We start from the raw sequence: 60,193 nt of genomic DNA, 5'->3' as shown, positions 1-60,193 counted from the left end.
AGTTGGGGGCTGCCTCTAACTCTTACAGCTCAAAGTTTGGAATCCCAATTTCAGCAACTTATATCCGCTTTTTGTTTAGCAAAAAGTCTCACTTTATTTGGGACACACTATACTAGTGTAAACAAACACAGCTGTCTTCTAATCAGCTGTTGTAATAATCCAAGGGATAGATAGTATAGGTATGTATGCACACACACAAGCACAAAGTTTGAGTTCAACAGGTATCAATGAAACACCTGACTCTATGATAGTGTTTAGCTAGGTACTTACAGCTTGTTAGATAGAATAGATACGTACATAGGTACGCACACAGGTATAGATGTGGCTAGCTACTCACTGTGCCTACTCCCTCTCGGCCTCAATGCCCAGCGTCTGCTGGTCACGTGACACTTATCACTCACACAATTGAAAATTAAATGCAAATTATCCGAATTTTAAATCGATAATAACTTTTTTGTTAATGCACTTGGGAATATTCTGGAAAGATCCCCTTAAAGAGGAAATCAGACACTTCACCACTGTATAAACCAAAAATTTAATTGTTCAAAATATACTTGTAAATAAAATTTTAAACACGGAGCTCGAAACAATCGACCGCTCGCTCAAACCACAGCTCTAACTATCCCTCAAACCACAGCTCTAACTATCCAAACTTGATGGGAAAATTTAAAGTAGAGATATCCTTTGACTTGATAGAAGACGAAAAAAAGGACCATAATTATGAGGAAAGATTCCTTATTGAATGAAGTAAACTGTGAGATAACTCGGTTAACAAATTTTCTTTTGGTCGGTATAATATGTTTATTTCATTAAAAAAAAAAAAAAAAATACCTACCTACCTACTCGTACATCTTTTCATCCGGAAGGACATATTGCCTGACAATAAAGGACGATCGCAAATCGAATCGGACTATTAGTACAATAATGTTTGAGAACACCTGAGATATAGGTACAGGGTGGTTGGATTTTTGTTTTTGTTTTTTTATATATATATATATTGAAACCACAGAAAGACCTTACAAAAAAGTCCATAGACCTTAAAAAGTCTTATATTGACCTCCTGGATCTATGGTTTAAATATTAAGAATTCCGACCATCCTGTATAGTCTGTTAATTCTCTCAAGTCTTGCATTTGTCATCTGCATCAGAACTGGATAAATATTTTCTTTAATACCTTGGAATGGAATCTTTGTGGGGGAGGAAAAAGACAGTAAGAACTTAAGTGTTCTGTGTGTTCTTCCTGTTTTTTTGTTGTCTGTGCGAGACAGCTTCATGAGGGTTTCCATACTTTCCATTGCTTTGTGTTTGGATTTTGTGCACTCTGCTACTTGACAACATGCTTTTATCTTAATTTGTAGTTATGTAGTGTACATAATATTTTGAAGTTTCATCAAGGGATATCACAAACTCCATCAAGGGATATGCATTAAGAATTTTTCTACTTTATTTATTCATTGCACATTGCATACATAATTATTTTTCAGGCATTCATAAAAAATACCACATCTTATTCTACTTGATTTGCCAATTTGTTATTGCTAAATTTTCTCAGTTGAGCGCTTTAGTAGACGAAAAATTTTGCTTGATAATTTCACTCCATGCAGATTTCAAATTCAAACATAGTGGATAGAGTCTACCAACCTATAAAGTGCCAAGTTAAAGCACTGGAAAATGGAGGAAAGTTAAAACACACCGATAGACATGGAAAGCGTAGACTTCATTATGTTGCAAACTTGCCATTAAAAAATATTTATGCTCCTATTAGGCCTGCGATATAGGACTTGTAAAGCATTAGATTTGGCGTGGGGGGCGCATAACGCGGAGTCATGTTATAAACATGGTTTCAAATTACATACATAATACATGTGCTACTAACATGATATGGATGAAGAAGGGAAGAGAACTCTGCTGGAAGATGTAAAATTTACGAATAAAGAATGGGGAGGAAACGATCACAGAACACAAAGAGGAATGGGGGGGACATAGAAGAAGAGGGGATCAGAGGAGAAATGAGAAAGTGGTGAGAGAAGAAGTCAGAAAGGTGAGATGTAAAGGCATGAACTGGCAGTAGATAACTCTCGAAAAACCAGATTTTTCGATGGTTTTTCGATGAATTGTTGAGTGACATACAATACAACCCATCTTTTAAAGATACCAATAGTGAAGGAGGAAATATACATATGCCTTTTCCTCACATTGGATTAAAAATGGTCCTGAGTACGGACCTCTAATATTGTGAAATCCATAACCTACAAATAGGTACGTAAATTATGTATCTATTTATGCCACGAAAGTTGCTGTCTACAAGTACAATGAAAAGTGAAGTTAATTCAAGAGCACATTAATATGCGGCCTAACGAACACAACGTTGAGAATCTACATGTGAACAATATTTGTGAACATGAACATTACTCAACATTCTCCAAACACTTTACACAAATGCCTTTAGACAGGGAAGAGAACTCTGCTGGAAGATGTAAAATTTACGAATAAAGAATGGGGAGGAAACGATCACAGAACACAAAGAGGAATGGGGGGGACATAGAAGAAGAGGGGATCAGAGGAGAAATGAGAAAGTGGTGAGAGAAGAAGTCAGAAAGGTGAGATGTAAAGGCATGAACTGGCAGTAGACAACTCTCGAAAAATCTGGAATAATAAAATGAATTGTTGAGTGACACACAATACCAGCCATCTTTAAAAGATACCAATGCTGAAGGAGGAAATATACATATGTCTTTTCCTCACATTGGATTAAAAATGGTCGTGAGTAAGGACCTCTAATATTGTGAAATCCGTAACCTACAAATAGGTACGTAAAGTATGTATCTATTTATGCCACGAAAGTTGCTGTCTACAAGTATAATGAAAAGTGAAGTTAATTCACGAGCACATTAATTGCGGCCTAACGAACACAACGTTGAGAATCTACATGTGAACAATATATGTGAACATGAACATTATTCAACATTCTCCAAACACTTTACACAAATGCCTTTAGAATCGAATTTATGGAAGACGCTCTGAAGAAAAAAAGTTTGGAAACAGCGTAATTTGCAATTTCAGCGGAACCAGTAGCGTATTTTACCTTCCAAAATTTGAAATAGTGACGTAAATTACCTATACCTTATGGAGCTATTATGTAGATATAATACCCTTCTGTATACGCCTTTAGAAGCGAGGGAATTGCACCAGATTTCGCAAGTTTAATTCGCCGTACAATATTCGCCTTTATACTTTTGTTTGGACAGATTAACTAGAGTGTGATCTAATTGGAACTGTACGCGGGTAACAATACAATCTAGTTTTGGAAATACGGGGTAGAGTTTTTGGGGATATGGGATAGGGTTTTGGAAATACGGGGTAGAGTCTTGGGGACACGGGGTAGAGTTTTGGGGATACGGGGTAGAGTTTGGGTTCTAGTTAACTGTAGAGCTGGAAGTCTGAAACTAGAGTGTGATCTAATTGGAACTGTACGCGGGTAACAATACAATCTAGTTTTGGAAATACGGGGTAGAGTTTTTGGGGATATGGGGTAGAGTTTTGGGGATACGGGGTAGAGTCTTGGGGACACGGGGTAGAATTTTGGACATACGGGGTAGAGTTTTAGGGATACGGGGTTCAGTTTTGGGGATACGGGGTAGAGTTTGGGTTCTAGTTAACTGTAGAGCTGGAAGTCGGGTTCTGTATACCCGTCATAATATTCTTCTGTAGGTACAACTTTAGGTGCCCGCACTACTTGTTTTAGTTTCCAGTTCTTAGTAAACTCCTAACAGGGAAGTTTATGTCTTTTGAGAGTCATCAAGTTCTTTAACCCTTGAACCTCAGTATTTCTAATTATTGACTTCATCATCTCGAGGAGTTCCTTGTTCTTTTGTACGTTTACATCTCTTTTATTGTTAAGTTTTGTCAGTACTTTTTTAGGTCCTCCTCTGTTTTCCTGTATTGTTGTGTACCGTTTTGCTTTTACCACTTAATCTCGACTCCATTCCATTCCGTCTACATAGCTTTCTTTTGCAAATACCAGCATGATTCCATTCCTTTGAACAAGCTTGCCATTCCTGTACGAATATTTCTCTCGTTTATTATACGAGGTATCTAATTAATGCATAATGAAACTGTCTGCCATTCCAGTTTGTATTTTTCAGGAATGTCTTTTCCTCTTAAGAAGGCTTGTGCTTATCTACGGCACTATTTCGCCATGATATTAAAGCGTAGCATCATCGTGGGTAATTACAATGAATTTTTATTATTATAGAATGTCAACAGTTTTCTCTTTCCCTACTTCCCTCTCTCTATTTTCCTCTGTACAAAATATTCCTTTTGCCCTTTATACTTTGTGTGTTCTTTTTCTCCTCAACAAAGTCTTTATTAGCTTTGAGGAAAACACAGTCGTTATGCTGAACTAACTTTCTAGGAACCGAGTTTCTAATTTTCTCTATTGGACTTTCTAGGAATCTGAGGATTTTTTAAATAATTCTGCTTCATGTTCTTTTATTACGTTTTCTTTGCATCATTATTTCTCCCTGGAATGTAGCTATGTATTTGGTTCCACAAACGACAAATGAACATTTCAACTTGTACTGTGGCACCAATCTTAGTTTGGCTGCTTTTCCACTTGTTGTTTCTCATCTTTTTCTTGGACGACTTATTTTCACACGGGAAGTTTTTCAAGGGCTTTTGTTATTATTTCTGGGAAAGTACGAAGTACAAAAAAGCCATTTCCTTATTTCATTATAAATTCATTTTTGTCTCTTTCGACTTGGTCTTTTATGTTGTCGCTGTTGTTTTGTTTCATAATGTAGTTGTTAGAATTAGAAGTCATTCCCAGGGGCCTTAAAGCATTTGTGACTTCGCTTTTCTCCAACGAAAGGGTAAAAATTTAATGTTATATTTGCATGAGAAATTAAGGATATAACTACATAATATCCAGGTATCTAGTGGGTGTATTGCTAGTTTCATTCTTATGTAAATATGTGCTCATGTGTTAACGTAGAACAAAAAAATTGTAGAAAGTAACCTAATGTATGTATAACTATGACGACTAAAAAGTTCGATTTTTTCCTTCTCTGTTTTCAGTTTTTCATGAAATATGGATCGTTCTTTTTCTCGAAAGATGGAACCTTCTTTACCTTCTTGTATTATACTTGATTTTCCGCAATCCTTCAACACTTTTTTCCTTCCTTTTGCTATTTCGTTCACTGTCGATCTCTCTTGTTCACTCTCTCTCTCCCTCCGTCTTTCTCTAATTCTCCCCCTTCTATTCTTTCAATCCCTAAAGCTCGTCTCGTTTATAATGTAAACTGCACTTGTCTGGGTTCTTAGAACGGGAAGGAGGGGAAAGCGTGAAATGAACCGGAGGGGGGAGTGTAACTTGAGCTGTGTCTTATTTCGAGCACATATGATTACAGATTACACATATGTTCATGTTTACATCATGTTTGTTGAGAGGATTTTCCAATTCAAAATATTTCGCCGAGAATATAAAATACGTAAGCAGGTCGAGTGGATTGAGGGGAGGGTGAGGTGGGGGTGTGGAAGGGGTTCAATATTTTATGTATAAAATCAGCAGGCAAGGGGCATTCCCCACCTCCTTTTCTCCTACCTCTTTTCTCTTTTTTGTTTTCTCCCATTTTTACTCCCCTCCCTCTCTCCATCTTCCTTTCTTTTCTTTCTCCCTCATCTCTCTCACTCTCCAAATGCATGAATGTTTATTTTGCAAAGTGAAGGAAATGAGCTCTTTCTTTCTCCCTCCTTCAACTTCTCTTTCGTACTTCTGTAAGAGCATTTTTCTTGGCAAATTTCATTACAGGGTCATGCTCATTTGAACTTTCATGGTTTTTTTTTTTTTTTTCTTCTTCTTCTTCGATATTTTATAAAGTTATAATTCGTGGGGTGGGGTTTAAGGAGGTTGAAAGTTCTGCAAGTTTCCAGCTTTACTGGTTTTCAACTTTTCACCCTTCGAATATTTTACAATGGTCCATTCCACAGATTCCTCGAACTCAGAAGTATGTCCGCCCATGAATTTACTACCCTTATCTGGTTGATGTGTCGCCTCTTTCTCCTCCTCTTTTTCTTCTCAACATTTTTTTTTTTTTATCCTCTCTACCTCTTTTCTACTTATTGTTCAATACAACAAAGCGCCCACAAGCCCTGCCTACAATCTGTTCCTATTTTCGTCTCTACCTCTTTTCTACTTATTGTTCAATACAACAAAGCGCCCACAAGCCCTGCCTACAATCTGTTCCTATTTTCGTCTTTCGTCCTTTATTTTCGCCTCTGTATCATTTTTTCTATCTTTCCTCTTCTTTTTCTCTTTTTCTTCCCTCATTTGGATGAGACAGGGGATACCATCAGACTGATTTCTCCCTTCTTTCCTTATTGCTGCATGTCTTTCCCTCTCCCTCCCTTTTCCCATATATCAATCATCCTTTTTGTCTTATTTCCCACCCTCTAAAGTCAGCATGAGCTAATACCCACTCCTCCACACACATGTATAACATTACATACGCTTCTCATTTCTCATTATTGTGTTTTCCATGAACTTCAAAAACGGCAATACGATATGTTTGTCTACAACTTTACAATGCTATGTCTGCAGTATGTTGTTTACATGTTTATCTACATGTAAACAAAGCTGGGGAGATCCTCTTACTTATTTTGTGTGTTGTGCATTCGACTTCTCCCCCCCTACGTTATCGTTAGTTCCCTATTACCACCCGTCTTACACATTTCCTCTTTGCTCCCTCAATTTCGTTTCTTTTTTACTTCCCCAATTTCGATTTCTTTTCACTCACTCTTTTCTTGACGGAAATCTGAAGTAGCGTGCCGAATACAATAATGTTAACTCCCTCATTTTCAATTTCCTCCCTCCCATCTCTTCTTTCCGTCTCTCGCCCTTTTGCCACTTCATTCCTACCCCGTCCCTCCTAATCTCATTCTTGTTCAGCCACCATCGAAATTGTTGTTGTAAGTGATTTGTTTTCGCTTTTAATGTAAGTTTTACATGAAATTTCTACGGGCGTGAGGGTGCAGGGAGACAAAACATGCTGAAATCGTATGTTGTTTACATGTTTATCTACATGTAAACAAAGCTGGGGAGATCCTCTTACTTATTTTGTGTGTTGTGCATTCGACTTCTCCCCCCTTCGTTATCGTTAGTTCCCTCTTACCACCCGTCTTAACATTTCCTCTTTGCTCCCTCAATTTCGTTTCCTTTTTACTTCCCCAATTTCGATTTCTTTTCACTCACTCTTTTCTTGACGGAAAATTGAATGAAGTCCACAGATTGATCTTCGAGTTTTCAAAGTCCATCTTGGCAGTGAAGTCCGTTGTTAAAATAGGAAAGTAAATTAATGTATATGGTATAATGCTCCCCTTCCGAAAATCTCATGACACGTCACTGAAATACCTTTATACATCATCATCTGGATCTTTCAGGTGATAAAGTGGAAACATTGAAATGATATGGTCCGCTCTTTGGTCATAACTTGATAAGATACTGCAGAATAAGTTTTTTTCCTGAAATCGTTTAGAAATAATTAGGAAGCGATTTCGAAGTGGAGTACCTACTTCAGTACTTCTGTATCGTGCTTGTGGAACTGTATTGCGATTGTATGTGTTCCGAGTAACCTTTTGGCCTTAATCAAATAGATTGTATTCGATCTGAGGGAATATACACACGCCCAATAAGGTGGCGTTCCGTGAGAGATAGGACAAAGCTGAAATCGTTTAGAAATAATTAGGAAGCGATTTCGAAGTGGAGTACCTACTTCAGTACTTCTGTATCGTGCTTGTGGAACTGTATTGGGATTGTATGTGTTCCGAGTAACCTTTTGGCCTTAATCAAATAGATTGTATTCGATCTAAGGGAATATACACACGCCCAATAAGGTGGCGTTCTGTGAGAGATAGGACAAAATAGTCTGTTCCAGGCTTTGTTGCATGATGGACTTTTTGGAAAATATTCTTTTCTTCTTTCTTTAAAATTTTCTTAAAACACGTGGAACACCAGTACGTAGAAAAATAAATGTAGTAATTTCACTGTCGAAAAGAGAATTACTTATTTTATTATGTACTAACTGGAATTAATAGAGCAACTACGTTAACTGTAGATACGACCTGAAGCCTAGGAATCTGCACATAAATGTAGTTACTGTTAATGTTAACACAGTTTTTCTGCGTATTTCAATTAAATAAATTAAATTCGCGGGGTAGGTGGATACACAGATATATAATTTATCCTTTGTGTGTACTAGTACTAGTTAAAGCTGATCTTCTCCATATTCACAATGTATCTGACCTAGATTTTTTTCCCCCATGTTACAGATTCAGTCCTCCTTTTCCTCGTTTTTTTCTTTCTGTGTTTTTCCCTCCAGATTCTCTCCTTATCAGTGACTCACAGCGTTTACACTTTTTTGTGCATCAGCAACAAAACTTATGAACCAAAAGAATAGAAGAAAGGTCAGAGAGAGAGAGAAAGATCAAGAAGAGAGGTTAGGGGGAAAAGAAAGATCATCGTTTGAAAACAGAGAATAAGGGAGAGAAAGGGAAAGAGAAAAGTAATTGGAAGGGGAAATAGGTATGCACAGCGTCTACGAATATCTTCCAGGGGATGTCTTGCTGGGTTTGGAACAAAAGTTGTGTTCTTCATTTACTTGTCTTTCAGGGACGCAACATCTGAGGACGAATGTGTCAAGTTTGAAACAACAAGTTGGATGTGGGTAAAATGGGATTTGGGGAAAATGAGATTAATTAACAAAAACTACTATGGAAATTCAACCAATAGATAGATCATAATGGGTGGGATTTAGCTATGTTTTGGCAGTGACTAAAGAAGTTGTTCGGAATCTGTGACAAAAATAGGCTTACGATAGCCATTTGGAATTTTTATTACACGTTAATTTGGGTAGATATTTGCTGGAATTCCCCTTCAAAAGTACTGTCCTGTCGATTTTTTTATGAGGTAGTAAACTACCTTGGTTACTTCACAGGTTGTATTATTTAACTTGACCTAGATTTAGAGTTGTTCATGTACAACTTTTTTTCCATATTAAATAATAAGTCAAAATACATAACGTGGAAACTTGTTTATTTCCAACCAACTTTAAAATTCCTCGGGGGATAAAAGTTTTTTTTTTTCTCAAGTACAAATGGACATAAAAGTTTTTCATTTTCCCTTCCTCCCCTCCCCCTCTCTCCCTTCTTTTTTTCTCACAAAAAAAAATGAAATTATCTGGGGAATTTTGTTTCTTATTAAAAAGTTATGAAGATATAAAAAATGAAGTAAAAAGTACAACAAGTTGTTACGTTGTATTCCGAGGTTATTTGTTTACCTACTAAAGTTTCGAATTATTTTTCTGATGCATGTTTTACCAACATTTTTTATGTCTGTACGTATATCTATGATTATTTGGAGAAATAGGGTCCTTTTGTAATATTGTTTCTGAATGTTTTTTCGTAGATGCTGTAAATTCGGAATAACCTCATGCATTCTCGGAGAGATCAAATTGTTCGATTCGATCGTGTGATGTCACGAAATTACAAGGAATTCGAATCTGATAGAATCGCGGCATTTTATCTAACTGGCATTGTTCGATTCGATCGTGTGATGTCACGAAATTACAAGGAATTCGAATCTGATAGAATCGCGGCATTTTATCTAACTGGCCTGCAATCTGCAATGGTACTGCTTTAGAAGCCATTGCCCAAGGATTCAAACTCTTCCTGTAGCTGGCAGTCCCAGGGATTCTGCCACATCAATTGCTTCAAGCCATAGGTCCAGCGGTGTGAGTTTTGTGGCCTTTGATGGACAATTGAAGACAATTGCAATGGTAATGAATTACTGATGGACGCTAGTGATGTTTACACGAGGCCAGTAGCTGGATTGCCTAGTGGATGAGTGTAATCCAGCCATTACTCTTGGCCTCTTAAGTGGAAGCAGTCCAACTGCATTCCCATCGCACACTCTGAAGCTGTGTCTACACATAGTCGATCAATCGACAAGGTGAAGAGGTGAATCTATGTTGTCCAGGCAGTGTACGGTCTCAGTCTACGTCGATCGACGACAATGTGTGGACACCGCTTTACACTCCCTGTTGATTGACTCTTGTATCGTTATAGGTACTAAACTTCTCATGATTCTTATATAAATCTCAGCATGTGTATGAACTCTTTGTGTATGGGCTTAATACCAGCATGTGTTTGAACTCTGTGTATATGGGTTTCAAAGAGGTTAATTAAAAGAGAACAGAACGACATGTCACGGAAAAAAAAAAAAAAAAAAAACGGAACATCAAAACACAGGGAAGTGTCTTTCCTCCCAGCCTCTCTCTCTCTCTCTCGGTTCAAAAGGGTTTTTCCTTTGTCAGAATAATTGTTGGGAAAAAGCATGATTTTCAAAAGAAAAAGGCTTTCCCCGTTATTCTCATATAGGTAGAAAACTTTTCTCTGCGCCTCCCTTGATGAAATTAATCACCGGAAAAAATGTTTTCAAAATTTTCCCGAGGCAATCTAATTAATTTTAAATCTGTTTAAACCTGAATGGAAAATTTTGTTTACAAAGTTCTGGTCTGGAATAGTATTACTCTTGGTGAATGCCTGAATGGGAAGATTGGGGCTTTGCGTGTGTATGGTAACAAATTTCAAAAAGCATGTTGTTTGACAGTGAGGAATTTTCGAGGTTTTTCAATAGCGCATCAGACGTTTTGGATAATACGTACGTTCTCGGAAGTAGCACGTTCTGTGATAGAATTGGGTATTAGATGTATTTTTGATAGAATGGATTACTAGGCTTTGATGGTTGAGTATTTGATTTGAGGTTGTCAATGTTATCATAGGGCAAAATATTTTACTATAGAGAGAAGTATTATCACAGTGGAGAAATGTTGTTGTGTTTGCCTTAGCGTCTGCATTTCTCAGAATCTCTTCAACACGAGTTAGGTATAGTTTTAGCATCATATGCGTTGAAGACCATGATTTTCAAACATGTTCCTTATAACATTCTTAGAAAACCTATTTCTTAAGATAACCTTTGGTTGGAATTTTGTTTGAATTTTCGAGGATGAAGCTATCTTTGTTACATTATCTACGTAAATTTTCAGTATCGTACCTACAGTGCTAGATTGCAAGTTTCGCTATTGATCGGCTATACAAGGAAAGAGCTCAAAACGAACTACCTTTAGCCACAGGTCGCTCAAATTTTGCAGACAGCTTCGATAATTTATGATGATCAAAAGTGTCCGCGGGCCGGACCTCGAGAAATGTACGGTTCGCCCGCTATTTAACGTCAAATGTTTGAAAAAGCTCAAAAAGAGTTCGGCCAAAGACTATGAATGTACAAACAATGTATGAATGCAGTGACAAATGACTCGTTGGTATCTAATCATATTATTATTCGCAATCATTTATACCGTTTATAATGTCAGTTTTCCCCCGCTTAGCTTTCAGCATTCTCAATAAAATGAACATTTGTAACATTCCTGCCCCGTTGAATTTCATTACGACTCTGATGAGCAATGCACAAAGAGAAAAACACAATTTTAAATATTTGCTTCCATATCATATTATTATTCGCAATCATTTATACCGTTTATAATGTCAGTTTTCCCCCGCTTAGCTTTCAGCATTCTCAATAAAATGAACATTAATTTGTAACATTCCTGCCCCGTTAAATTGCATTACGACTCTGATGAGCAAGGCACAAAGAGAAAAACACAATTTTAAATATTTGCTTCCAACGTCAATAGAAACAAATTAATGATGGCAAAAGAAGCGTTGTAAATATTATTTAAAATCAATTTCGATCGAATGCATTGACAAATTAGTTTTTTTTAGGATTTTGTAAATAAATAACAAAGCTTTCCGATAATGTTGTGAAATTGAAATACAACTTTTGCACGAATAGCTAGGTAGCTATTTGAATTCAACGTCAATAGAAACAAATTAATGATGGCAAAAGAAGCGTTGTAAATATTATTTAAAATCAATTTCGATCGAATGCATTGACAAATTGGTTTTTTTTATGAAAAGAGGATTTTGTAAATAAATAACAAAGCTTTCCGATAATGTTGTGAAATTGAAATACAACTTTGCACGAATAGCTAGGTAGTTATTTGAATTGATTTCACATTTTCTATTCAACGAACTGACAGGTTTAAATTTGATATTATAAAAGCCCTAATTGCTAATGTACATATATGTATAGGGTATCATAGCAATACTGCTAAGTTATGCATTTTACTGAGCTTAAAATAAATACCTATAATTATTAGGAAATGATAGTTGTAACAAAGAATTTCGGATTGTTTTGATAGTTGATATTGGGTATTTCATTTCATAGCTAATTTATTTATTTTTTAGATTCTTCATTGGTTAAAACTTGTAACTGTTATAAGTTATAAGCCAATATACACCAATACAAGAAATTACTAACAAAGGACTAAATTTAGTCTTGGGTGATTTCTACCATTAAACCCTGATGCCTAATGGCACAGGAGAAAACAGGTGATTAAGAAAAGAGATTTTTCCCCCTTAATGGGTTAATCAATAAGGGAAGAATAGGTACCACGTGGCTGTCAGTAAACACTTAAGATAATTAGACAGCTATTTGTTGAGCCTTTACAGTAATCTCAAACACATGGGCTCTTTCCCAGAGTTGCCAAAGTTAATGTAATTCTTTCCTCTCCCGCTAGCTCCCTCTCTCTCCCTCCCTCCCTCTCTCCCTCCCTCTCCCTCTCTCCTCCTCTCTCTCTCCCCTTCTCCCTATTCCTTCCTCATCTCTTCTTTCCCGTCCCACTTCCTTTCCCCCTCTCTCTCTCTCCCTCTCCCCGTTCACCCCTCTTCCTTTGTACCATATTACGTTTCCCTTATTATCCCTTTCCTTCTTTTATCTTGTTTTTAAGTAGGTAGGAAAGAAATGTCAGATCGAAAACAAGGAGAAGTGAGGGGGAAAACGAAGGAAGGGGTAAAGGAAGGATATCAAAACGACAAGATGCTGAGTAGGTTGGTGTATATAGGGTGAGGCCAAAGCGAAATTTAAGTTACATTTTTAATACAACTGAATGAAAGAACTCGAACAATATAAACAAATACCTACTTAATATAAGTATAAGGTATAAGATAGGGAAGGGGCTTTCATACATATGACAGTGAGGAATTTTCGAGGTTTTTCAATAGCGCATCAGACGTTTTGGATAATACGTACGTTCTCGGAAGTAGCACGTTCTGTGATGGAATTGGGTATTAGGTGTATTTTTGATAGAGTGGATTACTAGGCTTTGAGTGTTAGATTTGAGGTTGTCTATGTAATCATAGGGCAAAATATTTTACTACAGAGAGGAGTATTATTACAGTGGAGAAAGGCCTGTGTTTGTCAGCGTCTGCATTTCTCAGAATCTCTTCAACACGAGTGGAAGACCATAATCTTCAAACATGTTCCTTATGCCATTCTTAGAAAACCTATTTTTCCAGATAAACTTTGTTTGGAAAATAGTTACATAGTAACTAACTATCTTAGTCACATAATCTACGTAAATTTTACCTTGGCAATTCTCAGGCCTTAAGATTTCAGCAAATGTTGCTCGAACTTGGCACAGAGATTCGATAAATTATGTAGATCGAAAGTATCCTTGGGCCCTGTTTCCAGAAGGTACAGTTCGGCCGTTCTTCCGGACCAAAGTTACGCTATTTAGGGCTGTACAGGGAAAAAGCTCAAAAGGAACTAGCGCTTCTCACGACTTTACCTTTAGCCACAGATCGCTCAAATTTTGCAGATACCACTTTTTTCAGTTGCCCAGTGAACGGATAGGATCCGATAGGCAGTTGAAAAGTGAGTTACATGTTTTAGGATTTGACCTACTGACCGAGTTGTACACTGAAAAAAAGAAGTTTTTTTATATATATATAACTCACCGACTTACCTAAATCGGAATAAAATAATAAATTGATTAAATATTTCCTGATTTACTTCCAACGATCAAACATAGGTAGTTAACGTCATAATAAATCCCACCCCACCAGTAAAAAAAAAAAAAAAAAAAACGGAACATCAAAACACAGGGAAGTGTCTTTCCTCCCAGCCTCTCTCTCTCTCTCTCGGTTCAAAAGGGTTTTTCCTTTGTCAGAATAATTGTTGGGAAAAAGCATGATTTTCAAAAGAAAAAGGCTTTCCCCGTTATTCTCATGTAGGTAGAAAACTTTTCTCTGCGCCTCCCCTTGATGAAATTAATGACCGGAAAAAATGTTTTCAAAATTTTCCCGAGGCAATCTAATTAATTTTAAATCTGTTTAAACCTGAATGGAAAATTTTGTTTACAAAGTTCTGGTCTGGAATAGTATTACTCTTGGTGAATGCCTGAATGGGAAGATTGGGGCTTTGCGTGTGTATGGTAACAAATTTCAAAAAGAACCTGAATGGAAAATTTTGTTTACAAAGTTCTGGTCTGGAATAGTATTACTCTTGGTGAATGCCTGAATGGGAAGATTGGGGCTTTGTGTGTGTATGCTGGCAACAAATTTCAAAAATCATGTTGTTTGACAGTGAGGAATTTTCGAGGTTTTTCAATAGCGCATCAGACGTTTTGGATAATACGTACGTTCTCGGAAGTAGCACGTTCTGTGATAGAATTGGGTATTAGATGTATTTTTGATAGAATGGATTACTAGGCTTTGATGGTTGAGTATTTGATTTGAGGTTGTCAATGTTATCATAGGGCAAAATATTTTACTATAGAGAGAAGTATTATCACAGTGGAGAAATGTTGTTGTGTTTGCCTTAGCGTCTGCATTTCTCAGAATCTCTTCAACACGAGTTAGGTATAGTTTTAGCATCATATGCGTTGAAGACCATGATTTTCAAACATGTTCCTTATAACATTCTTAGAAAACCTATTTCTTAAGATAACCTTTGGTTGGAATTTTGTTTGAATTTTCGAGGATGAAGCTATCTTTGTTACATTATCTACGTAAATTTTCAGTATCGTACCTACAGTGCTAGATTGCAAGTTTCGCTATTGATCGGCTATACAAGGAAAGAGCTCAAAACGAACTACCTTTAGCCACAGGTCGCTCAAATTTTGCAGACTTCGCTACCCGCCTCACGTTACCCTCCCGTAGCCTGAGTGGGTCCAAGAAAAGTCAGCAAAAGACGATTGCCCAGATGCTAGATGGTCCTACCCTGATACCAACCACTTTTAGTGAAAAGTGGGGATTCGTTTGTAGACCAGACCCCGCGATTGTCTTATACAAAATCTAGGCGCAGGGTAGTGCAATTAGATTCTGCAGGTTCCACTGGTTTTGTTCTCCAGTTTGTTCTCCAGAAAAGAAGCGGTTCTATTTTACTTCTGCAAAGTTTCGACTCAGTACTATTTGCCACTGATATCGTATAGTATCAAGCGAAAATAATTGACACCCTTCTTGTCTCCTTGACATTCCTTCCTTCTGCACTTCTTTGCTTTGCCTTATCTTCTTTCTTTCGTGTTCTTTTCTCTCCTATTCTCGTGTATCAATGCCACTCAAAGCTTTGCTCCTCTTATTACATGGGATCCAGCTGTCTATTATCAAGATTAGATAGCAAAATAATTGCTTTCCCTGAGAAAATTCTTTCGCAGTTCAACGTAGAATAGGAATGGATTACTCCGGCATAAAAAGCGCAAAAATATCTTTCGCAAACGTTTTTCTTGTCTATTTCTTTGAATTTCCATTCTATTTCTTTATTTTTATGGTATCAGTAGGTATATGTGTAACTATAATAGGCATTCCTTCAAAAAGGGTTCTTATATTTTGAAATCCTCTGACCAAATGTACATTTTCTTTTGATTTCAGGAGAACCAGTTCGTGGATTTGAACGACGATTTCCGTGTTCACCATTCAGGTAAGGTTCACATTTCTAAACTTGTTGGGTCGGGCGGGAACTCGCCGACGTCCTTAAGTACTCACCTACTAGTGCAAATAATAGAGGAACGCGATATTTATAACTCAATTGCGATCGTCCTGAAATAAAAATTTCACCCGATTACATCACTTTCTTCCCCATAAACTCAATAGAGTATATGATAAGGAAAGTAAAAAGCAAGATCTTACTATACATCTCTTTCTAAAGAGTCTGCCCGACCGTTGCTAAGAACAGTCTTGCCTGAGTTCCCTGCCTTCATAATTTATTCCTCAATTCACATCCAGTATAAGGAAGAGCCTTGGATTTTGGTTTGTGCAAATATATGCTTTCGTATTTAAATTACAATCATGCGGGCTTACTATTGTGACTACAGCGAAGATGTATGTAACCGAATAATTATGAACAGGGGGGAAGAAGAAAGATACACTGAGTATGTGTGTGTAATGAGATATTTCTTTGGGGGAAAACTCATTACAATTTTGAGGCTTAATTTACAACCGTTCCTGGGGTAAATTAAACATACCACGAAGACGCGAAAGATGGAGGATATGCAAAGTCGAGAAATGAAAGGAAAAGAAAAATATAACCAAAATAAAATATTTGGAAGATGTTTATAATTTTCAGAAAATAATTAAATATTGCTTTATTCTGTTTATTTAATAAAAAAAAAACTCGATCACGAAAGGCGATTTTTTAAATGAACACCTAAATCAGTGAACCCTGGTTTTTTCCCTTGATATCCCGTTCGTAAGCACACTGCATTAGTGATGACGTAAAGTGATGACGTAAAATTGGAGTCAAACATTACATGATGGCAAGTTCGTGTCTCGTGTCCTTTAGTTCATTAGCGACTGTCATTAACTCCATTTGATTAGAGTTAATTGCATTTTCCAAATTAAACAACGTCACACCTTTCACTGTATTTGCTTCAGCAATGCGATGGTCAGTACATTTTGTGAAATAGGTGAGGGCATGCGTCCTAGCTGAACACTGAACATGGCGATATATCCTCATACATGAAAAGCCCACTCTGATCCTTAGGTGTAGGGTTAAGCAGTCCCGAAAAGATGGCTTAATTTTATACAAATCTGGAGATGTCCTCCTTATTTGTTTAGAGGATAGAATAATGGGCGGATAAACCAGGGTATAACTTAAATACGAACCCCCCCCCCCCGTCGCCACATCCTCTTCAGTTTGTGCCCCCTAAAACCAGAGGTCTGAGTCCGCCCATGGATAACATAACTTATTAGCTTATTACACAGACAGACGGACAGAAAATAATCTATTTTAATATACAAGCTTTCGACCAATCTAGTCGTCACTTCACCCCTGAATGGTGAGCACTGTGTTGACTGGGCAGCACTCTACTTCGTAAGCGTGACAGGGGGTTCTGGAATAGGAGGCCGGTTTGTCTGTGTGCCTGCATCCGCGGGCCTCCGCGTAGTTTTTGTACGTGCACAATCCGTCTTCGTTGTTAGGGAGCTTGCAGCGGACTCCTGAAACAGAAATTGAATTTCATGAGTCAATGTATATCTCCAACTTCATTTATTATTGAAAAATAATAAATGTTTAGATAAAATACCCGTTACGTGACCTACAGAACATAGAAAATGAGCTTTAAAGTTTTATTTTTTAATGAAGTTTTTCTTGTGCACAGTCCGTCTTCGTTGTTAGGGAGCTTGCAGCGGACTCCTGAAACAGAAATTGAATTTCATGAGTCAATGTATATCTCCAACTCCATTTATTATTGAGATATAATAAATGTTTAGATAAAATACCTGTTACGTGACCTACAGAACATAGAAAATGAGCTTTAAAGTTTTATTTTTTAAAGAAGTTTTTCTTATACGTTCGGCCATGCCTTTTCCACAAGTTTGGCCATGCCTCGGGATGAACTAGCGGTATTCCGGAGCGAAGCGACGGAATTCAGCTAGTTATGTATATTTGTCCAAAAACTATTCGAATTTCAGTTTCTGCCTTCTTCGCCACCCTGTATGTGTATAAGTGTACACTTAACATGTAGTTATAAGGAAATAAAAGGAGAAGATGGAGGAAGAAGGACGAAGAAGGGTTATCACCCATTTCTGCCATGCTCTTTCTTTTATTCTATCCTCTTTTTTACGTCTCCTCACCCTTACCCATTTTTAATTATTAATGCTCCATTGCATTCTCTGTCCCACTCTCCTCGTAATAACTCTTTTCTCCTTTTCTCCTCTAATCGTTCTCTCCCTTTTGTTTTCTCTTTAGCTTCTCATTTTTAGCACCCATTCTAATAGAATCCTCGTCTTCTAAAACGACATCGTGTCTAAGGAAGAAACCGTTTTCTTATACATTTTGCTCCTTTTCCTCGAGCTCTTCTAAAGGAGGGATGATGTCTTATTTGTTGCTTTGCCATAAATAAAATTGTTTATAAGAAAGAAAATTCAAGTAGAAAATTACAGGAAAATTGTTCTTTCTTTTCGTTTTCTCTGATTGTTGAAGCAGATAAACTAGAGTATTATTTCTCCCCTTGTTTTTCCCTTGCCTCGAACTTCCAGAAACATGGTTGACCCAGTGGCAACGCGCTGGTTTGTGCAAAATATTTTGTTTATAAGAAAGAAAATTCAAGTAGAAAATTACAGGAAAATTGTTCTTTCTTTTCGTTTTCTCTGATTGTTGAAGCAGATAAACTGGAGTATTATTTCTCCCCTTGTTTTTCCCTTGCCTCGAACTTCCAGGAACATGGTTGACCCAGTGGCAACGCGCTGGTTTGTGCAAAATATCCAGAAACAAAGGTTTATCCCTGCTTCGGTGGTGTGTAGTGCTCAAGACGGATGTCTGGTAAACAGGAGAACGTGGGACTAATCCCATCCGGGGTATGGGATTGTATCCTCAAACATTGTTTGAGAATTTGGCAATAGTACGAGTAGCCTACTGGTGAAGTGAAGGCATTCTGGTCCTATTTGAGCTGTAGAAATTAGCACTATGACTATACTATTATTGGTATCCTTATGAGGCTCCTTAATGTCCTTGTACATAAATCAGACCTTGATTATTCTAATTCTTCTCTTACAGCTCGTACATCTGACAAGGAAAATGAGTTTGAATTGAGTCCTTTTTAAACGAATGTAGAAAGGCCAGAAAGCTATACTTCTCCCTTTCCCTTACTGTATCCTCAAACATTGTTTGAGAATTTGGCAATAGTACGAGTAGCCTACTGGTGAAGTGAAGGCATTCTGGCCCTATTTGAGCTGTATAAATTAGCACTATGACTATACTATTATTGGTATCCTTATGAGGCTCCTTAATGTCCTTGTACATAAAAATCAGACCTTGATTATTCTGATTCTTCTCTTACAGCTCGTACATCTGACAAGGAAAATGAGTTTGAACTGAGTCCTTTTTAAACAAATGTATAGAAAGGCCAGAAAGCTATACTTCTCCCTTTCCCTTGCCCATGGATCTTTTCAAGAAAGTAATGGAAAAATACATATGAAATACATGTGATATGAAACACAAGTCATTTTCCCTTACCCATGGATCATTTCAAGAAAGTAATGGAAAAATACATGTGAAATACATGTGATATGAAACACATGTCATTAGTATGATAGTATGATGTCTCACATGAATCCTACCGTATTTGAAAGAAATGTTTTGTTTACGTCTGACTGTAACAACAACGCTTGAGGTTCATGTGGGACATGAATCCTACCGTAAGAGCGATTCTGGTGAAATTGATTCTGTACGCAAAAGGTTAAATATACCTATGTCTGGAAACATTTTTTTGACATGAGCGATCAAAAACATGTCTTATTAAGTTGCTTTGTGTTTCAAATGTACATATGTATTATATTCGAGTATATTGCCCTGTTCCCGTCTTGGAGACAAATTTGGAATCGAGGAGCGACGAAAAAATTGAACCACTCTTTTCAGTTGCCCAGTGAACGGATAGGATCCGACAGGCAGTTGAAAAGTGAGTTACATGTTTTAGGATTTGACCTACTGACTGAGTTTTACACTGAAAAAAGAAGTTTTTTTTTTATATATAACTCACCGACTTACCTAAATCGGAATAAAATAATAAATTGATTAAATATTTCCTAATTTGCTTCCAACGATCAAACATAGGTAGTTAACGTCATTATAAATCCCATTCCATTTTGATAGTATGCTAATATGCCCTCATTGATCCTTTAGAAATTGTTGTATTCGCAGTTTTCTACTGAAGTCTTCAATGATACTTCTCAAATAGGAAAAAAGAAAGACGAAAGGTGCCATGGAACTTTCCTATTACTCGAATACTTATCTCTCTTTAGGTACTTACCAATCAGTAGCGAATGTACCTAATATTATTTGTGACTTGAAAAACTTCAGAGAGGATGTAAAGTTGTAAAGTATTTTATCACTATAAGTTTACATTGAATTAAAATTAATTGCAAACCAACCATTATGTTGGTATGTAATTTGTTTGTTGGTGGTTTAACCTCACTAAATTTAAAACTAAAATTTTCGTTACCGAGACTTATGACGGGTTGCTACCCGCCTCACGTTACCCTCCCGTAGCCTGAGTGGGTCTAAGAAAAGTCAGCAAAAGACGATTGCCCAGATGCTAGATGGTCACCTACCCTGATACCAACTACTTTTAGTGAAAAGTGAAGATTCGTTTGTAAACCGCTACCCGCCTCACGTTACCCTCCCGTAGCCTGAGTGGGTCCAAGAAAAGTCAGCAAAAGACGATTGCCCAGATGCTAGATGGTCACCTACCCTGATACCAACCACTTTTAGTGAAAAGTGGGGATTCGTTTGTAGACCAGACCCCGCGATTGTCTTTTGCTAAATCTAGGCGCAGGGTAGTGCGCTTAGATTCTGCAGGTTCCACTGGTTCTCCAGTTCTCCTCCTTTCCAGTTTGTTCTCCAGAAAAGAAGCGGTTCTATTTTACTTCTGCAAAGTTTCGACTCAGTACTATTTGCCACTGATATCGTATAGTATCAAGCGAAAATAATTGACACCCTTCTTGTCTCCTTGACATTCCTTCCTTCTGCACTTTGCCTTATCTTCTTTCTTTTGTGTTCTTTTCTCTCCTATTCTCGTGTATCAATGCCACTCAAAGCTTTGCTCCTCTTATTACATGGGATCCAGCTGTCTATTATCAAGATTAGATAGCAAAATAATTGCTTTCCCTGAGAAAATTCTTTCGCAGTTCAACGTAGAATAGGAATGGATTACTCCGGCATAAAAAGCGCAAAAATATCTTTCGCAAACGTTTTTCTTGTCTATTTCTTTGAATTTCCATTCTATTTCTTTATTTTTATGGTATCAGTAGGTATATTTGTAACTATAATAGGCATTCCTTCAATGCAAAAATATCTTTCGCAAACGTTTTTCTTGTCTATTTCTTTGAATTTCCATTCTATTTCTTTATTTTTATGGTATCAGTAGGTATATGTGTAACTATAATAGGCATTCCTTCAAAAAGGGTTCTTATATTTTGAAATCCTCTGACCAAATGTACATTTTCTTTTGATTTCAGGAGAACCAGTTCGTGGATTTGAACGACGATTTCCGTGTTCACCATTCAGGTAAGGTTCACATTTCTAAACTTGTTGGGTCGGGCGGGAACTCGCCGACGTCCTTAAGTACTCACCTACTTGTGCAAATAATAGAGGCACGCGATATTTATAACTCCTCCGTGTTCACCATTCAGGTAAGGTTCACATTTCTAAACTTGTTGGGTCGGGCGGGAACTCGCCGACGTCCTTAAGTACTCACCTACTAGTGCAAATAATAGAGGAACGCGATATTTATAACTCAATTGCGATCGTCCTGAAATAAAAATTTCACCCGATTACATCACTTTCTTCCCCATAAACTCAATAGAGTATATGATAAGGAAAATAAAAAGCAACATTTTACCTCAGGAATTATAATAACAAACAAATGAAAATGTCGTGTGAGCGTGCTTTTTATCAATTTAAAACCTGGCTGGATTATACGAATTGAATTTGAATATTCATACACCTCAACTATTCTGCATATTGCATAGAAAAGTCTCTTCCCCTCTCTCATAGTTTGATAGGTCGCAGGGAAAGTAGGGAAGGAACCCAAACGATATCTTACTCGTAAATATTCATTGAAAGTCATCATATTTCTTCATGGAAAATCATGGTGCTAGTATTGGGATAAGGTGAGGAAGCAGGCAATGAATTCACATCCAGTATAAGGAAGAGCCTTGGATTTTGGTTTGTGCAAATATATGCTTTCGTATTTAAATTACAATCATGCGGGCTTACCATTGTGACTACAGCGAAGATGTATGTAACCGAATAATTATGAACAAGGGGGAAAGAAAGATACTGATTTGAACGACGATTTCCGTGTTCACCATTCAGGTAAGGTTCACATTTCTAAACTTGTTGGGTCGGGCGGGAACTCGCCGACGTCCTCAAGTACTCACCTACTTGTGCAAATAATAGAGGAACGCGATATTTATAACTCCATTGCGATCGTCCTGAAATAAAAATTTCACCCGATTACATCATGTTCTTCCCCATAAACTCAATAGAGTAGGTATATGATAAGGAAAGTAAAAAGCAACATCTTACTATACATCTCTTTCTAAAGAGTCTGCCCGACCGTTGCTAAGAACAGTCTTGCCTGAGTTCCCTGCCTTCATAATTTATTCCTCAATTCACATCAATTGTCCTGGAGTTCTGATAATTCAACAAAAATTAAGATGTCCTATATCTACCCTGCAAATGCTAACTGTCGCGAGTCGTGTCGGTCGAATTCACATCCAGTATAAGGAAGAGCCTTGGATTTTGGTTTGTGCAAATATATGCTTTCGTATTTAAATTACAATCATGCGGGCTTACTATTGTGACTACAGCGAAGATGTATGTAACCGAATAATTATGAACAGGGGGGAAGAAGAAAGATACACTGAGTATGTGTGTGTAATGAGATATTTCTTTGGGGGAAAACTCATTACAATTTTGAGGCTTAATTTACAACCGTTCCTGGGGTAAATTAAACATACCACGAAGACGCGAAAGATGGAGGATATGCAAAGTCGAGAAATGAAAGGAAAAGAAAAATATAACCAAAATAAAATATTTGGAAGATGTTTATAATTTTCAGAAAATAATTAAATATTGCTTTATTCTGTTTATTTAATAAAAAAAAAACTCGATCACGAAAGGCGATTTTTTAAATGAACACCTAAATCAGTGAACCCTGGTTTTTTCCCTTGATATCCCGTTCGTAAGCACACTGCATTAGTGATGACGTGAAATTGGAGTCAAACATTACATGATGGCAAGTTCGTGTCTCGTGTCCTTTAGTTCATTAGCGACTGTCATTAACTCCATTTGATTAGAGTTAATTGCATTTTCCAAATTAAACAACGTCACACCTTTCACTGTATTTGCTTCAGCAATGCGATGGTCAGAACATTTTGTGAAATAGGTGTGAAATAGGGCATGCGAGTTCTCCCTTTTGTCGAGGGAAGTTTGGAGAAACTTTTGTTTTGATTTTAGGTAGCGTATATTTGGAGATAGGTACATCTACATTAATTTTCTCTCTCTTAGTTAGGTGTAGATAAGACATTCAGAGGAATAGCTTCTTCGTTAGCCACTTTGTACAATGTGTACATAGTTACTTCTAAAAGGTTCTCTTCCCTGTGTACCATTAACAGTCAGTACAACCTCTAGCTTGTAGATATGTAGATGGTTATTCACCTATTTATAGGACCAGGGAACTTCATCAGCAAATGGAAAGAATATTCCCAAAGAAAATTGCAAATCTTTCATGATTTTATCTCCTCTCTTGGCGAGCTGACGGCAAGGGTTCCGCGAGATATTTTGGAAAAATCATACACTAGATAAAATGCAGTTTCAAAACGACCATATGATTTTATCCTCTCTTGAATATCTAACGAACGATTTTTCTGTCTTTTCCTCTTGTTCGTAATTAATCATCGTCAATGAAACTCAACACAGATTGAAAATTATAACATTCGAAGCATTTTAAACATCAGTTTGCCTTTAATAAAATTTACATTTTTTTAATTAAAATATTTTTTTTCCCCATCAGCAGCAATTACTAATTGCGCTTTTTTTATCTTTACTCGGAAAACTAAAAGGCTGGATCGTCAACTCGTGTTTATTTGCATTGCAGAAAAAGTTTCAAGTTATTTTTAAAATAATTGCTAACTAGTGTTTTTTCGTTATTTATTTTTCAAAGTATTATATTTATTTCTATTTTATTTTTTCCTCGTCTTGTGTCTCCTGAAGATCCCGAGGGACTAATTTAACCATTGCTGAACATGTTCTACCATTAAACCCTGATGCCTAATGGCACAGGAGAAAACAGGTGATTAAGAAAAGAGATTTTTCCCCCTTAATGGGTCAATCAATGAGGGAAGAATAGGTACCACGTGGCTGTCAGTAAACACTTTAGATTTAGATAATTAGACAGCTATTTGTTGAGCCCTTACAGTAATCTCAAACACATGGGCTCTTTCCCAGAGTTGCTTTTCTTATACATAGTTTTTGTGTACGTATGTATGTTTGTTCCACGATAACTCTCATCTCTCAAATGACAAATGGCTCGACAGATTTTGATGAAATTTGAAAGAAATGTTCCACATGACAGCAATTCTCTCATTAGCTTCCAGGAATCTAGGTTTTGTTGATCCTTCCAGGGCTCCGGGGGTGCAATCTTGAAAGTTCAGGGTTCCGCAAAGATGTTCACCTTTTAAAAAGGGTTCCGCGGGCCAAACTAATTAAGAAACACTGCTATAGAGGCCTCTCTTCTGAGTAAGGTTCACGGTTCACTGAATGTTCAAGAAAATGAGACGAGGAAAAGGAAAGACTGGAAACGCAAGAAATGCAATTTATGCGATGGCTTTATGCATTGCGATTCTGTTGAACAGAAGGATTAGCCGAGGAGATTATGAGGAAAAAACGATAATTTTATAACAAAGGAAAATATCGCTTGTTCTTTTCCTGTACTCAATATTTTCTACGTCTACAGGGTGTGGTAGTATTGACTTCGCCCTACATAGGAAAACGAAAGACTGGAAACGCAAGAAATGCAATTTATGCGATGGCTTTATGCATTGCGATTCTGTTGAACAGAAGGATTAGCCGAGGAGATTACGAGTATAAGGAAAAAACGATAATTTTATAACAAAGGAAAATATCGCTTGTTTTTTTCCTGTACTCAATATTTTCTACGTCTACAGGGTGTGGTAGTATTGACTTCGCCCTACATAGGAAAATTCCTGTACTCAATATTTTCTACGTCTACAGGGTGTGGTAGTATTGACTTCGCCCTACATAGGAAAATAAAAGAAAACAGGTGGACTATCACAAAAGTACATGCATATTGTGTTATTTTTTGTTCTATCTGGCTTTTTGCACACCTTGTTTGCGAATTTTGAACTTTATATTCTGTCTTTAAGAGAAGGTCTTTACTTACATCGACCTTCATATCTTCTGGAAAGCAGTGATGAATTTTGAGACACCCCACCCCGTTCGATAGAATTCTAATAGAATCAGCAATGGAATAGGAAAATAAAAGAAAACAGGTGGACTATTACAAAAGTACATGCATATTGTGTTATTTTTTGTTCCATCTGGCTTTTTGCACACCTTGTTTGCGAATTTTGAACTTCAAATTCTGTCTTTAAGAGAAGGTCTTTACTTACATCAACCTTCATATCCTCTGAAAAGCAGTGCAAAATTTTGAGACACCCCACCCTGTTCGATAGAATTCTAATAGAATTAGCAATGGGAAATAATTTCCGCATGAAATATTTTTTCTTCCTTTGCATTTATAGTTTGATGATATTAACTCTCACAAGTATTTTAAACGGAGGGAAATGCAGTCGACTCTGGCATTATTATGAATTGCAAATTCCAACAAAGGACTCAGGGGATAGGGAATTGCATAGTTTGTAATCTCCTCATCTCTCTCTCCGCCTATTCTTCCTTTTTGTCTCTCTCCCACGAAATATTTTTTCTTCCTTTGCATTTATAGTTTGATGATATTAACTCTCACAAGTATTTTAAACGGAGGGAAATGCAGTCGACTCTGGTATTATTATGAATTGCAAATTCCAACAAAGGACTCAGCAATGGAAAATAATTTCCGCATGAAATATTTTTTCTTCCTTTGCATTTATAGTTTGATGATATTAACTCTCACAAGTATTTTAAACGTAGGGAAATGCAGTCGACTCTGGTATTATTATGAATTGCAAATTCCAACAAAGGACTCGGGGGATAGGGAATTGCATAGTTTTATTGTAATCTCCTCATCTCTCTCTCCGCCTATTCTTCCTTTTTGTCTCTCTCCCATGTCTCTTCCTATCGTGTTGTAATTTTCCAAATGAATCGTGGAGGAAAGTCAATTTTATCAGCGAGTAGCAATTTATTTTATAATGGCTGGTACAAGATAACAACGTTATCTTTTTATCCGACGGAAATCAAAATGAAAATCTCGTTTTAAACTAGCTGTGTGTTTTTCGTCTGATCGGTTTAGCTACATCGCCTATCGCATCAAACGGTGGAGAGAGGGTACTCCGAATTTCGAGAACGAAAGGGAATACCTAGCTACATCGCCTATCGCATCAAACGGTGGAGAGAGGGTACTCCGAATTTCGAGAACGAAAGGGAATACCAAAAAACTTGAGATCTCTGGAATTCCTGTCTAACAATAGCCAATAGAACATTGACCGTAGTAACCAAGAGCAAAAGCATCCTAGAACTCCAGCTCCTGACCATGACAGAGGTATCATCGTTTTACTAACCAAGTACGTAGTAGGTAAATATATCATGATAAACTGTGAACGTAGCAATTTATTTTATAATGGCTGGTACAAGATAACAACGTTATCTTTTTATCCGACGGAAATCAAAATGAAAATCTCGTTTTAAACCAGCTGTGTGTTTTTCGTCTGATCGGTTTAGCTACATCGCCTATCGCATCAAACGGTGGAGAGAGAATTTCGAGAACGAAAGGGAATACCAAAAAACTTGGGATCTCTGGAATTCCTGTCTAACAATAGCCAATAGAACATTGACCGTAGTAACCAAGAGCAAAAGCATCCTAGAACTCCAGCTCCTGAGCATGACAGAGGTATCATCGTTTTACTAACCAAGTACGTAGTAGGTAAATATATCATGATGGATCTCTGGAATTCCTGTCTAACAATAGCCAATAGAACATTGACCGTAGTAACCAAGAGCAAAAGCATCCTAGAACTCCAGCTCCTGACCATGACAGAGGTATCATCGTTTTACTAACCAAGTACGTAGTAGGTAAATATATCATGATAAACTGTGAACAAGATTTATTAAACCATGATGGTCATTTCCCTTCACACAATTATAAACTCACCTCACAGCTATCTTGCCTTGAGATAGAAACCATAACCTCAGTTCCCTTGCTTCCAAATACTCCTACCATTGGAAACTAACAACGCAATATGCAGTTTCCTTTCGCATAATTTCATCGTTACATCAATGAATTTAACGTTTCCAAATGGAGGGGAGATATAACGGGATACAAAAAACGCAAATTTAGCCCGAGGGGAGCCAATTAACCTAATCCCCTCTGTATACTTGATGCTATGGTGGTTACTCCACTTTGCCTCCTCTTTTTTCCAGAAACACATCAATAGAGTTGTAAAAGCTCCTCTCTGTTTATCATAAGCCGGGCGAAGTATGTCTGTGGTCTGCTGCCGTCCCTTTTCCCTCTCTGACTCTGTAACACCTTGGCGTTAACGGGATACAAAAAACGCAAATTTAGCCCGAGGGGAGCCAATTAACCTAATCCCCTCTGTATACTTGATGCTATGGTGGTTACTCCATTTTGCCTCCTCTTTTTTCCAGAAACACATTAATGGAGTTGTAAAAGCTCCTCTCTGTTTATCATAAGCCGGGCGAAGTATGTCTGTGGTCTGCAGCCGTCCCTTTTCCCTCTCTGACTCTTCAACACCTTGGCGTCAGTCTCTTCAGAGCTGTTGTAGATAACATTTCAGACCGTTGCTATTTTGATAAAAGCGGAGTTGTAAAAGCTCCTCTCTGTTTATCATAAGCCGGGCGAAGTATGTCTGTGGTCTGCAGCCGTCCCTTTTCCCTCTCTGACTCTTTAACACCTTGACGTCAGTCTCTTCAGAGCTGTTGTAGATAACATTTCAGACCGTTGCTATTTTGATGAAAGGATGACAGTTCCTATTTTGATGAAAGCATGATGGACTTGAAAGGACCCGATACGGTTTTATACTACGCGATTTTGGAATAATCAGTACGAGAGCAATGGTAAGGAACTAATCAGTTGACGCGACTGTATATCTCCGACGACATTTTATCAGCGCGGCAGCGATTACTTCAATTTTTTTTTAATATATTGATTGATTTGTAATTTGTATTGAGAATAGATTTCAAGAAGAAGACAGGAAAATGAAAGGAGAGCAAAACCAAGGTACAAGTGATAATCCTATTAAGCAAGTGCTACTTAATGGTGTTTTTCCTACAAATAGTAAGTGTGAACTTGATGAATCCGAAGAAGTCATGCTTTCTAATCTCTGCTGTTTTCATCACTACAAACAGTGCAAACTTTATGTCCCTATATTTTTCTTTTTACTCAACTTTTGAATTTTGATTAAGTTTTTTCATGGGCGAACATTTTTCGCGAAGGAAATTTCATAAAAATAAATCGTCTTGTTTTATTAATATTTTCCTCGGCAATTAAATAGTCCGGGAAAAGTTTGGTTGTTCTTCCCTTCAGTTCTCCCTTTTGTCGAGGGAAGTTTGGAGAAACTTTTGTTTTGATTTTAGGTAGCGTATATTTGGAGAAGTTGACTGTTATAGTCGCGTGAGAGTTGGAGAGAAACTTGATTAACTTTATTATCACTACCACTGACCTATTTTTATTTTTTATGCGTTGGAATACACTCAATAGACTATGCTTGCTAGGGCGGAAACTTCAGATGTCAGGAACATCTGAAGTTTCCTTGCTTTAGAAATCCCACGTGTTTCTGTGTGGAAAGCTGTCTATTTTGTTAATTGTTTTTGCCACAAGATCCATTTTGTACTTCAAAATTGAGGTTTGACTTTTTTTTTGCATGATGAATATTTCAAATTGTCCTCTTTATTATCACTACCACTGACCTATTTTTATGCGTTGGAATACACTCAATAGACTATGCTGCTCTTGTGGTTAATTAGGGCGGAAACATCAGATATTCCTGTCATTGCTTTAGAAGTCCCACGTGTTTATGTGTGGAAAGCTGTCTATTTTGTTATCTAATTATTTTTGCCACAAGATCCATTTTGTACTTCCAAATTGAGGTTTGACTTTTTTTTTTTTTGCATGATGAACATTTCAAATTGTCTTGCATCCGGGGGGTGGATAAATACCCGGGTAAATACCCAATTTTTATTTACCCACCCAGTGGGTATTTACCCACGACCCATCACTAGTCGCGAGTCGTGTCGGTCAAATTGTCTTGGAGTTCTGATAATTCAACAAAAATTAAGATGTCCTATATCTACCCTGCAAATGCTAACTGTCGCGAGTCGTGTCGGTCATTCAAGTAAACCTGCCGTCCTATTAGGTACCTACCCTAGCTAGATTATGTCTTCTCACACATGATTAATATGAGGAAATCTGAGAATTATATGACAGTTCAGGTGTATTATAAATTCATCGCAAATAACTCAAGTAAGGCGTTGTTATTGGCGAACACATCTTCGAGCTTTTGAAATCTCTAAAAAAGCTCTAATCCTTTCTCATTTGCATCATGGAGATAGAAGTCAATAGCTAGGTAGTCAGTAACCTTGTTGAGTTCAGACTCGTGTCAACATTAGGTTTATCAGTTTAATTCGGGCAGCATCTTAGAATATGAGCGTATTCTACAAACTTATTATTATTACTTTAGGTTAAAGAAGGGTCCTGTGATGTCCTTCCTAACCACATAGATTTGAAACAAACTTTCGCCTCATCCCCTCCGCTGTCTCTATTCTCTAATACCCTGAACTTGACACTTGTCAAAGACCTCTGGTGCACCTTCCCATCTTGTACTTAACTTCCAAACTTACGGAAACCCTAGGGATTTTCTTCATCCCCAAGTTTTACAAACTGGTGGACGTTTGTCTGAGTGGCGCTCTTTTTCCACTTCCACAAAGTTTATTTTCTCAAGTTGTTCTCGCAGAACATAAAATGCAGAAAAAAACCTTTTTCAACTTAATCCGTTAATTACTTTTTCCTTATTCTCTTTTCCCCTCTACCTTCTTTTTTAGGTAAATTTTGAATTTTCATAAGTCTTACTTCCTTTTGCCTTTCTCTCACACTTTCTTGCTCCCATACCCTTTTCTGTAAATGGGAAAGAAATGTTCTGAATTTATTCTAGTCCGGAGCTTTTACAAGGTGAACATTTTAGTAGCCGTTGTAATTTACTTTTGAATTTTAAGCTTCTCATTAGTTAGGTACATCTACATTAATTTTCTCTCTCTTAGTTAGGTGTAGATAAGACATTCAGAGGAATAGCTTCTTCGTTAGCCACTTTGTACATAGTTACTCCTAAAAAGTTCTCTTCCCTGTGTACCATTAACAGTCAGTACAACCTCTAGCTTGTAGATATGTAGATGGTTATTCACCTATTTATAGGACCAGGGAACTTCATCAGCAAATGGAAAGAATATTCCCAAAGAAAATTGCAAATCTTTCATGATTTTATCCTCTCTTGAATATCTAACGAACGATTTTTCTGTCTTTTCCTCTTGTTCGTAATTAATCATCGTCAATGAAACTCAACACAGATTGAAAATTATAACATTCGAAGCATTTTAAACATCAGTTTGCCTTTAATAAAATTTACATTTTTTTAATTAAAATATTTTTTTTCCCCATCAGCAGCAATTACTAATTGCGCTTTTTTTATCTTTACTCGGAAAACTAAAAGGCTGGATCGTCAACTCGTGTTTATTTGCATTGCAGAAAAAGTTTCAAGTTATTTTTAAAATAATTGCTAACTAGTGTTTTTTCGTTATTTATTTTTTAAAGTATTATATTTATTTCTATTTTATTTTTTCCTCGTCTTGTGTCTCCTGAAGATCCCGAGGGACTAATTTAACCATTGCTGAACATGAGTTTCATCTAAGTATTATTTATAGTTAGATACGCTACCAGTATTACCAAGGGTCCAATTGGTCGAATTTCTACAATACTCGTATTACTTTTCATTGGGATATTGTGTTAAGCATGAACGCTTGTTATAAATTCAGTTCCTTAATAAATAATAACTGTTCCTTAATAATAACACACGATCCAGATCCGAAGTTCGCAGGACTAAACACTATTGGTAGATTTCATATTCAGAAGTTGTCCTTTTATGTTGATTTAAATTTTCAAATCCACTCTAAGTGATCTTTTATCGTTCTTTTACACCGTTTCGTGTGTAACAACGATGTTCACTCAGCAGAATATCCTCAAATTTCATGTTCACCCTGTTTTAGAATAGTGGCCCCAATATACTAATGCTCATTTGTTATAAAGAGCTTTTACCGCCCTCCTCTTCCACTTTACAACTGTACACAACTTTACACTGAAACAATTTATATCTATTGTATTAGAATTCCTTTGGTCAAGAGGAGGTGCTCTTATAATGTTCAGGGTGGTCGGGTTGCAATTAAAAACTATCCATTTGGAGTTTTTGAAACAATATTCTATTGAAAAAGTTGTCCAACTATTTTCTATTTATAGCACTCAAGCAATATGCGGACAAGACGGTCAAGAGGAGGTGCTCTTATAATGTTCAGGGTGGTCGGGTTGCAATTAAAAAGTTATCACGAGAGTTATCACAGAGATCGTAGATACATATACGAATCTGCGATCTCTGTGATAACTCTCGAACGGCTTCGATGAAATTTGGTACACATGTCCAACACATTTGTAAAGGAAATTTTCTGATTCGTTATTGAGCTGTATTGGGCCTTTGAGGTTCCGGTAGAACGTAGTAAAGTTTGCCTTGTAGCGTCACCCGGTCATCCTATCCACTTCTGCAATAGAATAGGCATTTTAAAAACTTTCTAACCACAAACAGACAAAAGGCTATAATTCTTCAAAGTGTAAGCATATAGTAACTTGAGTGCAGAAGAAGAGAAAGTTTGAACTGAACATTTCCCAACAATAGAATAGAGGGGTCACTCTTGTAACTTATTGTGCCTGGCCCTTTGTTAGAACTTTCAAAGTACCCATTGTCGAATGGTAGGTCGAAGGGCACCCTTTTGAAACCTGAATCAGCATTAAGTGCAGGTTTCTTTCCATTCCATCACCGTGCTTATTGTGTTTTGCCATTAAATACCTCTACTTCTGTGAGTTGTATTACGGTCACTAGGACAAGACTCGTTTTGACCAAAGACCAATTGTGTTCATAAATGACTGAAAAAATGAGGTGAATTTTGAAGACAAAATTTTTTGTCCGTTTGTCCGCGATAAGATAGAGCTTATACCAATCTACGATCTCTGTGATAACTCTCGAACGGCTTCGATGAAATTTGGTACTCATGTCCAACACATTTGTAAAGGAAATTTTCTGATTCGTTTTTGAGCTACATTGGGCCTTTGGGGTTCCCGTAGGACAAGTACCTAAAGTTTGCCTTGTAGCGTCACCCGGTCATCCTATCCACTTCTGCAATAGAATAGGCATTCTAAAAACTTTCTAACCACAAACAGACAAAAGGCTATAATTCTTCAAAGTGTAAGCATATAGTAACTTGAGTGCAGGAGAAGAGAAAGTTTGAACTGAACATTTCCCAACAATAGAATAGAGGGGTCACTCTTGTAACTTATTGTGCCTGGCCCTTTGTTAGAACTTTCAAAGTACCCATTGTCGAATGGTAGGTCGAAGGGCACCCTTTTGAAACCTGAATCAGCATTAAGTGCTGGTATCTTTCCATTCCATCACCGTGCTTATTGTGTTTTGCCATTAAATACCTCTACTTCTGTGAGTTGTATTACGGTCACTTTGCATGTACTTGTATTTAAGACCACTATGTTCCATCTTAATTTTCTATTGTTTTACATGCTACGTGAAGTCCTATTACTCATGAGTTCCTAATGCTTAATGGCCATTCAAAGGAAGTAAAGGTTTCGTAATATTTTACCTATGTGCCAGTTGGGTCTGAAATTCCTTAAAATTAACACAACTTTTGCTCTTTATTATTTCAAGGAGTTTCCATTAACAAGAGGGTCAATTAGTAATTTTGTTTTCAATTTTTCACAGAAAATTTCGCAAACGCCAGACATCTTCAAAAGCAATATACTACAGTCAATAAAGGTAGTCTCTTGTACTTCAGGTATCCTCTTCAAAAATATTAATTTTCTCAAATTGTTTCGGAAAGTCGGTGTAAGAAGCAGTGGTTTCCAATAGTGGAAGACCAAGTTGGGAGACATGTTACCTAATACCCACCAACTCTTTTCCACCGAAATGGGAAATGATCAAATCGTTTACTCCAAGGGGGAGTCATCCCTTCCCCTTTGGATACTACTGATTAGTGAAGTACTGGGACTCGTGGGAAAAGAGTCAATCATATAAGGGAAACAGACCGAAAAAAAATATAGAAATACCTCTGTACATTTAAGGTATTAAAAAGTAACAGTTGTAATATCATGGGTAAGTATAGGTAGGTATCATGAAATACATAGAATGATATGAAATATGTACATAGAATGGCTACCCTCCTAATGTGCACCAAAGTCTGAAATTCGAGAATAAAAGTATGTTCCCACTCACAAATTATTTTCAAATTTGACTTTTTCTATCTCTATTGAAATGCATTGTGCTTGAAGCTCTTAGCTAAATTGAAATGATTCGAAATCTGCATTATTATGAGCAATATTATGAAGAACTTGTAAGACAAACAAAAGTAACTGTCATTCAACTGTGAAACCCAGAGCTCAGAATAGTCAGAATCAAAGCTGCGTTGGTTTTAAGACTTTTTTTATTGTCTTACAGGATACCTTGGAAATATTTAACGATATTCAAAAGGAGCTTTTCTTTTGATGCTGTTTGTGATTCGCACATTCGAAGATATCCGCAAAGTGGTGTAGTGATTAGGGCGTTCAACTTCGGATCTGGAAGTTGGTGGTTCAAGCCCAAGTGATCGAGGGAAACAATAACAATATTTGTGGGACCAAGTTATTGAGGAGTGTTAACTTGAGAACAATATTAGTGACAAGCATTGAAGTTCAACATAGTTAACTGTTAAAAATCCTTAATTCCTTATCCCGAAGGATTCATAGTTTAAAAATCTTTATTTCTTTTTCCCAAAGATTTTTTTTTTCCCTTTTTTTTTTTTTTTTTTTTTTTTTTTTTTTTTTTTTTAATAAACACAAATGAAAAAGTAAAAAAAAGTTTAGAGATATGCACACAAAACTCTGGTAACTAAGAATGAAGTTAGTTGGTTTTTTATTATTCTTTTTTTATTTAGAAACGTTAAAAATAGAAACTCAAATGTTCAAAACTCAATTTTTTCCTTTCCCTATTTAAAATAGAGTTCTTGTGTAGGAGCTATAAATAATGGAAAAATTCTAGGGAAAGAAATGAGTGTTTAGATATTTATGATTTTGATTAAAAATTAAATAGGTAAACATATATTTTATTAATCAGCTAATCTCTTTTGTATTGTCCACAGTAACCGAAGTAATGCTCAAAGATATTCCAAAATAGGATAAAAATCGACGATAGGTCCCGATATTTCTGTAGGTTTTTTGACTGCACGTGCAAACCAAAATATTCCTGATGTGTAAAGTGCACTTTCAATATGTATCAGAAAGCTTGCACAGCATTTAAATTGATGGAATATTGCAGAGGAAACTCCAGGTAAGCTGGTAGGAATTTATTATGATGCGTTACTGTACCAATTTTGACTGCACGTGCAAACCAAAATATTCCTGATGTGTAAAGTGCACTTTCAATATGTATCAGAAAGCTTGCACAGCATTTAAATTGATGTAATATTGCAGAGGAAACTCCAGGTAAGCTGGTAGGAATTTATTATGATGCGTTACTGTACCAATTCCAGCTTCCCCAAGATGTTTCCACTTGACGGTAAAATGTTATTTTGTTTTCGTACTATCGTAAAAAAATGTCATCGAAATAAAAATGGCATTTCATGCTTCCTCGAATAAGAATATCGTAGAGCGTTGTTTAAACAGAGCGGTGTCTTCTAAGCGGACTTGATTTATTGATCAACCAGGTTGTCACCTACTCCAAAAGTTGATCTAGGGCCCAGAACATACGCTTCAACATAACCCAAAATGGTGATTCGATAGATTGTTGCTGTCGAAAAACCAGGTTTACGTTGTTTAAACAGAGCGGTGTCTTCTAAGCGGACTTGATTTATTGATCAACCAGGTTGTCACCTACTCCAAAAGTTGATCTAGGGCCAGGAACATACGCTTCAAGCTTCAACATAACTCCCAACATGGTCTTTCGATAGATTGTTGCTGTCGAAAAACCAGGTTTGCAATATTTGCATGTGTACGCGAAATCAGCGCAAATTTTAAACTTGTTTAAACCCAAAATTTTGTGCAAATATCGCGCACACACTCAACGATTTGTTGAAAGACCAGATTGGTAAACCATCAGGAACGAGGGAAAGCATCGTGCATCTATTTTACAAAGTTGTCATCTCATGGAAACCTTCTCTTCCATCTCAAATGCAATATTCTTCCCAACCGACATACAAGAAATGATAAAAATGTCGGAATACGTAAAATAAATATTAAATTGATAAGTAACTGTGTATGGCTCTGAGAAAGAAACTTCATTTCATTCAGCACCCTAGGAGATGGAAGGTAGTAGTAGTAATGCAATATATTTGTTCGTGAAATGCAATAGGTGATTTTTTTTAGGGCCTTATAACTTTAATTTATAAGTTGAGACTAATATAATGTACTCACTTGTAAACATTGAATAGGTTGAAATAGCCTGATTCATGTTATACTAAAGAGGCATTTCACATTAGGACAGAGATTTTTCAGTCCAGAATTTCATATAAAACCAATTTGACACGTTGAAAATTGTCATAAATTTTTGAGTGTGCTCTTCTTAGCAAGCAAGCCTGAAGAAATACATACTTCGAAGTCTCATACAACAGAATTCATTCGTATAATTGGACTATAAGACTGCATATTATTTGATATAATATGCATTATATGGAGTATTTGATAATCATTTTCATGTTATATCCACGTCAAATGCCATCATACCTCTATTCGTTCTATTTCATAATGTAGAATGAGGGTTTATAATAGGAGATAAATAAATGACTCCTCTTCCTCCTGCTCTCCCTTTTCATCTCTTTCTCCAGTTTTCCACACAAAAATGTCAGAATTGCTAATGGTATCTTCACTGTCAACGCTAATGTAAACTCTGTGGCGCTATAAATTATACAAGGAAACCATGACATGAGATTTGAAAATTCTATCAGACTCGGAAATTTGACAAACAAGTATGACGGAGAAACACGGAGAGAGAGAGAGAGAGAACGAAAGAATGACGACAGGAAATAGAGGAAGGAAAGAAATCTGGTGGGGAACATCACACGATTTTCTTTTACATCCTAAATCAACAAACTTTGCTACAAAGAAATATGTATAGTGATAGACTGATGAAGAAAAAAAAAATAGGTAGGTATATCTTTCGAATTTTTTCTTTCTATTTTTCAAGCTTAGCCTAACCTAAAGCTTAGCCCTGTGTACCTATAACTTCTACCTTAATCTCTCACCTATTTTCTCTGGAGATTTTCTCAATTGAAATTGCCTTTGAAAGAGGAATATCCTAGTTCAATCCCCAAGTGAGTCAAAACTTTGATATACATATCATGTATTAACTACCTATTAAGGAGCGCGGTAGCGCTCCGCCCCACCAAGTCAAGAAAGTTTGACCGTGCTGAACATGAGTTTCATCTAAGTATTATTTATAGTTAGATACGCTACCAGTATTACCAAGGGTCCAATTGGTCGAATTTCTACAATATTACTTTTCATTGGGATATTGTGTTAAGCATGAACGCTTGTTATAAATTCAGTTCCCTAATAAATAATAACTGTTCCTTAATAATAACACACGATAGTCAGTACAACCTCTAGCTTGTAGATATGTAGATGGTTATTCACCTATTTATAGGACCAGGGAACTTCATCAGCAAATGGAAAGAATTTTCCCAAAGAAAAAAATGCAAATCTTTCATGATTTTATCCTACGAAAGAATGACGACAGGAAATAGAGGAAGGAAAGAAATCTGGTGGGGAACATCACACGATTTTCTTTTACATCCTAAATCAACAAATTTTGCTACAAAGAAATATGTATAGTGATAGACTGACATTACAACAGATTTAGGTTTTTTTCTGATACAAGAATTAATAGGGAAACTAAAATTCTCAATTCCAAGCCCCATATTGACTCAGGGGACCTTGAAACCCTCTAAAAATCTGTACTGGTTTCAATTCTTTGTCGTCAATTTTTCTGATACAAGAATTAATAGGGAAACTAAAATTCTCAATTCCAAGCCCCATATTGACTCAGGGGACCTTGAAACCCTCTAAAAATGGTTTCAATTCTTTGTCGTCAACATATCCTCCTTAACTAATTGTTATTGTTATTTCTATTGATCTGTTGCAGGTAAAAATCCCAAAGAGACAAAACTACATTATTTTATTGTGAAATCATTCTGGATTCCAAAATCATTCAAAAATTCGATGAGATCTCAAATGGCTTTCTATTTAGAATTTCAGAGTGAGGTATGTACCTTATTTAAATAAGTTCTACTTTCTCGGATTAAGAGGATTACTTTGCATCTCTCCGATTCCTTTCGAGTTATACCGAAGGTATATGGATGCCTTTTTTCCGTTACTTTGGTCTCCTTTTATAACCTCCCTGAGAACTTCCTCCTTCCATACTTTTGTTCTTTATTTTGGACTTTGCTACAAAATGAAAGAGACCCCCTCCTTCCGGAATCGACAAAGCTTTTAAATTTCCTTTTCCTTTTATTTCCTTCAAAATTTTGTCGAAATTAAAACATTGCGTTGAAACAATGCGTAATTAAATTTTTCTAAATGAAGGAAAAAAGTAATTAAGAATATCATCGCTCCAGTGTAATGGCGTCATCAGAAAATCAAAAACCGTTTGATATTCAAATGAAGAATTTCAGGAGTTTTTTCCTCCCTCGTTTGAAAAAGAAAAAACTTCAAGTGCGTGTATCAAAGAGAAAACGAAATAAAAGAGATTTATCAATTAAGTCGTGTTTTAATGAGATTTTTTCAGCCCAGGGCCGGTGAATGAAATCAAACTGAAGTGGTTTCTACAAATGAAATTAACGAAGCAATCATAAAAGTGAACAAATCTATTCCGATTTCCAATTATTGTGTGTGGTTTTGAGCGCAGGTAGATCTAAATTACTCCCGGTTGTTCCCTTTTCTCCATTTTAACAAAACTCTTCAGTTGTCTTCTTCTCATCACTTATTTTAACAAAATTTTATTATTTTTCCCATCACTTATTTCAACAAAATTTTCTTCGTCATTAGAAGACTAGGCTGCGTAGGTTGTAGAGAGTGTGAGTTTTGCAAATAAGAACTACCTACTCTTCAGTGGACTACTCGGTCAATGAGTCAGATCCTAACTCCCTAAACTTATTGGGAAGAGAGACAGATCCTTATACTTGACTCAATATACCTATCTATAGGGATCTGACTCATTGACTGAGTAGTCCATTGAGAATAATTGAGGGTTTTGATTCAAAAACGACTTAAGCCCATAATATAAATCTCATGACCCCTAAAAGTCGTTTTTTCTTCAAACCCCTCAATTGCTCTTTTATGTATCTCTCTCTTTACACAGCTGTAGTAGGTTGTCTAAAAGTTAATAACTCACCACAAACGCTGTTGCACTCCTCGAAGGTCTGGAACAAGTTGGTGTTCTCGGTGCAGTCAGCATCTCCTCTATTGACGTAATATTCCCGGCATGAATTGAACATGACGTGGAAGAACCAGCCTCGCTTCACAAACCCGGGTAGCTCGTAGAGAGACGTGTTGCACGTGCCCCCCCCCCCCCCCGTGTTGCATAAAGTTTAATTTTTTCCTTTGTATAAGATGAGGGATATTTTTGAGATGACACGGAGTATATCATGGTGTTGCCAAGGACGACCCAATAAATTGTCATACTAGTTGTTCTCCTTGACTAGGTACTTGGTTGAAATTTCTGGAATTACCCAACTTTGTTTTTTGTCGTCCCAATGCAATTTTTACTTTTTTTAATTACCGAATGTTTTAATGCAAACTGCATAGTTAAAACGAGTAAAACAAGCAATCTGTAAGCAGAACTACGTTCGTTTGAGTCTTACCTCTCATTTATACGTCTACGTAATTACGTACCTACATATCTAGGTGTACATATTTTTCTTGATCCTTTGAGATTTAAAATGCACTAGGGTTCTTCCAAGTAAGATGTTCTTTTTTTTTACTGAAAAAGTGGTGGGAGGTAGGAAAGAGGAAAAGGCTTAGAGACATAAACAAAAGAGAACAAGGAGTTTTAGTAGGCCTTAAGATACGAAAACAAGAGGAAAAGAGAGGGAAAGGAGAAATTGGTTCTCATTAATTTTGAACGAGAATGTGAAAGAAAAGAAAAAGAAGAGATCTTCTTTCTCGTGTTTTTTGTCTTTATGTTTCTCAACAAAAAATTGGATAGGTGTGAGGAAACAGGGCTTACATGAAGTTTACTATAGGTAACCTAAAAATAACATATTTATGTACAACTTTAGGGCTCGCTCGATACATAAAATTTACTAACCTAAAAATAACATTTCTTGTTCGATATATTATGTATCTATAGTTTGCAAGACACCGAGAAATTTTCTTTTATTTTCTTCTTTAATATAAATCTGTATAAAGGGTATCAGAGGTTATACCAAGACGTAGCATAGCAAGGTAGGTATTGTCAAAAAGTAAATTTTCTTTTCGCTTTGAACACCCTTTATACTGATTTGTATCTCTTCTTAGAACAATGCAACAATGCTTGAAACAGTTTGACCTATATTTTTCTCAAGCTTGCTGTGCTGGTACTGTATTTTAACCTAATATCTTTGTTGAAAAATCTCGCCGGTTGCCTCCATAAAGACACAATCAGAGCTAGGGTTCTCACAAAAAAAGGCAAAGCTGTACAAAGTTAACACATAAATTTGTACAAAGACTGGCGAACATAAAGAAAGCACGCACAATGCCTTTGCAGCAATAATTCATGGCTTTTTAGCAGTGAATTTCCCGAGCTCGTATTTTCCTAATGGTAACAAAAGCATATTTTTATCTCGATTCGAGGGCGTATATTGAACTAGCATGTGGGCACCGCAAGTGAGCAAAGGGGGCGCAAAACTTTTCATCGATATTTTTATGAACGTTTTGTGAAAATTTCGCTAGAGCAATCCCCTTTAACTTCTGATAGTAAAGCTACTTTGAATCGGAGGATGGAAGAATATACTCGCATTAGCGAACATTTTTAATTAGGTCACCAAAAATGCTGGAATTTGGACTATATTCCTGAAAGGGGTCGTGTTGTACGGTACAAGCTATGAGCGAATGGAGGGAAATTTTAATTCCGTTTAGCATGAATGTCTGTCACAAATGTTCTGTATTAAACTCTGTGTTTAGTTCTGGTAACAAAAGCATATTTTTATCTCGATTCGAGGGCGTATATTGAACTAGCATGTGGGCACCGCAAGTGAGCAAAGGGGGCGCAAAACTTTTCATCGATATTTTTATGAACGTTTTGTGAAAATTTCGCTAGAGCAATCCCCTTTAACTTCTGATAGTAAAGCTACTTTGAATCGGAGGATTGAAGAATATACTCGCATTAGCGAACATTTTTAATCAGGTCACCAAAAATGCTGGAATTTGGACTATATTCCTGAAAGGGGTCGTGTTGTATGGTACAAGCTATGAGCGAATGGAGGGAAATTTTAATTCCGTTTAGCATGAATGTCTGTCACAAATGTTCTGTATTAAACTCTGTGTTTAGTTCTATTAATGAAATTGGAACTGCAAAAGCCTAAAATATGTCCTGCTCGTTTGGTGTATCAAGCATCACTAAAAAAAAAACACCAAACCAAAGAGGAGAGTTAGTAGAAATGTTCATGATAATACCCATGACTCCCCTAAACTTGTCCTTCAGCATAAAATCCGCCTTGAACGGGAATCGAACCCGCGGCCTAGCGCTTAAAAAGCAGACTCGTTACCAACCAAACTAACTAGGCTGATGAAAAAAAAAAAAAGTAATGAAAGAAGGAAGGAAGACAGGATAGGAGAAAGACAGCCTTGATTTCCGAGAATTTAAGTTGCTGGCCAATTTAAAGTGGTTTTCTTTTGATATTATGCTGTGAGGCGCTGAGCACGTCAGATAATTATTTTCTTCGTAGGTACTAGGTACATACCTACATACAAAAGATGAGTGTTTCACAGCCGTTTTTGAGACCCGCTAGAGAGGAAAAAGTGACTTTTAGGGGAAAATTTCAAACTTTTCGATCGAGTTGATTAATAAAGAAGTTTTGTGCGCCATAGAATCAAAAGTCTTAGTGGCCGAGCGGTTTGGTGAGTGTACTTTTACTCCGTCTGACTCATTGACTGAGTAGTCCATTGAGAATAATTGAGGGTTTTGATTCAAAAACGACTTAAGCCCATAATATAAATCTCATGACCCCTAAAAGTCGTTTTTTCTTCAAACCCCTCAATTGCTCTTTTATGTATCTCTCTCTTTACACAGCTGTAGTAGGTTGTCTAAAAGTTAATAACTCACCACAAACGCTGTTGCACTCCTCGAAGGTCTGGAACAAGTTGGTGTTCTCGGTGCAGTCAGCATCTCCTCTATTGACGTAATATTCCCGGCATGAATTGAACATGACATGGAAGAACCAGCCTCGCTTCACAAACCCGGGTAGCTCGTAGAGAGACGTGTTGCACGTGCTGCTCTCAAACACGTGACATCTTGGATCTGGAAGAAAAAACATGTTTATTCGTTTTAACGCCATAAACGAATCGTTTCTTCAAGAAACCCGGATAAAAGCTCGCTCAGACTCTTCTTCAGAAAGAAACAATGTTTATTGGCGGCGGGGTTAAGCAAATCATTTCTTCAAGAAACACAATTACTTACAAGCTGAGGTTCTCCTTCAGAAAATTCGAAATGAGTCCCACCCGGAGCAAGAAAAGACCTTCACACCTCTACTTCAACTAAGCCGTTTAACAAAAGAGAAGGTCCAAGTTTTAGAGGTAAAATTATGTGCCCATTTGGGAGGTAACCAGCGCTCCCATTTTATGCTACATCAATATAAAACAATAGAAAAGGCTGAAAATTTCAAGAGAAAAATCTAATGGAACAACTCGTAGATAACTCTGGTCTGACAGTAGATACGAGTAGTTATGTGAAACATGTCATTCTGAATAGATAATTGAGCATCCCATCCCGCTTGTTTCAAAATTTATTTTGAATAGTGATTGAGAATAGAGAAGCATTTTCAATTTTATGAAATGGAAATCTAATTACTCTAATTACTCATTTCACTGCCCAATTATTGAAATAGGGTTTTACAGCATAGAAATATGGTTAACAAAAGAGAAGGTCCAAGTTTTAGAGGTAAAATTATGTGCCCATTTGGGAGGTAACCAGCGCTCCCATTTTATGCTACATCAATAGAAAAGGCTGAAAATTTCAAGAGAAAAATCTAATGGTACAACTCGTAGATAACTCTGGTCTGACAGTAGATACGAGTAGTTATGTGAAACATGTCATTCTGAATAGATAATTGAGCATCCCATCCCGCTTGTTTCAAAATTTATTTTGAATAGTGATTGAGAATAGTGAAGCATTTTCAATTCTATGAAATGGAAATCTAATTACTCATAGAGAATGTGGAGACATACTGGAGAATAGAAACGGCTCTTTTCACTGCCCAATTATTGAAATAGGGTTTTACAGCATAGATATATGGGGAGAGAAATGAAGATTACAAAATGGTCTGACACAAAATACCCTCTTCCAAGTTACTCGTAGGTACCTATATATTAGGTACCGGCATTAATGAGTAGAAATTGATTCTAATCGTAGTATATGTACTTTCTCTCATAAATACTCTTCTGGTATAAATTGCACAAATAATAATAAATAATATTATTTCCCCCTCTATCTAAACCAAGGTAGGCAAAAAGCTCTCAGTTCTCCCTCCATGCCCCTCCAATCCATGTGGGATTTTTTTCTCCTATTCATTTAAGGGCAAAGGGATTTTTATACCCAGTTGATTAATGTGTTTTTTGGTTTTAGCTGTGGAGCACCTAGATCTTGACCGCAGTACACTAATGAAGATAACAATGTTAATTGTTTTGTAATTTTCATCAGTGCACTGCGGTCAAGATCTAGGTTTCGTAATCCGGGATCAATGGTTCAACAGCAAGGTAAATTGATGTAGGAGTGATGGAAAATTATTATTTTCTTTAGAAGAGCTAATGTAGAAGGGAGGTCCCGCATTGACGTCTTTTTTTTTATATCAGTACTTTTTTGTGGAGGGTAACTCTTGACGTTAATTTTTTAACACGAAGTGTTTTTTTGGGGGGATCGTAGTATACTTTCTCTCATAAATACTCTTCTGGTATAAATTGCACAAATAATAATAAATAATATTATTCCCCCCTCTATCTAAACCAAGGTAGGCAAAAAGCTCTCAGTTCTCCCTCCATGCCCTTCCAATCCATGTAGGATTTTTTTCTCCTATTCATTTAAGGGCAAAGGGATTTTTATACCCAGTTGATTAATGTGTTTTTTGGTTTTAACTGTGGAGCGTGCCGAGGGGGAAAAGGTTCAGAGGAAGGAAGGGATATTTTCCCTCTTTTGTAATAATAGCTATTATGTTGTTCTCCTGGTCAGGTAGAGGTCCAACACTGTGAAGCTGGATGCTTTAGTTTTGTTTTTAATGATCTCCTTTCCCGCTTTTCTCCCATTATTTTCCCCTACCTCCCACCCATAGTCGTCATTGTCCCTAACCCCTTCCTTCTCTTCTTTCCCTTGAAATTCCCCCTACCTACCTCATAATAAAGGCTTCATTATTTTTGCTACCTGACGCATGGGCACGGAGGGAGGGAGGTAGGTACATAGGTAATTTATAAACTGGATTATTTATTAATAAACAATGTAAACGTGCTCTTCGATACGAATTTTTTTTTCTACCTACATGCTACATTATTTTTGCTACCTGACGCATGGGCACGGAGGGAGGTAGGTAATTTATAAACTGGATTATTTATTAATAAACAATGTAAACGTGCTTTCCGATAGGAACATTTTTTTTCTACATGCTACGCACATTGCATACTCGACAAGATTTCACGGCGTTCATACAAATTAGATATGGGGCTGAGGTATTCAGTAAAATTTTGTATGAGGTCACATTCTTGTCATTTTTGAGATCACAAAATTTTCGATTTTGTCAGGTCGAACCATAGCTTCTGAAATGAATGACAAATACTTGTGTATTTTGTTCTTACGAGACCTGATAATTTTTTCCTTTGTATAAGATGAGGGATATTTTTGAGATGACACGGAGTATATCATGGTGTTGCCAAGGACGACCCAATAAATTGTCATACTAGTTGTTCTCCTTGACTAGGTACTTGGTTGAAATTTCTGGAATTACCCAACTTTGTTTTTTGTCGTCCCAATGCAATTTTTACTTTTTTTAATTACCGAATGTTTTAATGCAAACTGCATAGTTAAAACGAGTAAAACAAGCAATTTGTAAGCAGAACTACGTTCGTTTGAGTCTTACCTCTCATTTATACATCTACGTAATTACGTACCTACAATACCTACATATCTAGGTGTACATATTTTTCTTGGCGTACTCAAGTCAGGTATTTTAGTAAAAATCGAGGAGGAAAAAGCAGTCTGATATTTTCCTACGTTTCTACAAAATCGTAGAATACGAGTATTTCATGTTTTTATTTGGAGAACAAAATACAAGCTTTTTTTCTATAAAGCTATACAAGTATTTTTTTTCTTTTTTTCCCTCCATATTCCTACTTAACTTGTAGTTATGTTACTCTGAGTATCTCGCTAACTTGTAAAAAGAAAGTTCAGAGAGGCAAGTAGAGGCTGTGATTTATAACCCTAAGCTTGGAACTTACTGAGTAATATACCTACCTTACTGTACAATCTGTACCTACATAGTACAATATACCTTTACTTATCGTGCTGTAACTTACTGTACATACCTTCACTTATCGTACTTTACAATATACCCAGCTTACTATGTATACCTATATAGTATAGGTCGGCCATTCACTATCTAGTAGACCTGACAGATCGCCTGAGACTTAGTATTGCTGCCATACACTATCAGGTAGACCTGACAGATACGCCCGAGAGGCTTGTTATTGCTGCCATACACTATCAGGTAGACCTGACAGATACGCCTGAGAGACTTAATATTGCTGCCATACACTATCAGGTAGACCTGACAGATACGCCCGAGAGACTTGTTATTGCTACCATTCACTATCAGGTAGACCTGACAAGTCGTCTGAGAGACTTAATATTGTTGCGATACACGCTTATCGTGCTGTAACTTACTGTACATACCTTCACTTATCGTACTTTACAATATACCCAGCTTACTATGTATACCTAAATAGTATAGGCCGGCCATTCACTATCTAGTATCTAGTAGACCTAACAGGTACGCCTGAGAGACTTATTATCGCTGCCATACATTATCAAGTAGACCTGACAGATACGCCCGAGAGGCTTGTTATTGCTGCCATACACTATCAGGTAGACCTGACAGGTACGCCTGAACAGTGAATGGCCGACCGAAGAACATGAAACATTCAGTCCCTTGTTTTCGAGTAAAGAGGCGAAAGTTTTTGCAGACTCTTTTGAACGTACTTTTAACAGTCTTAAAGAAAGGGCGAGAGAGAGCTTGCATAAGTATTTTTCAAGTGTTTCGTGTTTGATTCTTTTCTTTTCGAATGCAGAGAGAGAGAGAAAAGAATCTGAGAAAGTTATACACATGTTGATCTTTTTTTCCTTAAAATCTCTCTCTCTCTCTCTCCCCCTCTCTCTCTCTCTCTCTCTCTCCCCCTCTCTCCTTGATTTCCCCTTCTTAAGAGGAATAAAGAAAATAATTTGATTTATGAGAACTTGAGAACATAAAATAATATTGTAACTTGTATCCTCTCTCTCCTACAGTCTATTTACCTTACCTTCCACTCCTTCCCTTCTCCCCCCTCTTTTTCCCCTTCCCTCCCTCCCCCCATTCTGTTTACGTTCCCATTATCTTTCCACCCTGTCATCCATCTTTAATCTTACCTATCTTCTTAATCTTCTCTCCCCTCTTCTTAATCACTCCCAAAAGTCCCAATATTGCCCTAGAAATCTCCCCCTTTCACTCACCCTCTACACCTTTACTCATAATTTCCCCTTTTTCTCTTCCCAAAATCTCCCTCATTCTCTCCCCCTCTCTCCCGAATTTTTATTTTTTCTTGAGTACATAAGAGCATTATGATAGTCGTTGGTACTAGAAATGGAATACTGAAATCCTTCTCAAGTAGTCGTCCCCCTGCAGCTTGCACAGTCTGGTGCTTTATTGGAAAATTTCCGGTCTAGGGAGTCCGGTATTTCTTTTCTTTTACCTTTCATTTACTCCCGGTTGTTCCCTTTTCTCCATTTTAACAAAACTCTTCAGTTGTCTTCTTCTCATCACTTATTTTAACAAAATTTTATTATTTTTCCCATCACTTATTTCAACAAAATTTTCTTCGTCATTAGCTTCTCCCCTTCTGTCCATAACTTCCCCTCTTTCTCCTTCAGCTCTCCCCATAATCTCCCTCATTCTCTCCCTCTGTCCATAACTTCCCCTCTTCTCCTTCAGCTCTTCCCAAATCTCCCTCATTCTCTCCCAGCCATAATTACTTTTTTCATAATTTTATAGTTAAAAATTACCTATTTCATAATCTTATAGTTAAAATTTATGAAAAAGGTTTAAAATACAATTTTTAGGTAGGTATGTAGGATACCGTTCTAATAAAAAAGTTCAAACAGTCGTGTATAGGTATAGGTATAGGTATGTTTTATTTGGTATCAATTTTTTTTTTTACAAAGAATTTCTTATCCTAAGCTTAATATAATGGGTTGCTTTAATAGGACGCGGGTTCGATTCCCGCTCGGGACGTATTTTATCTTATCGGAGTCTCCCTCTGTCCATAACTTCCCCTCTTCTCCTTCAGCTCTTCCCAAATCTCCCTCATTCTCTCCCTCTGTCCATAACTTCCCCTCTTCTCCTTCAGCTCTTCCCAAAATCTCCCTCATTCTCTCCCTCTGTCCATAACTTCCCCTCTTCTCCTTCAGCTCTCCCCATAATCTCCCTCAATCTCTCCCTCTGTTCAAAACTTCCCCTCTTTCTCCTTCAGTTCTTTCCATAATTTCCCTCTTACTTGTCCCCTTCTGTCTGTATTTTCTCCCTCTTTCTCTTCTTGTTCTACCCATAACCTCCCATCTTTCTCTCACCCTCTACCTTCCCTCTCTTTCTCCTCCGTTTCCACGCATATTTTATCACCCCCTCTCATTCCAAGTCTCCTTCTCACCCAATTATCTTTCCATCATCTTGTAAATCATGCTAATCCTTCATCTCCAGCAGACTTAATTGATTCCGTTGTTCTCAATGAAATTACCTGAGTGTATTTATTCCGGGCAGTAAATTAATAGCAAGATATTCGTGGGAATGAAGATTCGAGGGAAAAGGAGGTGTTGTTCTAGAGAAGAGGGAGGGATAGCAAGATATTCGTGGGAATTATCTTGTGTACCTATCTTGTTGAGATAGTAACCCATTTACCCCTCAGTCTAAAGTTCTAAACAATATTGTTCAAATTATGTTTTTTTTTTTCTCAAATCAATAAATGGCGCAGCTACATATACGAGTAAAACTCGCCGTCTTTTGAAAAAGTTACCTCAAGAATGAATTGAACCTAGCCAACAGAATTGACGTACTAGAAACCTAGAAATAGAAACCTCTAAAGTTGAAAAGAAGGATAGCCTGATTCTCAACAGCTTTCTCTTCTTTATGGCCCAAAAATAAAAATACGAGAGTCCTTTGAGATTTAAAATGCACTAGGGTTCTTCCAAGTAAGATGTTCTTCTTTATGGCCCAAAAATAAAAATACGAGAGTCCTTTGAGATTTAAAATGCACTAGGGTTCTTCCAAGTAAGATGTTCTTTTTTTTTTACTGAAAAAGTGGTGGGAGGTAGGAAAAAGGAAAAGGCTTAGAGACATAAACAAAAGAGAACAAGGAGTTTTAGTAGGCCTTAAGATACGAAAACAAGAGGAAAAGGAGAAATTGGTTCTCATTAATTTTGAACGAGAATGTGAAAGAAAAGAAAAAGAAGAGATCTTCTTTCTCGTGTGTATGTCTTTATGTTTCTCAACAAAAAATTGGATAGGTGTGAGGAAACTAAGATGTTCTTTTTTTTTACTGAAAAAGTGGTGGGAGGTAGGAAAGAGGAAAAGGCTTAGAGACATAAACAAAAGAGAACAAGGAGTTTTAGTAGGCCTTAAGATACGAAAACAAGAGGAAAAGAGAGGGAAAGGAGAAATTGGTTCTCATTAATTTTGAACGAGAATGTGAAAGAAAAGAAAAAGAAGAGATCTTCTTTCTCGTGTTTTTTGTCTTTATGTTTCTCAACAAAAAATTGGATAGGTGTGAGGAAACAGGGCTTACATGAAGTTTACTATAGGTAACCTAAAAATAACATATTTATGTACAACTTTAGGGCTCGCTCGATACATAAAATTTACTAACCTAAAAATAACATTTCTTGTTCGATATATTATGTATCTATAGTTTGCAAGACACCGAGAATGTTCTACCCATAACCTCCCATCTTTCTCTCACCCTCTACCTTCCCTCTCTTTCTCCTCCGTTTCCACGCATATTTTATCACCCCCTCATTCCAAGTCTCCTTCTCACCCAATTATCTTTCCATCATCTTGTAAATCATGCTAATCCTTCATCTCTAGCAGACTTAATTGATTCCGTTGTTCTCCTCAATGAAATTACCTGAGTGTATATATTCCGGGCAGTAAATTAATAGCAAGATATTCGTGGGAATGAAGATTCAAGGGAAAAGGAGGTGTTCTTCTGGAGAAGAGGGAGGGATAGCAAGATATTCGTGGGAATTATCTTGTATATTTATCACCCCCTCTCATTCCAAGTCTCCTTCTCACCCAATTATCTTTCCATCATCTTGTAAATCATGCTAATCCTTCATCTCTAGCAAACTTAATTGATTCCGTTGTTCTCCTCAATGAAATTACCTGAGTGTATATATTCCGGGCAGTAAATTAATAGCAAGTTAGCAAGATATTCGTGGGAATGAAGATTCGAGGAAAGGAGGTGTTGTTCTGGAGAAGAGGGAGGGATAGCAAGATATTCGTGGGAATTCCTTCTCACCCAATTATCTTTCCATCATCTTGTAAATCATGCTAATCCTTCATCTCTAGCAGACTTAATTGATTCCGTTGTTCTCCTCCTCAATGAAATTACCTGAGTGTATATATTCCAGGCAGTAAATTAATAGCAAGATATTCGTGGGAATGAAGATTCGAGGGAAAAGGAGGTGTTCTTCTGGAGAAGAGGGAGGGATAGCAAGATATTCGTGGGAATTATCTTGTATACACCTATCTTGCTGAGATAGTAACCCATTCACCCCTCAGTCTAAAGTTCTAAACAATATTGTTCAAATTATGTTTTTTTTTTTCTCAAATCAATAAATGGCGCAGCTACACATACGAGTAAAACTCGCCGTCTTTTGAAAAAGTTACCACAAGAATGAATTGAATCTAGCCAACAGAATTGACGTACTAGAAACCTAGAAATAGAAACCTCTAAAGTTGAAAAGAAGGATAGCCTGATTCTCAACAGCTTTCTCTTCTTTATGGCCCAAAAATAAAAATACGAGAGTCCTTTGAGATTTATAATGCACTAGGGTTCTTCCACGTAAGATGTTCTTTTTTTTTTTATGATAATAAACTGAATATTAAACAAATTAGGTAGGTACATAGGTATTCTTTAACCACGATCAAATAAACTACGGGCTAGAAAATTCCCGGAGGGACGGACTCAGCTTGTCCACAAAACTCAGTCCCTGGAAAAAGTTGAAACCATTCCACTTTGATGTGCTACTAATCCTTGATTCCGAATTTAGAGCTTTCCATTAGTTTCGTTTTTTATCTGTACGTGTATGTTTTTTTTAATTCCTGTGCATTTATGTATTTCTTATTTGAGTTATTTACCTGTACAATAATTCAGGATTTTTGCATCAAACTAACGTATACACACACGTCTTGTAGCCTATTCGTTTTAGCGTGAAACCTCCCAATTTATTACATATAAATCCTGAATGCACTTTTGTACAAGCTTTTTGTCAGTTTGAAAACAACCATGAGGTTTTCCCTCGTAAAAACTCCGCCAATTACCCGAATGAAAAGTGTGAAACGACAAATGAGCCCAAGAAGAGTTTTATATTTCACGGACCTTGTTGTAACACATTCCTGTGTTCAAGCTAATTTATGTTGAGCCCAACACCCGAAAGTTTCAGGTACTTGAGAAAGAGAAGATCTCCCTATTATCCCACCACCTTGTTTGTTAACGACCCTAATGATTCTAATTAATCTTACTGTCAAGTGTCAACATAAATATCAACTTTCATTTCTGCGACTTTCGCCCCTCAAGTGAAAGTTTTCCTGTTCAGTATACGAGTATTCTTGTATTTCTGAGCGAAAAATCAGTTTATGCTCTGATTTCATGTTAAATGTTTTAAAAATTTTACATGTATTTTTGTATTTATATGTGAGGAAGGTTGCTTTTCCCGCGATAACATGTGTTGTGACCAAAATATTAGGAGGAAAAACGTAGTACCTACCATCTGTACATGTCATAGGCACAGTTTTACTTTTCCATTTTCTTCAAGCAGCTACAGTTCTGTTATAGTGTTTTATTTAGACAGTTAAATCCTTTATTTAGATTTAGACAGTCGTGGTATATGTGAGGAAGGTTGCTTTTCCCGCGATAACATGTGTTGTGACCAAAATATTAGGAGGAAAAACGTAGTACCTACCATCTGTACAGGTAATGTCATAGGCACAGTTTTACTTTTCCATTTTCTTCAAGCACCTACAGTTCTGTTATAGTGTTTTATTTAGACAGTCGTGACTGTCCCTTTATTTCATCAGTTTCCTATACAGTAGAATCTTTATTGTTGTCCCAAACGAACAGATGGACTGAATCTCGTCCTTGACACGAATTCGGTGCTGAACCATGTAACAGTTGACAAGTCATAACTGCGAAATTAAGCAGCATCTATTACAAGCGAGATAATGGTCGGACGACTGCGTGAAATTACTTGTAAATTCGTAATCAGTTTTTCAGGTAATGACTCTCAACTTCGGTCAATAGACCATTTTCCATAGGTACAACAGATTTAATCTAGATTTAAATGGATACAATTGATTATTGTCATTATAACTGCGTGAAATTACTTGTAAATTCGTAATCAGTTTTTCAGGTAATGACTCTCAACTTCGGTCAATAGACCATTTTCCATAGGTACAATAGATTTAATCTAGATTTAAATGGATACAATTGATTATTGTCATTATAAAATCACCTTGATTTACAGGAGATTATTGTTTACTGTACTTAAAATCGATTTGCTTCCTAATGGGTAACAGGCAAATGTGACGCAGTTAAAATTTTGTTCTTAAATGGTCTTTTCGATACAGGGCAGGTGCATTAAACCAAACTTAGTGATAAAATCACCTTGATTTACAGGAGGTTATTGTTTACTGTACTTAAAATCGATTTGCTTCCTAATGGGTAACAGGCAAATGTGACGCATTTAAAATTTTGCTCTTAAATGGTCTTTTCGATACAGGGCAGGTGCATTAAACCAAACTTTGAGTGTTTTCTTCTTAAGTGACCATATATTCCGTACATAGTTTTTAGTACTGTACATAAAGCTCAAGATTGTTCCACCATGAACTTGTGATGTGTTCATAAAAATATTAATATGGAACATTGTAAAAAGGAAGTGATAAGACCTTTATTATTTCTACTTACTATCGTTAATCTTTAGAACAATCTTACGTTAACACACATATTTTCAGTTATAAAACAAAAATACAGTTCCCTATAAAAGCAAAGTCACTCTCGTTTAGTCGAGAAAATTGGTTGAGAATGATTGTTTCCGAGTTTGTAGATTATTTTTGCTACCTGACGCATGGGCACGGAGGGAGGTAGGTAATTTATAAACTGGATTATTTATTAATAAACAATGTAAACGTGCTCTTCGATACGAATTTTTTTCTACGTGCTATGCACATTGCATACTCGACAAGATTTCACGGCGTTCATACAAATTAGATATCGGGCTGAGGTTTTCAGTGAAATTTTGTATGATTTCACATTCTTGTCATTTTTGAGATCCCAAAATATTCGATTTTGTCAGGTCGAACCATAGCTTCTGAAATGAATGACAAGTATTTGTATGCCGTAACGATACTTGTGTATTTTGTTCTTATGAGACCTGACTCGAGACAATACTTGTTGGTAACAAAAGCATATTTTTATCTCGATTCGAGGGCGTATATTGAACTAGCATGTGGGCACCGCAAGTGAGCAAAGGGGGCGCAAAAGTTTTCATCGATATTTTTATGAACGTTTTGTGAAAATTTCGCTAAAGCAATCCCCTTTAACTTCTGATAGTTTTGCATTTAAAGATACTTTGAATCGAAGGATTGAAGAAAGTACTCTCTATAACGAACATTTTTAATCAGGTCACCAAAAATGCTGGAATTTGGACTATATTCCTGAAAGGGGTCGTGTTGTACGGTACAAGCTATGAGCGAATGGAGGGAAATTTTAATTCCGTTTAGCATGAATGTCTGTCACAAATGTCGGTCTGTATTATAAACTCTGTGTTTAGTTCTACATATTAATGAAATTGGAACTGCAAAAGCCTAAAATATGTCCTGCTCGTTTGGTGTATCAAGCATCACTCTTGCACAAATTAGGCAATAGGCACAGGAAGTCGAAAAAATTTGGTCTTGGTATCGTTAAAACTTTGTATTAATGCATGAATGTCTGTCACAAATGTCGGTCTGTATTATAAACTCTGTGTTTAGTTCTACACATTAATGAAATTGGAACTGCAAAAGCCTAAAATATGTCCTGCTTATATAGTGTATCAAGCATCACTCTTGCACAAATTAGGCACAGGAAGTCGAAAAAACTTTGGTGTTAGTATCGTTAGAACTTTTGTATTAAACGAATAAGTCATTTGTTTATACTTCTGGATCTGGAAGTAGGTAGTTTATTATTTATAGCACTCATACGTATGCACATTTTTACCTGTTATGAGTACTTATCTCCTTTATTTATGTATTTCAGAACGGCAAGCCTTCTGTTCTATTAATGAAATTGGAACTGCAAAAGCCTAAAATATGTCCTGCTCGTTTGGTGTATCAAGCATCACTCTTGCACAAATTAGGCACAGGAATTCGAAAAAATTTGGTCTTGGTATCGTTAGAACTTTGTATTAAACGAATAAGGCATTTGTTTATACTTCTGGATCTGGAAGTAGGTAGATTATTATTAATAGCACTCATACGTATGCACATTTTTACCTGTTATGAGTATCTCCTTTATTTATGTATTTCAGAACGGCAAGCCTTCTACCTTGAGAATGAAAGGTCAAAAAAATATGTACGGAAAAGTGATACAGTATTGCTTTCGAACTTGAGAAAAACTGCTCCAAGTTTGAAATTTATGGATCTTTATTGTAATTTATAAGCTTCCAAATTAGATATCGGGCTGAGGTTTTCAGTGAAATTTTGTATGATTTCACATTCTTGTCATTTTTGAGATCCCAAAATATTCGATTTTTCAGGTCGAACCATAGCTTCTGAAATGAATGACAAGTATTTGTATGCCGTAACAATACGTGTGTATTTTGTTCTTACGAGACCTGGTATAAGCTTCTCGAACACTCGATGTTTTCTAAAATATTGCTTTCCAATAGCAACTTTATTATTTTCTCCTTCGTCAGAGAATTTCTTGTGATTGAGGGATTGAGCCACCTGAAGGAGATTTTAATAATACCAGCACTCACTGAAAACCAGTAAGCACAACATGCAACAGGTTGAAATCTACTTGCAAATCAACCTAAAAAAAAAATGAAAAAAATGAGCACCATTTCTTAAGAAATCGGTCAGAAACTTACATAATTATGTGGTATATTATTAAACGATCAAACTTTATTTACAGAATAAATATTTACAAATGGTAACATAGTATAAGCTTCTCCAACACTCGATGTTTTCTAAAATATTGCTTTCCAATAGCAACTTTATTATTTTCTCCTTCGTCAGAGAATTTCTTGAGATTGAGGGATTGAGCCACCTGAAGGAGATTTGACAAGGATAGTGCCAGACAGGAGAGCTTTTATCGAAACTTAATTTTTAAAACAACTTTGTCCCTAAGGATACAGCTCTTCCCAAATTTAATAGCAATACCAGCACTCGAAACCAGTAAGCACAACGTGCAACAGGTTGAAATCTACTTGCAATCAACCTAAAAAAATGAGCACCATTTCTTGAGAAATCGGTCAGAAACTTAAATAATTATGTGGTATACCTACTCCAACCTGTATCACAACGTCCAACGTATAATAATTCATGGAGGGATCCAAAGAAGTAGGAAATGTTTCAAACGTAGGTGTCTGAGGAACTCGGTATAATGTTGAATATCAGATCAAACAATGTCTTGACCCTGTTCCATTTCCTTTTTGTTCCTTTTAGAAGGATAAGGACGCTCCTTATACTTCCTTTATCATTTTCCAAACCCTCTCCTCTTTGCACTTCATCCCTTATTTTCTGCATGATATCATCTGTGCCCTGACATTTTCACCGACCCCCATCAACATTAGAAAGACTCCTTGGATAGTATTTCAATATCAAAGGCTTTCTTAATATCTTCAATTTTCACCAGAAAGTTTTCTCATTTGTCCCTCTTGCTATCAGTTTTCTTGTTCATCGTTTTCTTCGGTAAACTTTCTTATGTGTTTCCCAAATGTTGCTCTCGTGTTGTGTTCTCTTGTACATATTTACTGTATACGAGCTTTTAATATTTTCCTCTCTGTACAATTTGCAAACAAAAGAATTGTAACAGGACACTTCTGTGGTTTGAGTTGTTCTGGGCAAGAGAACTTTCATATACTGTAGAGGAAATTTGTTGAAATGTTCTCTTTATGAAAGTTTTGTCTGTTTACTGCATTTCTGCTCCTGCAACTTTGTGCGTCTACGGACGGTGCATTCAATGCGTTTCATTTTCTCTTTGTTTCGTCCTACATTTTGGATTTGGAGACGTAGGAAGCATACCGACTGAACATTTTATTTAATAAATCGCTACTCGCTTAATGGAGTTGCTCCTAACGCAAAATCCCTTAATCCTTGTACAATATTTACCTCTCCTATCCTTTCTTTGAAATAATAAAATTTGTATTACATTTTTTAAGAGAAATGCTGGCATTTTTTCCCCCTCCTAGAAACCCGTATTACAGCTACATTGAAAAAAAAAGAGGAAAACCCCAAGAGCAGCAAGTTATTATTTTCACTCCTGAATGGAAATTTCAGCATTCATGGAAGAAGGAAAAAATTTCTGACTTTTTAATGGAATTTTTACTTTCTATTACATTTTTACTGGTGTGTTCTTCTGACCTTACCATTTGTAGAGTACATGGACATACATATGTATGTACCTTATACGATTACATTTTTAACTTATAGCAATTCCAACCTTCACAGCATTGTGCTATCTTGGCCTACATTCCTACATCAACAGGGTCTTCTAACCTCTAGTGGACCACAATTTTGCTGATGGTCCTAGATCCTAGGGATCTACGGGGTCACTTATCCAACATTTTATTACGTAAGAAAGTCCTACCACATTGGTACATAACCTGGTGAACTGGCACAGTCCTTCACTGTGCCGAACTACGAAATCGATCAACAACTTTTTTGGTGATGTTATTTTTTTGTAACTGTGTAATATGATGATAGAGCGATGCTGTGTCATAATGAGAGCATTCATAAATGTCACCTGACTGAACTTTCAAACAGAGGTGACTACGAAGAAAAAAATATGAAATGATAAAAAAAAACAACCCTATGTGTGAACGCACAGGTTGTATAAAGCCGTTGGCTACAGACAGATTAACGTGTTGAAGTAGAACTGAAACGTTGTATTTTCAGGAAAATTTTCGCCTCTCCCCTCGCAAAACCTCGGTGTTTACATGGTGAATATGAATATAAATACCCAACATGTATACTTGTATAGGGTGATGTTAGCTACTTCTGTACAGTTGAGTCTGTTTTTGTCCCGAAGCAGAATGGATTAATTTTAACAAATGAACAAGCTGAAATCTTCTGCACACATCAGATTTGTGTACCTGATTAGAACACGTGTTATTTTGGACTAATATTGGATTATTAGCCAATGAAATTTACCCTAATGGAAGTCGTCAATGAAATAATTAACCTTTAATTAATTAGATAATAACACTGTGTGTCCAATTTTACGTAATTATTTAATCAGTTGTTTGAGATTCGATTGTCGTTTACCACCGAGATGCAAATCTTCAATAGTCCGGTGTGTGTTGGGAGTGACATACGATTTTCTCCCATGAACTGAACCTGCCTTTCTTCCAACATTGAAAACAGCGAAGATGACAAAACTACTAACTTCAATATTTACCAAGGATTTTTCCCCCCATTATTTTTTTGTCCTTTTCGAAATATTGAAGAATACCCTGTATGAATAATATACCTACACCTATCATAAGCTTCCATATTTTACAATTTAATCCTGTTTTAATGACATTTTTTTTTTTTAATCTGTGTTTATAAAATACTCAATTTTTAATGAGAAAACAGCCCGCCCTGTTTCAGTCACATATTGAGGCATTTGAAAGGAATTTATTCCCCAAGTTATAAATGAAAAGCAGAATTAATAATAATGAAAAATATTAATTTTACTTTTTTATTATTAATGGAATGTAAATTTACAAGTAGAAATATTTTTTATTGGATTTGTTATTCAACTTTAAAATGGCCGTCACATTGCCATTCTGGTGTTAGAGGGAGAAAGAGGGGGAAAGGACACTGAAAGGAGAGAAATGGTATTAAAGAGATGGAACAAAATACGAAAAAAAGGTTGAATCTTTTGAGATTTTTGTCCTTTGTCCTAAGTAAACTATTTAATAGAAATTTGGGGGGGGGGGAGCTTTGCCAGCAGACTGAAAAGGGAGTGTGTTGGGGGGATTCCCCCTCAAAACATAAAAAGTAATTAACGTCGTATTAGCTTGTTTTTTCTGCAATAATACTAGTGATATCGTGTTTGTTTCTCTGTTGATATTGTTGATAATAATAGAAAAAAATATCTTCCTAGTATGAGAAAAAGTATTTCTCTTTCTCCATCCCTTTATCTCTCCCTCTTCCTTTCCGTTTCTCTTTTAATTAGAGAGAGAGAGAGAGCGCTAAACAACTATTATGTTCTAATGAAAAGTTTACTTTTTCTCCCTTTTCATGGACTTCTTCGGAGGAACTTGATGTGCTGTTGGTCAACCTAAGGCATTCCATTCGTCTGGAAGGCCAAAGTGCTCCAAGGTTAGCCCCCGTAAATTCTCAAGTGCCAAGGACACCGGTAGTATTCGTGTGCAAGTTGGCCTGCACAAGAGATTTGCTACATGTTTGCAACCCAAACAGCACAAATCAATGGAATAGATCTGTTTTCAAACTGTTTATAAACAATCACCTACCAAAATAGTCCTACAATCCTACATACTGGGTGCAATAGTCCTACATATACTGGACTCCACATACAGGAAAGTATCTTGTGGAATATTTCATCTGACATCCTCAGAAACATCATACCTTCAGGTTGTGGTTATGTACGTATATGTAGGTAGTGGGTTAGGCTAGGCTTGGATTGATTTTTCCCTCTCTTTTCATATCTACATAACGTTTCAGTACCTACATAACGTTTTTTGGAACTCGAGGATTAAACAGGTCAGCGTTTTTCTCCTCGCACAATGTTATTATTGTTTCTTGTTTGGTTTTTAATGAAAAAATGTGTTTTTGTAATTGTTCTGTGATATATTTTTTCCTGCTAGAAAGAATGTGATATATTTTTTTCCTGCTGGTTTTGTGGATGTTGCAAGATTTTTATTCGAAAAAAAAAAAAAAAAATCTGGTGTGAACATCACACCACTTTCCTTATCCTATTAAATGATGCTTATTTGGGTGTTTTTCTATTGTAACTTTTACAATATCTCTAACCGTTTAGTCAGTATAGCTGAAAACCGCCAAAAAGCGGCCAAAATACCGCCAACCGCAGCGCCTATCGTTAACAAAAGTTTTGAGTTACATCCTTGTCACTTTTGTGGACTACATACCAAATTTCAAGTCTCTACCTCATATACCGTTCCCGAGGTAATAATGAATTACGCCGAAAACCGCCAAAAAGCGGCAAAATACCGCCAAGCGTTGCACCGACCTTAACCAAAAGTTTCGTGTCGAATCCTTGTCACATTTGACAACTGCATACCAAATTTCAAGTCTCTAGCTCTTACTGTTCTCGAGATATTTTGTTTACAGACGTGGACACGGTCACATTTGACAACTGCATACCAAATTTCAAGTCTCTAGCTCTTACTGTTCTCGAGATATTTTGTTTACAGACACACACACGGACACGGACAAAACGTGTTTCGGCACTAAAAACTGACCATCGAAAATTTGACCCGATTACATTACTTTCCTTCCTATAGGATAAGGAAAGTAAAAGGACGTAGAGGGAGGGAGAAGAAAGGGAAGTGAGAGAGCCAGAGGGAGATTAAGCTAGATTTCTTTTAAGTAATAAATGAATTCTAGGGGCTTGGAATGGTTTGAGTTTTGTTTAGGTAGGTACCTAGATTTTAGGTAGATACGTAACGAAAATGTAATTTGGATCCCAGTCTTACCACTAATCGTTGGTTCAATTTTGATGTTTTTCAAAATTGACTCTTCGTCAGACTCCTGCCAAAGCATTTTATCACTTTGGTTTCAAAACACTGGAGGTTTGGGATATTGGGATAATTTCAAATAAATGACTGAGGTAGGGGGATGTACAATAATTTTCTACTCTGGATTTCGAAAGCTTAACAAGAGGAGAACTAATTAAAACGGGGGATTCCAGGTCCCAAAGCTAGGGTCCCCAGAGCTTTCGGCCTTTCTCGTAAGACATTTTATCCTGCGAAATTGTTATTGGCCTAATCCAGAACTCGGGAATCCCCCAATGATGACGAAATTTAATTGGGAGTTTTTGAATTGAACATTTTCGGGGCATTTGAATTTCGGGTTTCGTTAGGCTATGACTATGTGGTAGCTAAAATAATTTGAGAACAATGTGTGTGTACCTTGTGTGTTTTCTGGCCAGTATGTGTCTCAGTTTCATCTTTCTAGAAGAGTGAAGTTCTTTTCTAATATCATGATTGTATGGCGATCATATTTCTTCCAACATCAACATTCTTGGGATTATCCTATAGAAATTGGACGCTTGATTGATCACTCTTGATTTTACAAGGCCGATTTATAGAGTATTTCTTCCAACATCAACATTCTTGGGATTATCCTATAGACATTGGACGCTTGATTGATCACTCTTGATGTTTACAAGGCCGATTTTTTCTTCCAACATCAACATTCTTGGGATTATCCTATAGACATTGGACGCTTGATTGATCACTCTTGATGTTTACAAGGCCGCTTTATACATAGAGTCACGTTGGACAAACAAACTTTTTCATCGTACGTACCTATACGTACATCGATATTTCATTCAAATTTGTCTATAAATCTCATGGATATCACAACATATGATTGATTTGTTTGGTTATTTAGTCACTACTTCCTTACACAATGTTGTTGTTATTATCTTTATTTCCTTAACCAATTTATTATCCTGAGACTGAAGGGTGTGATGACGGTAGTTATGATAGTAAATCAATATGTTTGTGTTGTTGTTTACACAAGAGTCAACCTTGTATGTCTCATTCATTGTGATAAAAAAAAAAAAAAAAAAACAAAAAAATGGGTGCCTTTGAAAAAAATTAATAAATTAGAAAT

The 60,193-nt window shown here is 36.6% G+C and overlaps 1 protein-coding gene across 1 annotated transcript; it reads right to left on the bottom strand.

The window, feature by feature from the left end:
• Positions 1-16,481: 16,481 nt before the first annotated feature.
• LOC113465402 lies at positions 16,482-38,982 on the bottom strand. Its single transcript, XM_026819902.1, has 2 exons — positions 38,821-38,982; positions 16,482-17,385 (listed from the first exon to the last, which is right to left on the bottom strand). Exons 1-2 carry the CDS (start codon positions 38,921-38,923, stop codon positions 17,213-17,215), a joined length of 276 nt encoding a protein of 91 aa, XP_026675703.1. The 5' UTR covers positions 38,924-38,982; the 3' UTR covers positions 16,482-17,212.
• Between the last annotated feature and the right edge of the window lie 21,211 nt (positions 38,983-60,193).

The sequence above is a fragment of the Diaphorina citri genome, unplaced genomic scaffold, assembly GCF_000475195.1.
Source record: "Diaphorina citri unplaced genomic scaffold, Diaci psyllid genome assembly version 1.1 scaffold101, whole genome shotgun sequence".
NCBI lineage: Eukaryota > Metazoa > Arthropoda > Insecta > Hemiptera > Psyllidae > Diaphorina > Diaphorina citri.
Note: the sequence above shows the minus strand (reverse complement) of the source record. Positions and strands in the feature narration are given on the sequence as shown.

What these genes read in the sequence shown, in the direction of transcription:
- LOC113465402 (XM_026819902.1), bottom strand. Translation starts at nt 38,923, where the DNA reads ATGTTCAATTCATGCCGGGAATATTACGTCAATAGAGGAGATGCTGAC. An exon ending in GGAGTGCAACAGCGTTTGTG is followed by an intron (nt 17,386 to 38,820) that starts GTGAGTTATTAA and finishes TTTCTGTTTCAG; the next exon opens with GAGTCCGCTGCAAGCTCCCT.